Below are 51848 nucleotides of genomic sequence, written 5' to 3' on the forward strand. Positions count from 1 at the left end.
TTTCAATAAAAGACTACCTATCGTTATTGAACAAACATTGCGTTTTGAGACTTCCTAGAATTAAGGGATTTTTCGTTTTGGTCTTGCAAGGGTTTTAAATGTTTCGAAGTACAAATATTTTGTCGACAAAATATTATCGAAATACCTACCCGCGAGATGAAAAAACGGATTGCAGCTGCCTTTTTCGGTCTGTGAAACCAGCTGAAGTCCCGTAGGCTGCAAACGAAGACAAAACTCGCGTTGTACAAGACTCTGATTCCTCCGATTGCTTTATACGGCCATGAATCGTGGACGTTGGGAGAAGCTGATTGGAGAGCCGAATTGTACCAAGTAGGGTGGGGTGGGGCAAGATGGGTCGCGGGGCAAGATGGGTCAGTGCTATTTTCAGGCGCATTACTCATGTTTTGATTATGTTAATAATTTTGTTAGATGACCAGCATGAATATACAAAAGTTTGGGGCATTGATTGAAAAAATATTCACTCTCATTGGAAATAAAAAATAAAATGGTTTTTAGCCATTTTTCTTATGCGATACATTTCATATAATCTCCATATAAACGGCCGCGGGGCAAGATGGGTCACCTTCAATTTTGTACGTATTTTTGGAGCATTCAAAAGATAATTATTTTTTATTACAAGGCTATCTCATAAATGACTTCAATCAAGCGGAATGAACGCTCAAAACTATAACATTAAATATTGATAATTTTTTAGTGAAAACATCTTTTTTCACGGCGCAAAATCGATCACTTTTTAAAACTGCTTTTTTTACATCAAATTTTTTATTTTATGAACTTTTTATCGACTTTTAGCATAGCTAACTAGTGTATTAAAGAGTAGCGGACGAATATAAACCAATACGATTTGTATTTACAAAGTTATGGTGATCCATCCTTAGGTGACCTATCTTGCCCCGCCCCACCCTATATAAAGAGATTGATATAGTGAAGCGAATAAAGCACGGCAGGCTGCGGTGGGCTGGGCATGTAGCTCGTATGCCGGAGGAACGATAAGCTAACACCATATTCAGCAGAGAACCAGGCTTCGTGGTAGGCCGCGCACACGGTGGCTTTAAGCAGATGAGGAGGACCTAAGGGCTCTAAACGTTCAGGGTGACTGGAAGCGATTTGCCCAGGACCGAGACCAGCGGAGGCGAATGCTTTATTCGGCATAGACTCACCGCTACGAGCTGTAGCCCATCAAGTATCAAGTAAGTAAGCTGGGGACTGGTTTGCCTGTCTTGCACTTATTTCTCTTTAGAAACGATCTGAAAGTATGCAACCACTCCGGTTGCTAGGGCTATACCTATTCCTCCTGAATGATAGAAGAGCCTTACAAATGCACATTAAGATTAGGAGAATATTCACAAGTCAAAACCGAACATTCAACAGAGAAACAAAACTTTGGGTGGATGCTTCTATCATTTCAATTGTAATGTATACATGTAATCAATATTATAATTGTATAGTCGAAAGGTGTTTGTAGAGGTTCTTATTGAATGGTTGTATTTTTTCTGGGTCTTAATTTTACTACTAATTGCTGTGATCGGCCCTAGTACGGCGCATTTTTATGAATACTTTTTAATCGTGGGTGATTTTAATCTTAGTAATATTACGTGGAACTTATTTTCCTGACAACTCACACTCTTTGTATGCATATTGCACGGCCGGACAGAACGCAGTTCAAAACGACAACATTCACATACTGGCAGGGCATGTTGCTGGAATGCCGGACAACAACCCTGCAAAGCTGGTGTTCACAAGAAATGCGGATCCGCAAAAAAATATATAAGGGTTGACTCACCGATCAGTACTGCTGAGCTCACTCGCCCTCAGCAATCGATGACCTGTAGACAGGTCGGGTCATTGATATCACCGATGCGGCTTGGTTGTTGATTGATCGGCTCGTTAGCGCCTGCCTGATCACAACTTGGTCTACAGTCAGTTGAGAGACGAAATGGTCACTCTTGCTTGGGTACGAGTATCTGCGGATGGGAAATTGAAATCTGAGCTTTCCGGAATAACAGACGCAGACACTTACCTTGAAAGTTGATCACGGATGAAATGATCGAGTCTTTGAAACCTCAGATAAGAAAAAGTGAATCACAGACGTACCCGAAAATACACAAATTCTGGAAACCCTTCGTGTTCTGTAATGTCTACAGCGTTATGTGGATAACCTGGACGGTAGTCATGCTGCTTTTCCTTTCCCACCTTATACTTACAGCAAATAAATGGGCTGGACCTCAACCTGGGGGAGCGATTGCTGATGGATGAATGTGTCGTTTGTCTAAACTAAGAGATATGTAGGTAAATATTTAAACTATTGTACCGTGGGATGCCCTAATTTCGCGCGGGTCCAAATTTTGCTCACTGATAATTTTTAGAGGTAATAATCATAGAAGTAATTGTTGAATTTCACTTAAGATAGCGTAGCAAAAGTGTAATTTGGACATTTGGACAATTAGTTTTATGATTATGATCTCTATATATTATCAGTGAGCGAAATTTGTACCCGCGGGAAATTAGGGCACCCCACGATATTTAAAATGTTCACATACTTACTTACAGCAATTCATTAGCCATTGAGAAGCGTGTCCATCTTTAATGTTGATAATTCTCGGACCGAACGAATTCAGTTCCCCAATGGATAAATCCTTTGGCTTTTCTATTTGTTACAGATTGCGATTGAAGAAAATTGTTCTGTTTCTTAGTGTGTTGACCCAGGTATATTCAACTACCGATTCAGATACCGAGTTCGAGAGAATGGGCACTGTTCGGATGAATGCAAACTCGATCTCCTTTCTAGCGCGTAAAATAAGTCGTGTAATACAAATATTTAAAAATAAAATACATACTAAACAGTAAATGAAGATGGTCCGTCGAATCAATACAATTAAATGGTCAAATGAGCTTAACGAATAATAATCATGCTAAAATCGCACAATACAAACGAATCAAGTCTTGTATCTTCTACTCACTCCTGTTCTTCTTCCTAAGCTCCGGAAGTCCATCTTACATGTCATCCAGCAGGGGCTTCCTCTTTTTGACCGAGTACACGTATGTCGGCGTCAGAATGTCGTTCCTGGAAATCATCAACACACATTATCAATCGGTTAAACCGCGCCACCATCATTGCTACATACTTGATCCGTTTGGGCGTGTGATTCTCCACGCTGCCGTCGCTGCTATCGTCCTGCGATTTGCGCTTCTCCAGCGATCGGTCACCGTTCTGCTGCACCACGTTCTCTTTGTTATCGTCGTCGCCTTTGACCTCGCTTTCGGCCATTTCTTGGTCACCATCATCCTCTTCGTCTTCCTTGAGCGATTTCTCATCGAACTTTTTGTTGACGCATCCCGGTGGACAGCGACACTGATCGCCGCAAAATTCGCCCTGCTTCTTGCAGCCACATCGCTTGGTAGAACAGGTCGATCCGCAGCTGCAGTGCGCCTGGTTGCTCGTATTGTGCGAGGACTTGGCCGTGGTGTTGTTACCTTCTTCCGATTCTACGCTAGCTGCCGTTTGACGTTTCTTCGCTGCGGCGCCCTTCTTCATCACCGATTCCCGAATACCCTTGCCGGCCTAAACGAATAAGGAAACTTGAGTGAGCTTCATGCATGCGAAGAGCTCGCTTCGAATATCTTCAACGTCTGGCGAAATGTGACACATTTGTTTATACAGCGAGACTAGTTGAATTGATTAAAGTGCCTGGGACGTTTGGCACAGTGCTGTTGGCAGGAAACAACGCCAATCAACCATCATACCAAACGACCCACTACCACCCGTAAACTTACCCTTTTCTGCTTATAGCGCGGAGTGGCCCTAAAGTCCGGATCGTCCTCCTGGTCGGAGTCGTTCCACTCCAGTTCGTCGTCCTCTTCCTCCTCCTCGTCGTCATCCTCGACGACGGGTGCGGCCACCTTGTTCCGCGTCCGCCGAGAAGCCCGACTGTTCTTCGCTTCCTCCAGCTGTTTGTTCAGCAACCGGTTGGCTTCCTTGACCGAGTCCAGCTCCTGGCGCATTTTCTCCATGCGATCGCTGGCCTCCTGGAGGATCGAATCGCACGTGTTGGTCATCTCCTTGGACTGGCGGGCGTACTTTTGCTTGGACAGCAGCAGCATGGAGAGCTTCTCTTCGTACATCTTGGCCAGTTCGTTGGTTTCGTCGGTGAAGCGCTGCTTGGTTTCGGCCAGCTCCGAAGTTAGCTGACGGATGTTTTCCTCCAGACATTCAACCGAGAGGCGAGTGTCGACTAGCTGATGACGGTTCTTGGCCGATTCTTCCTGTGTCTCGGTGAACACGGTGAGAAGTTTTTTGAGCACTTGCTTTGCTTCTGGGAGAGTAGGGATGCCCTCGAGGATGGCCTTCTGCTTGGAGTCGACGTCGGTGGAGAGGATTTTCTGTTGAAGATCGGCAATCTGGGCATTTCGAAGTTCTAGGTCATGCTCTTGCTGTTTGATCTCGTCTTCGTTGTGCTCATCGGAGTTGCCCTTCATTTCCAGGAGTTTGCTATTCAGTAAGGCGCGATCGTCCATCAGGAGTTTTAAGGTGACGGAAGCATCCGTAACGGAACGGATCAGTTCCAGTTCGTGGTCCACCCAGGAAGAAACGTCCGCACCCCGAACCGGTTTCCCAACAGCTCGGGCAGCTCGCATAGCTTGGACATTCTTTTGTCGCTCCAATGCTTCCTTCAGTCGCTTGTTTACAGCAACCGCTTCTTCGACCTTACGCTTCAGCACGTTCTGCTGCTTATCATGAACGGTCTGCAGACGAACCATCTCATTCTTGAGCTTCCGGTCCTTCTCCCGTAGTTGGCAAATTTCCTTCTCGCGGTTGATCTTCCACTGGCGGAAGTTCTCACTTTCCGCTCGCATCGACTTGACCAACTTGACGCGAGTTGCCTTCATGGCTTGGATTTCCCTGCTCAGATTCTGCACCCGCTGAGTGTCCTTCTCCTTCAACTGCAGCATCTTTGCCTGCTGGATGCTCTTCTTCCTGAGCTCCGCAAGCTCTGACTCCAACTGCTGAACCTTCTTCCGCCGCTCCTCAGCCAGTTTGCTCTTCTTGTCGAACACCTTCGTCGTATTGAGCTGATCGTTCAGTTCTTCAATCTGCTTCTCTAAATCCTTGATTTTACCCTCATACTCTTCGAGTTTGTCGTTACTGCTGCAGTTACTGTCGTCAACGGTAAACGTCAAATTGGAAATATTCCCTAAGCACTTCCTATGGAGCTCTTCCTTAAGTTCCAGCTCCCGATTCAGCTGCCTCAGCTCCTCGCGAATCTTCATCTGCTTCTGAGTGTGCGTATCGGAGCGATTCTGGAACTCCTCAGCGGCAGAGTGCAGCAAAGCGTCGGACGTCTGCGACTCTGTCCGAATCGACGCCGTTTCTTCCTTGTACCCATCCAAGATCGCTTGAATTCCCTGCTTCAGGTCCGAATCGGGACTTTGCGCCAGCAGGGCTTCGATCTCTTCCACGATCTTCTCCGCCGTCAACGTGCGCAGCTGATCGTTGGCCATGTCCTGCAAGGCCGATTGCAGCTGCTGCTGCAAGGTTCGAATCTTTTCCATCATCTCCTTCTCCTGGCGGACGGCCTCAACGGTGGGAATGAATCCATTCGCCAAATGGTGATCGCTGTTGGAACGGACAATTCCGGACTTGCTGCCCGGAGCCGTTGATGGACGGTTTGCTGGAAAATAGAAAGTGAAAGTTAGCTGAAATGAGTAGGGACATTAGGGTGGATCACTGTTGTATGGGAAAATTGTATTACATTCAACTAAGATCAAGGTTTGTAGGGGCCCCTTGAGGTCCCAAATGAGGATGAAGTAAATTTGGCTCCTCTGGAGGATTTCAGGCGGAGTTCAGTAAAAGCAGCCATCAACGACGCATCTCTCATCGGCTAGGTGGGAAAAAAGTCGACGGAATTAATGGTTCAACGAGGAGTGCAGACAGATTTTGGAGGAGAAGCACGAAACACGGACAGTCATGCTGCAGCAAGGAACCCGACAGAACGTGGAACGTTACAAACAAAAGCGGAAAAGCAGACCCGACCCTTATGCTAGTGAGCAATGGAAGAAAATGTCTTCTCTCCGATGAAATTGTGCACCTGAATCTGTCTACAGGAGTTTAATTTTTCAAAGAATTATTCGAAAGGTGTTCTGAAGAATTGTTCAACAGATTCCAACAGAATCCCTGTAGAAAGTATTATTCCAGGTGTTTTCCAACATTTCCACAAGAACTTACTCCAGAGATGTTTTCATGAATTCCTCTTGATTTTTTTAAGGAGCTCATGCAAAGATTCTTCCAGAAATTTCCCCTCCCAGTTCCTGTACCAATTCGTATAAAGCTTCATCTGAAAATTGCTTAAAAAATTCTTCCAGGAGTCACTCCAAATATGTTGTCGAAAATTCTTTCAAATATCATCGTTTAAGGAATTCCCCCACAGATTCCACCTTGGATTCCAACAGAACTTGCTGTATGAGTTGCGCCAACGATTCTTGCGGGATTCATTAAAGGAACTCGTTCAGAACTGCCTGCTGGAGTCCTTCTAGAAATTCACCCAGAAAACCTGTCAAAGACTTCTTAAGCAATTCCTTCGTACATTCCTTAAGAAGTTTAACCAGGACTTACACAAGATTTCTCCAAAAGTTCTTTTAGAGAGTCATGAAGAAGCTCTTCAAGCGATTCATCGAATAGTTCCTTTAGAGAATTAACTATTCAAGATTTACTCCAAAGATTCACCCGAAGATTCTTTCAGTTTTTTTCTGAAATTTCTCAGAAGCTTCTTCCAGGAATTACTTTAAGAGTACCTCCTGCAATGGCACCAGGGTGTCCTCCAAAAATTGTTCCAGAGAAGAACCCTCTAGGCTGTTCTTTCAGAGATTTTACTGGGAATTTTCTTGCTTCGGATACACGCGAACAATGGTAGGAAAAACTTCCGTAATAAAAACTGCGTCCAATTTTACACGTTGCTATTATTTTTTTTTTCTATTTCAAAACAATGTTGGAAGAAAATACAAAAGAAAAATGATAATGTTGCTTCTGGTAATACTTCAACCGAAGGGCGCTCTTATTTTCAAAACATTCCTAATGCGATTCCTCTAGGGGGCCGTTCATAAACCACGTAGACTTTTTGGGGGGAGGGGGGGGGGGGTCTAACCAAAGTCTACGCTCCATACAAATTTCAAAATTTTTGTATGGACAAAAGTCTACGAGGGGGGAGGGGGGGGTCTGAGATGGCCAAATTTTGGTCTACGTGGTTTATGAACAGCCCCTAGGAATTATTCCAAAGCTTTCACTTGGACTTAATCTAAGAAATTTTTCCGAGTTATTTTTTCGAAAATTCTTCCTGGCATTTGGATCTACCACTCAATAAACGCAAGCCAATCGAGAAACACAGTCAGCTTTATCAGCTAGTTTCAGTACTCGACGTAGACAGGTTGCTTCGCCAGTATGACAGAATTATAGCATTTCCCGGCGTTTCACGGAACATGCGCTGCCCCGTGCTTCTACTAAAGACACAGCTTGGGTGACTCGGGTGTACGCGATCTCCAACCTTCGAGCATTGCTCAAGAAGGAGATACATGGTTGCAGCATGTTATGCAGACTTCGCAAGGCTCGAACTAGTATTCCACCGATGGCAACACGATTAGCAGTTCATGCAAGATCTTTTACCCATACCTGGTTCGATTACTGTGGATCGTTGTTAGCTCTGTTCGCCTGCCTGACCGTACGCGCAGTTCACCTCGAAGTAAGTAGCATTCAGTTTGTCAACATCGTTCTGTTTATCCTACGTACGACACTTCGTTGCAAGGGGAATTCATCACGGAAAACGGGGCGAACTTTCAATGAGCTGAACGGCTGTTACAAGGGCAGATGAGTCAGGGACTGTCGTCAACGTTCACAAATTCAGCAACGAAGTGGATCTTTATATGTACCTCTAGGTCCATGGGAACACCTAGCGCAATGATGGATTCCTATGCCGAGACGAAATCGGACGACGAGGGTTTACAAACGTTGGTCATGGAAGCGGGAAGCATCGTAAATGCAAGGCCTCTGACAGTCGAATCAGAAGCGTTGACTCCAAACCGTTTGTTGATGGAGTTATCCAGTGGAACAAGTCGTTGCGGTCAAATTTCGAACTATGTACTCTCAGTCGGCGCATCATCTGAAGAACACTCATGAACAGATCTAGCTCAAGCTAGATCGTTTCTGGCACCGTTGGATCGTTGAATATCTGCAGGTGCCGGTGAAGATGACAACCGAAGTGAGTCGAGGAAGTACGACAACTACGTGCTGATCGTAAACGACGGCGAACGGAACAGCTGAGTGCATGGACGTGTGGAGCAGACGACCGCAGGCGTAGATGACAGAACTTGTCAGGCAATGGTACGGACTTTGGAGGTGTGCTACAGCGTCCAGTGGCGAAACTGCCAATCACTACATGCGCACCGAGGAACAAGGAATACCTCCCGAAATGTAGTTAACAGCGCACTAAAAGGCGCTTGGGTTTTCGTTCTCTTGAATTGAATACCTCAAAATATCTAGTTCTATGGTTCTATATTCAGTTGTGAAGTTGTGAAGATCGTTTAATCGCGTAGCAGAAACCTTAAAGTTACAGATGTTTTGCAATCCTAGTTTAGTTCGTGATCGTGGTCCTACAAGCGGAAGCGATTGTCGATTCACAGTAAGATCCGCCGATTTGTGAAGTTTGTCAGGTTCGAAAAGTTGTAAATTTATGAGTCCACTGATTTTTGCCGGAAAAAAATGTCGGATCGAATAAGAGCGTCTAACTAAAGTTATATTTCGTGGTGCTTCAAAGCTATAAAAGTAACCCATAATTTGGTACATCCCAGGCCACCTTTCGTCGTCTGTCACCTTAAACGACTGAGTTCGTGGAAAGTTATCAAGCCGGCATCATCGACGACAGCTCGACAACGAATCAGATCTTCACCGTACGGTAAATACTCCACAGAAATGCCGTGAATATCAGGTCCCAACGCATCACTGTTTATCGATTTTAAGGCGGCATTCGACAGTATCGACCGAACAGAGCTATGAAAACTTCCAAAATTCTGTTAAGGATTCGTTCCAGGAATTCTATGCGAGACTCCTCCTGGAGTCCCTTCTGGGATTTCTTCAAGAATTCTTTATGAGATCCTTCCACAAATTCTACCAGATCTTCTTTCAGTATTTTTCCAAAAACTTCTTCGAGATTTCTCCTGGGGCTCCTTCCGGGATTCTTTCGTGAACTTCTTCTGGGATTGCTTCACGAATTCCTTCCGGGATCCCTACGGTAATTCCACCGGCAACTTCTTGCGAGATTCCTTCAAGAACCTCTTCCGGGATTTCTCCGGTTTTAATTTCTGGGCTTATGTCATGAATTGTTTCTGGAATTTCCTTACGAAGTTCTTCGGAAACTTGTTCCTGGGATTCCTCTCGGAACTTATCCCGGGGAATTCTTCTGGAATTCTGTCAGACACTGCTTCTAGGATTTCTTCAGGAGCTTTTTCCATGATTCATCTAGGAACTCTTTGCTAGTTTCATTCAAGAGTTCCATTTGGAATTCCTGCAGATCCTTCTGGAAATTTATTCTGGAATTCTTTCATATGTTTCTAATAGAAATCCTTCAGGAGTTCATTAAGGAATATTGTGAGAAATTCTCTCTGCAGTTTTTGCTAATAGAATTCTTTCTGAAGTTCGTACAGGATTTCCTTGAGGAAATACTCCAGTAAGTTCCTTCCGATTTTCCTCCGAAGCTATTAGGAGAATCTCGGATGGAATTCCTGGAGGATTTCCGGAACTCATGAGAAATGCCGAAATCTCTTGAAGTGCCAAAAGGAATATCACAAGGAATCCTGAGATAGAACAAGGGTAAAATTTGGTGCGTACACTTTTTTTTTTTCAAAAGTTTCACCAAGCCAGTCACTAGAAATTGTTTAAATAACCCTCGAATTATCCTTTCTTGAACAATTACGACAATAAAAGCAAACAAAAACAATTTTAAAATACTCACCCGCACCGGGAACATTCTCCTTCCCACCGGCACTGTAGGCCAATAGTTCTAGTCGCAGCTCCTGGATGATCGCATTCAACCGCCGGATCTCCGCCTGGTTCGGATCCTGGTTGACGACGGCTTTGTTCTTGATGTTTTTGGCCCGATTTGCATATCGAAGGGTGTTGATCGTCTCCTCGCAGTTGTAGTCGGCCGGCGAAACGCAGGCCACCATCAGCGTCAGGGAATTTCCCCCTAGCGAATCTTGCAGCAGTCGGGTGAGCTTTGACTCCCGATAAGGAACGTGTCCAAGCGGTCCACCCGAGGATCCCAACGCCGAAATGACATTCCCCAGCACCAGCAGACCCTGATTGATCTTGACACCTTCCTTGAATCGCTCTCCGGTGGCTTGCGTCTTCTTGGGCCGTTCCGACCCGGCCAAATCCACCAGGTGGAACTTGCTGGTCGTGACCGTTGGCTTTTCACCTTTGATGCGGTTCGTCAAATTCAGTGTAAAAATTGCGTGACTCCTGCTGGAAACGGCATTCATCGCTGTGGAAGCAACGGCCCTCTCCTGGGATCCCCTCATCAGCGCTTCGAAGGTTTCCTCCGCAGACCGGATGGGAATCTCCGTCAATCCCGGAATAACAATCTGATTGTTTGCCTCCCGGATGTCCACCACTCGCTCTTCGCGGGTTCCCTTACTCGATAGCAGATCGTACAAATTCTCCTGGTACAGTTCCATGAAGGAGCAGTTTATGGTCACTTCCGATTCGCTTGCCATCTCCTTGACCCGCTCAAAAATGTCATTGATCGCGCGCGGAATCACTCCCATCGTCTCGTCCTCCTCCCCGTCGTAATTCGTTCCCATTGTATACGTCTTCCCGGAACCCGTCTGTCCATATGCCAGGATGGTCACATTGTATCCGGCGTACAGCTTCTCCAGCAGCGGCTGGACAGAACTTTCGTACAAGTGCTCCTGTGAATCCTCCGGCGCAAACACATAGTTGAACGTAAACGCCTCCGGCTTGCCACTGATCCCATTTCCGATCACAACCTGCGGTTCCCGGCAAGTGGGCTGCTCGACCACAATCCGACAGCCGCGGTCCCTTTCGCGCTGATTCAACGGTCGAATGCGTAACGCCACCTTCACCGAATCCGCCGATTGATTGCTCGCCATTCTAACACCCGATCCACAATCAATGAAATCAATCAACAAAAACACTCCCGAACTGAAGAAACTTAACAAGTTTTCTAATTTCCAACAAAATATTTATCGAAACACCAAAAAAGTTAAAACATTTTCCGCACGCAAAATCGCACCACCGCGACCACAGAGGAGAAAGAGCAACAACGAACAAACCGCCGATTTTCAAAATGGAAGTTTTGACAGCTTGCTTTGGTTTTTCTGTAACGCCTGCAGCACGGCAGGCGTTATGTTTTGGTTGGGTGTTCATTTCCTCAGGGTGATTCATAAATGAATTTCACGTATGACTTTTGAAAAGGCCCAGGCCCCTGCATGCGCGTAACTACAGCGCATTTGGCCCCTCAGCTCCAATTTCAAGCATGCTTGCTGTACCTAGTGCATAACAAGCGAGCACGACTTGGAGCTGAGGGGCCAAATGTGCTGTAGCGACGTGCATGGGCCCCTGACACGGCCTACTGCCGTAATTTTGCAAAGTGACGTAAAGCCAAGGGCAAGACACTGTGCTGGAGAGTACATTTTCCTTCACAGAGTTACTCAGAATTTCTCCGGATTGCTCCCGTTTTGCTTGAGTATAGGTAAATTCAACGGAAGCTAACGATCCCTCCGCATCTGGTGGCAGGAATGAGAACCCTATAGGGCACTGCATGAAATTCTCTCCTTCTCCTTCACTCTTACAGAAATTTTGTAAACAACAAGGCCACGAAACGTCAAAGTCCCATACAAAATCAAAATAATGCAGTGCCCTATAAAAAACGTGGCTCCGCCAAAATTTCACATGGTGCAGCATAGGCAAAGTACACTTTTTTCACTTTTTCATATCGAATTCCGCATAGTAGAGAAACAAACGAGCACTTTTTGGAAAGAAAATTTAATTCTCTTTCAGTTGCGCCCGGTAGGTACTTACGAACAATTTATGTGATTAATTTGAGGAGCTCTTGCTATGCCTCCGATATGCCTCCGGAGGGCGATCTTCCGGATTTTTTGTTAGCTGCCCCCAATCCGATGTCTGTCGGCGTGAACATCAAGAATGATGATAATGAAAGCCATTGCAAATGGAAAATAGCAACTTCTAAGCGCGAAAAATCGCTAAAAGTAAATCCCAAAAATATTGTATAGTGAATACCATCTAAAGGCAAATTTCTCAAAATGGAACACATTATTCGAAAAAATATTTTGTAGTGGTTGTGCACAATGGTGACCACTATTAAGCCTACCAAATATTTTTTCGGGAAAATCTTTGTACTTCAAGTAATTCAAGTTTAGATGTATTTCGCCATACAAAATTAAATTGATTTACTCCTGCTGATCAACTGTGGCTGCGCGCAAAGCGGGTAATCCATTCCCGAGGAACTCCTGGAGGAATTCCCGAAGAACGCCTGAAGAAATTTTTGAAACTCCTGAATGAATTACCGGGGAACTCCTGGAAATGCTACCGCGGAATTCCCGAGGAACTCCAACAGGACTTCCCGAAGAACTCCTTGTGGAATTCCCGAGTACCTCCAACAGAAATTCCTGGAGAAACTCATGCATAAATTTCCACTCCTGGATGAATTACCGACAAATTCCCGAGAAACTCCCGTGGATTTTCTGGAAGAATTCCCGAGGAACCCCTGAATGTATTTCCGTGGAATTCTCTTGGATTCCCATGAGGTATACTCGATAATTCCCAGGTAACTCATGGGGAAATTTCCGAGGAACTCCCAGAAGAGTTTTCGGGAATTGTCGGGGGAATGGTTTTCGAAAGAATTCTTGTGGAAATATTAATTGATTGCTAATAATGTTTGTATATTTCCAGGAGGATTACGCAGCCATCTTCTATTGTGAACGCTTCCAGGATTACCTTTGTCCCGCGTCCATCCATTGGCCCACACAAACTGTGTGAGTCGTTGCAGCTTGTGATTTCATTGCGCAACCATCTGAAGTACGTCTTGGCCAACGCCAAGGTCACCAAAATCTGCAGCGTCACATCTAGATCGACAAGATTCTCACCAAATTCTCACTGACCTCAACTACCCGGCTGGATTCATGGATATCACTCTGGGTGATCTATGGCGTCAAGGATCGTTTCACCGTTCACCGTATTACTCCGGTGGAGGTCAAGTACAAGCTCCTGAACATGGAGTGCGTCCAGATCAGCCCAAAGAAGGTGCCGTTTATCTTGACCCACTATCCGGATCCGAGCATCCACCAGAACGATTCGATCCGCTATGATATCGCCACCGGTGATGCACGTGCTCAAGCTCGAACCTGGTAATCTGTACATACATGTGCATGACCATTCATCAAAATTTTGATCGTTACGGAACTGGGATCCAGCGTCAGAAGCACTCGGGAAATCGTGCACTTCAAGAATGCCAACGGACACGTATTCGCCACCCGTCTGACCAACGTTTTCATAATCGGCAAACCTACCAAGGCTTTCATCTTGCTGCCAAGTATGTACCTAGCTAGGTTGTCAAGGTTCCCCGAACGCCGATTCATATAATGCCATTTCTCGATGCACCCTTCTTTCTAGGCGATTCTTAAAACTTTTATTCAGGGTTTCATTACTCCCCAATTTTTTTGACAAAAACAGCTGAATGAATAATAACAAAATTGTTCATAAGTATTCGTTCTTTGTATATTGTCCTTAATAATTTTCTTGCTTAAGGTCGGACAACTCTTTGAACAACCTAATTTCTAGGATCATGAACATGTTTTGGTAAAAGATCGAACAAGAATGTAATGTAACCATTTTTGGGGAAATTTGGGAACTTAGAGGAACTGACATTCAGGGAAATGACATTCGAAGAAAAGTAGCACAATAATTTTCAAATACCTAGTAATCCATTTTTGATATTTTTGTGCTAATAATTTCTGTATGCTTCCAGGATGACAACGCAGTCGTCTTCGAGTGCGTGTTGTGTTCACACTGCCGCCTGCCGCCGTCGAAATAGTCGTAACCTTTTTACCCTAGCCTATCAACATGGCTCGCGGACCGAAAAATCATTTGAAGCGTTCGAATTCCCCAAGAGGATGGATGTTAGATCGTGCTGTGTGAATCGTTGCCGCTGGTGATTTTTTTGCCCAACCGACTGAAGTGCGGCCTTGATCAACACCGAGGTCACCAGGATGCAGCGTCACATCAAGATCGACGACATGGTCTGCACTGACTCGAACTACCAGTCCGTATTTTATCACCATTGAGAAGATAATAAAAACTTCTGCTTGATCTACGACTTCGACATCAAGTGTCGTTTCACAAGATCATGATGGTGAACCACGGCCAGATCGGTCGACCCAGAGATCTTGATTCACGACGATCGCCGCACCATTCGCTACCCGGATCCGATTATTCACCAGAACTATTAAATCCATTACGATATCGCCACCGGTAAAGTATTGGACGTGCTTAAGTTCGAACCCGGAAATCTGTGCATCGTCACCGGCGGAAGAAATCGTTCTGGAACTGTGATCCAGCGTGAGCAGCACCCGGGCAAAAGCTAGGCTTTCATCGCCGCCAGAGGGCAAGGATGTCAAGCTGTTCATCGCCAAGGAACGCGACAAGTGATTGACCAGTGCACACTAAGCCATGCTGGTACAGGATCTGTCCCAGATGAGGCAAACATAATAAATAAAACTGTGCAATGAAATTCAGTTCAAAGTTTTGTTAGTCCTTGTGTTTATTTTTTCATTATTGTTTTCTCTTCTATGGCTGATTAAATTACGTTTTTATCCTTTTTCGGTTTGAATTTAGTATAGTTTTAGTACTTCTTACAACTTCACGAAATTCTGAGCGAAAAATGATAAAAACGCAATTTAATCGGCCATAGAAGGGCGCTTGCAATCGTTTCCATTTTACATCGCTTCATTTACATCGTATAATGTACGTCGAATTGAGTACATCGCAAGAATTACATCGGATCTGTTTATTACATCAACAGCCGTTGAGTACATCGGGCTGTGTAATATTCATCGATCGATGTAACGACCTGGTTGCAGCGATTTCGATGTAATATTCAACAACTTTTTTTGCTGTGTAGAGCAAAAAATGAGTTAAATTTGACGACAAAAAATTGACTTTTTTATGTAAACAAACGATTTTCTTCTTATCTCACCAAGCGCCTCTACAATTGGCTTCTTTAGTGGTGTTGAGATAATTCCATATTCTGAATCTGCATGCCAAACTGAGCCGAAATCCAAATTTTCATCAACTTTGGTGCCCGGGAACCTATTTAAAAATCAATTTGAAATTTGTATGGGAGCGATTTGTCGAATCACCCCTCGTTGCATTTTGTACTGAACGGAGCTGTCAAGCAGTTGCCCAGCTGTCAAAAGGTGATTTCAAAAAATCTCTTTGAAATTGATTTTAGGTACCAAAATAAAGATTTAAAAATCTGAAAAAAATCATAGCGGCTCAGAAAAAGGTGCTCTTTTGTTTAAAAATAAAAAATCATTGAATTTTTCTTAATTTAAAAACCCAATTGGGGGTCATCTGGATTTGCCTATCTATCGGGGGTCATCTGGATTTGCCTGATACTATCGCAAAAACAAAAGAATATATTTTTTTTATCCATTACGTTTATTTCAAGGCTCACTCGCCGGTTCCAGCTTTACAGAGCCAATATTCGTTACATTTATTTTGTGTTATAAATAGGTAAAGTTACTCCTTTCCGATTTTTATTTTTCGGCAAAACATTCTTTTCTTCCGACGGACTGTCGACTGCAGCAGCATTGTGGCCCGTGTTGGCGGACCCCTGTTCCGAACAAACTTTTTTAGTCACATTGTCCTTTTGTTTGGTTGATCGCCGGCGTTTGTGAGTCACAACGTTGAAATCGCCAGATGATGTGCTCGAAGCATTGTCTTCGACGTCGGTCCAGTCATCATTGTTCTGCGTTGTGTGTTCTTCAGACGTAGGTTTATTTACAGCGGGTGATGGCTCTGCATTAGTGTTGTTGATTAGGGGGAAATCAGTTTCATTGAACAACCCGTCGGATGGCGGCAAAGTTGATTTATTGCTCATGGAGGAACTGGGGCTCGAGCACTTCTCCTTTGGGTGGGCCGGCTGGCCGCATTGATGGCACAATTTAGGCTGGGTAAGGTACGAGACCATTGTTCTCTCGTTTTCGATGGTGATGTATGACGGAATATCGCGAAGTAATCGCATTCTCAACACACGCACGCCGTTCGGAAGTCCGGAGAAGTAGTGTTTCCACGTATCGTTTCGTATGGAAATCACTTCCCCATACTTCAGCATATAGTCGCCAATAACGGAATTGTCCATCGATAGTGGAAGATCGTGTATTCGCACGGTCACAGCATCGCAGTCCACGTAGACGGGGATGCAAAACTCTTTACCCGCGCAAAGCATTGTTCGTTTGCAATTGTTGTCCAATTGATAACGCGATGCAATATCGAAGCTTTTCATTTCGATAAGCACACAGTTGCGGGCGTGATGCAACTGTATGCTTTCCACATGTGAATATTGGAGATTAATCTCCTTCTCCAAAAACTGCTGCACTGTTCTAATATCCGGACGAACCGGCAGAACAGTGAAATCAATCACAAGTGTGTTTTTTCGTACACTACACATGATTGTGATCGAGAGTAAAGCGATACAAGAAAACACGACCGACGTACGCGATGATTGGCAGTCAACTGACAAACAAAAGAATATTGCCCGATATCCCGCTTTTCTTGCAGTTTAAGGGGTGATTTTCAACAAATTTTGTCGGTAAAAATAGTTACTCAGAATTTCTCAGAGTTACTCTCGTTTGCACAGTGTCTTGCCCCTAGCGTAAAGCCGACGTATTGTAGAATAGGGTGATTCAGGTAATTTGGACAGACCGTTGCGCGTATATATTTTGGACATTTCCATTTGAACTTTACTTAAAGAGAGCCTCTCATCTGCACTTAGGACCTATAGAAATGTTTGGCCTGATTTCTGCCGTGCGCAGCATTTATTGATGCACTAAGCGATAAGAATAAGCAGTTTTGACTAGAGTCAGTCTAGTTTTTATAGGGACTCTAGTTTTGACATCCAAGCGGTGTGCCGTTTACATCCATCGACCAATCAGCGACGAGGATCTCATCGACGGCACACCACTTGGATGTCAAAACTTCTTCTTCCTTTCGCTTGGTGCATCAATCAATAGTTGTTCCATGTTAATAGGGATTCCGATAGAACATGGGACAACTATGCTGCACACGGCAGATTTGCTCTCGTTACATCTGTCTTGCCTTTAGGTTGGGCCTTATGAAAATCTTATGTTCATTTGGCTGGTTCAGTACAAGAATCGGAATCCTTTTTAGACATCCCTAAATACAACAGCGTTCATGCATGAGGCGCCAGAAGAGTTCATTCACAAGAACGTCATCATCAGCGAAACGTAAACATTAGATCTGTCAGATGCGCCAGAAAAAAAAAACATCCTGCCTTTGCGTACGTCGGACGGAACGTCTGCCTCCTTCCACCAGACACGAATATTTTCCGGATTATTTCCGCGCAATCCGGTGGCATCCGTCTGTCCATCGGCTCAACGTTTCGCCTCATCAACTAGCTCGCTTTAATGTGCATTTCGCGCGGTTTGCTGCCGGTGGTTTAGGTTTAGTTTATTTTGCCTAAGTAGGTAGTGGTAGCGATGATCACCAATCTGGTAATGACTCGGTTACGGCACCTGCTGATAACGGTGGCCGCACTGATCAAGCGAATCCTATGCTGTTGCTCACGCCGCAGGAAAGGCTCGACCTGCGAGGGTGCTGATACGGCACTCAATTCCGTGGATGTGGTGCGCGATTCTGGAGCTAGATATAAGGTGAGTTTCTGGGATTGAGACATGGGTAGAATGGTGTGTAACATTAAACTTCTTTTCAGCAGAACGTGGTGGAAAAAGACTGGAACTCGTGGGACGATTCGCCCAAGACGGTGGAGGAGCACATCGAGCGGTACCGGGAGCAGCTGGCTGCTCCTCCGCCCCCGCGGGAACCGCCACCGGAGGAGCAGATAGACTTTTTCCAAGACATGGCCCCGAAGACGTTCAGTCAGCCGAAGGTGTACATTGCCGAGAATGGGCCGCAGGATGACCCGAGTGGGTCGCAGTTTTCCCGCCTCACGGCCCAAATCGACATTCCGGTGGAGGATGGACTGACCGACTGGAACGACGATGGGCCGCGGGCCGGATGGGACGATGCCGACGAAAATACCACCAAACAGCTGATCCGGGAGACGAGGAAGGAACTTCGGCAGCAGCGGCAGATGCAGCACCATCATCATCAGCAGCAGCAACAGCAGCATCGTGGGTATTACAAGTGAGAAGGAGTGTGTTCCGCTTCGTATTTGATTGGTAAGTTTATTTTTGTAATTTTAGTTAACTTTCTCTCGATTGACGGAGGGAAAGGATTCGCGTTGAGTCTTTATATTTTATGTGATTTTTAGTAGAATTATATCCAAGCATTTGAAATGCCACAAGCGGTTTCAAGCGATAGAAAGGAAAGAAGGCTGATTCTTAGTATTTTTTGTGAACTTTTACAACTGTTCGTAAACTAGAACAGTTCTTAAATGAGCTGTAGCCGACCTACTTATACATGATCTTGGTGCTGTCAAATGAAGGTCAACAACCCTTTCCGACTCTCATTATCCATAGGTACCTAACAGGAAGAGTGTTGAAGCATGTGCATTGTAGTCATCACGTTGTATGAAATTATTTTAACTTTATCCAGCTCTGCTCTGGACAACAAGGCACTTTTTATTGGTATTTTAAACCCCTACAAACGAACAATACCTTCCTGACACAGACGAGTAAATACACGAGTTTGGCTTATCTTCTATATATATAGGGAACCTATAAGGCAGCACTTCTCAAAAGAGAGGAGAATTACCGTTCTAAATGCTGCTTCACCGGGAAAGCTTAGTATACAATTCAGTTATTTGGCAAGAGTTTTTGCTTTGTTCTAGAATGATTTATATTCGACTACAAATGCTACCAGTTCCTGTTGTGCTACTTCTTCACCTCGTTCTCCTGCTGGCTGTTCCCGTACTGCACCAGCACGTCTCCGATCTGCTTCTTGGAGGCGATCCTAACACATCGTTCCTCGTTCGATTCCTCGCACCGCAGTGCCGCCAGTTGTTCTCCCTCGGGGTCCGCCGCCAGGAAGTTCTCCATTGCCCTCCCAAGTCGCAGATTGGGCTCGATTCCCCTCAGCACGTGGATCTTGGTGTTGGCCCGCACGAACAACTCGGCCACGTTCTGGATTCCATCCTCCTGGGTGTAGTTGACCAAATTGACAATATCCCTGTCGCTACGCACTATCGGCAGCTGTTGCTCCAGCAACTTCCTCGATTCCACGTAGTCTCGGCTGTAGAACGAAACCACGTCGTAGTTGGCCCGGTCGAAGTAGCCGCTGCTCTGGCCGACGTCACATCCGTCGCACTCCTTGCACAGCTTGGTCCACCGGCAGGGATACATGGTGAACCCGATCGGGCTGAACACCTGGAAGCCGGCGATGGTGTTCATGCGGACCCGGTTCAGGAAATCCGACCGGAAGGTGGCCGCACTGGAGCAGATCATGACCAAGCTGTCCAGGCCGATCTTGCGCAGGGCCAAATCGGTGGCCACGAAGCTTAGGAGCTGATTGGGACCGTACAGCGAGGTGGAGTACAGGTGGTTCAGGTTGAACGGGGCGCTCAGCTCCGGCGGCAACCGGATCGAGACCCATGCGACGCGCGATCCGTCCTGTTTGTGCTTCTCGGTGAGACCCAGGGCTAGGTTTTTTAGCGGCAGGAAGACGTCCTCGTCGCCCTTGCTGGGCGTGTCCGCACGGTAGTAGAAGATCTGGTGGGGGTGAGAGAGAAAGAGGATGAAACGGATATATGTAATTGGCTTGATTTGTTGGAAGGATTTTTCTGGGGAAGATTAACGACAACAACAGGAGTCCAACAAATCAGGGATTGTTACACTTTGAAAAAGTGATACGAATGTTTTAGGTAATTTTATATGTAAATAGGAGTGCCGCTGAACGTATCTGAACATTTGTAGCGCTTTGGCCTTATACAGACTCACGAAATGCAGCCTCAATCTAATTCTGTGATCTAATTCTCTACTTTTAGGCCATTTTGGGTGACGATTAACAACAAGCACAACACATATAAACCGTTCTCTAACACGGACATCAAACTGCAGACGTCTTATATTAAAACTCAGATTAAAACCAATAATGGTAGCAACCCATGGTTATGCTAGTTTAAATTTCAAGCAAATGAAATATTCATTTCTGTTTCAACCTTAGTAGGAGCCAGTCGATATTACTGCGTAGTTCTAATAGTGTCTATTCTCGACAGGTTTTTGAAGATTTTTCTAAATCGTTTGCCGTTCAAGATGACTTCCGACACAGCTGGATCCTCAAGCATAGTCACTTCAAACAACCTTTCTGAAATCGAATGTCAGAACGAAAGAGATAACTGGGTCACCTAAAAGTTCGCTGTACAGACTTTCTTGAAAGCTCAAGGATCTCTGGTGGGTTGTGAGGCCGAAGATGAAGTCCGACAGAACCTATGGCGCTGTAAACGCAGACAAGGATCGTCAGGGGGAGAAGCTGGAGAGAGCCTCCGAGAATTCGAGACTGACCAGGTGAGTCCACAAATTGATCAAGACGGATCTGACATCGTGCGAATCCATGGGAGATTACGTGAACCGTATTGTCTCGACTGCTCATCAACTCAATGGGATAGGTTTTGCTATTACTGATTACCGTCCAATGATGATGTTTTTTAAGCACGCGGCCATACATATCACTGGCTGTAGACATAAAAACGAAACTTCTTGAAGAGGTTTAGGCAATGTCAAGTGATCCAGCGTTTGCAGCGAAGATGCGAAGTGGAATTGCTAGTGAAGAAGTCTGTCGCAGCTCGATGAAGACCGGTGTTTCGTTTCTGGAGTAAAGTGCCCCACACAATGAATACGTTTGCGTGTGCATGACAGTAGTTTGACACATTTACCATGGGAAAACTGTCAAAAAACGCAAACCTCGACGGAACGGACGCTATGTGTTCCAGGCTTAAGTGTGCGTATGACGCGCAACAGCAACCTACTGGACATCAGCAAACCGTCGTCATGTGATACCGTGGCAGCAGCAAACGAAGGAAGTATGAAGATCACTGCGAAGAGTTTATCTGTGCGTCAACCTTTATGTTAACGAGGTAGACGTTGGATAAATGTCTTTGACATTCCTGAAAATTTTCAACCTTATTCCACATCAAGACACCGTAATGTAAAGAAGTTTTTTTTACATTTAATAAAACTTGTTCGTTGTTGTTTGAGCCGTGTCTGTTCGAGGTTATGGGCTCGTCAGCGAAGAAAGGTTTCGGAATTCCGCAACTGAACAGAACGAATATCGAGAACTGGCGTTTTCGTATTCAACTCTATCTGGATGCAGCGGATGTTTCGGAGGTCCTAACGAAGCCTGTCCCCGGTGAAGCGAATGCTGGAAGAGCGAAGTTCTTGCAGACAGATCGGAAGGCGAAATCTCTCTTGGTTGGATTCCTTTCCGATGAGTGTCTCGGTATAGTCCGGGACAAGGAGACGGCTCGCGATATGTGGAAGGCCCTTGAAGATACCTAAGCAAAGAAGTCTGTTGCAAGTCCGAAACTGCTACAAAAACAGCTGGCGAGATTTCGGATGAAGGAGGGAACTTTAATGTGGCATCATATCCAGCAGTTCGACGACATTGTACGACAACTCAAGACCGCTGGCGCGAAACTCGAGGAGAACGATACGGTGTCGCAGTTATTTTTTACCCTTCCCGATAGCGACGACTCTTTGGTAACGGCTTTGGAGAACATCGGTGAAAACGAGCTGACGTTGGAAACCGAGAAGCAACGATTGCTGGCAGAATAATCCAAGAGGTCTTATCGGATGGAAGATTCTTGTCAGGATCGAAGCGCTGCGTTTGTTGGAGTCCGCTATAATTTTATTCGTGAGAAGATGCAAGATGGTACGTTCAAAATCATGTACATTTCAACGACTGACCAGCTAGCGGACTTGTTCATCAAGGGACTGCCTCGTGGACTTTTCGAGATGCTGAGATCCAAACTAGGATTGTACGTTTGAGCAGGGATGTTGGATGGCAACCGACAATCTAGCGTAGCAACGTAGATAAACATACCGTAGTAAGCTTAGAATAGTTTTAAATATTTTTTTTCTTACTTCCACTGTAACACCAACCGAAACCAGACGCGTTTTACTGGCTCTGCCAATTCAATAGAAATCACTCTACGCGTTGAAGCAATCCTGTAGGCGTTGAAACGAGAAGTTCAATCAAGCGCTGTTGAAGTTGGGATTCGTCCGTTCCAAGCATAACAACTGTCTTTACAGCCGTACCGACGAGAGGGGGAATGATGCGATTTACGTCGCTCGCTATGTTGATGATCTGCTCATTGCCGGAATGAAGTTGGCAACAATCCTGAAGCTGAAGTTTCCGTGGACAAAAAGTTACGCAGGATGTGGACGTATTTCTTGAAATCGCAGTCGGAAGCTGAGGTTATCAAAACTTTCCATGATTTTCACACAATGGCGGAACGAGAATCTGGACGAAAGCTGAAAATAAGAAGAACAGACAACGGAGGAGAATATGTCAGCGCGGATTATAAGGCAAGTACTTGAAGCAACACAGAATTGTTCATCGAACAACAAATGCGTATAGGGGGCATCCATTTAGTACGTCACGCAATATTTGGGAATTTCAGACCCCCCCTCCCCCCTTCGTACGGGTTTTTCGTATACCTAATGCATTACTTGTCACACTTTCCTGAACCCCCCCTCCCCCCTATGAGCGTGACGTACTTAATGGATGCCCCCATACCCGGTAGCAAAATGACATGGCGGAGCGTGCCAACAGATTCATATAGCCCAACTGTAGAAAGGATTCTGAGCGGAGGTTGCTGCTACTGCTGAGTACCTACTGTATCGTCATGGCGTCACCGCGTAATAAGCATTGACCAATCGAAATTCCTGTGTGGTAGTGGTTTGTGTTCAGATTTTCCATGTTAATTTATCTGTAAGAACTTTGTAAACATCTTTTGTTCTCCCGTATATGGATAGGCTTGCAGTAGGTTTCGTGAGACTTTTTTTGGACAACTCAATGGTCCGGCAAGAAGCCGAATCTGGAATGCGTTCCGACGGGCTACGTCGAGAAAACCAAAAGATACAGGGTGAACAACCTGAAGCCTTCCCAGTTTTTTCGTTTCCCTGAAACTAAATGTCATACTCCCGGGATCCAAAAACCAATTTAACTCCAACGATGGTACAACATCTCGAAGCAAGGAGAGGATATGAGCATCTACATTGAATTTGTTAGCACCCACTCACCAGCATCAGGAACGTGTTGTCCTGGTTGTCCATGCAGACGCGTTCGTAGTTCTGCACAAACTGCAACGCCTCCGGCACCTGATGTTCGAACGTCGGCAGCAGAATGGCAATCCGAGTGCTCTCGGTGACGTACGGCGACGGAACGATCTCGATCAGCCCAATGGGTTTGACCACCTCGAACGATTTCAGCACCGGTTGGCGCCGTTTCCGGTCGTAGAAGTTCAAGTGCATCCGATAGTCCATCCCCCGGACGGCATCGAACTTGCGGTAGGCCGAGTGGATGGCACGGTATTCGAGATCCGGGTTGGTGCGGAATGCTTCGAGGATGGTTTTGTTCAGGATGTTCCGGATGTCCTCGGCGTCCACGGTGGAGAGTGGCCGAACGTTGACTTCGGAGTTCCACATGAACGAGTGGGTCAGGTTGAGGTGTGTCCAGGGGACGATGTCGTGGCGGGATTCCGGGGGATTCGGTTTCGGGACGCCCAAGGGCCAACGAACCTCCAGGATGTCGTTGGGGAGGGTTCCGTTCGAGATGGTGGAGGCCTGATCATGGATCTGTTGCTTCCGATGGTTGATCCGTTCCAGGTGGACACGGGAGAAGTACGCATGCAGCAGGTAGAAATCGTCCGCTGTGGTGATCGGGTAGACGACGGAAGCTCTGTTGAAGGCGTCTTCGTGCTTGATCAGGTGCAGGTCCCGGTAGATCTTGTAGCTGTTCAGTTTGTAGCTGGTGACGTTGATGTCCTGCCAAGACGGTTGGCAGCCGTCGATCTTGCTAGAGTATTTCACACACCGGCCAATGTTGAGATTGTGCTGATTGGAAACAGCACTTCGGACGCACCAGTCCAGATTGGCGCGGATCTTGCGGATGACGCTGCTGCTCAGGACGATTCCCGCGTGGAGGTCGCAGTACTGAGCATCGGCGGGCTTGTCCTCGCCCTCATGGAGGGTCGCCCCGTGGGCAGTTCCCATGTAGACGTCGAAACTAATGCTAATGTGAGACAGGCGTTCCTTGAGAAGCCTTGCATTGACATATCCCGTGTCCGTCACCAGCAGGAAGTAGTCGTAATCATCCAGATAGTTATCCGCAATGTACTTCAGCACATGGAACGGCCTCAAGTTCTCCCGGGTGTCCGTAAAACCAACAATGTTCTTCAACTTGAAATTTGTCTTGACGTTGTCCGCATTGATGAAGAACTTTATCTTGTTGACCAGGTGAGCTGATGTCTTATTGATAGCGGTGGCCAGCGAATCGATATTCTCCTGCGTGGTCATCACTCCGACGAACAACTTCTCCCGAATCCCCAGCTCGGTGTAGTAATATCTCGGCCGAACGATGTTCTTCACCTGCTTCTTGGCGATCATAGGCTTCTGCTCCAGATTGAGCTGCGGCTCAAATTCGCTCCCATACTTAGCTTCCTCACCCAGCAGATGTTCCTTCTCGGTCGCCTCCGGACATTCGGTGACAATTTCCGTCAAATCCTGCGGCATATAGTAACTGTACAGGAACCCAATCAGCAGCCCCACCAGGAAGTACTGGTTCCTACTGATGTTGCAAAGTTTCCACATTTTTCTGGACCTAAGCTGCTGACTCGACTTTTCTTGATTGAACCTAATTGGCGATGCTCATTTCCGGTCCGAATAAACTCCCAGCGAACAACCCGTTTCAGCACTTCTTCGCCCTTGTTTCGCGGCACGTCCTCGCAAATTTCACTACCAGAACACACAAAAATCAACTACCGTTCGGAAATTCCACCGAAATTTCCAGGAAAATCACTTGAAACTGCAATTTCTCCCACCCGCGTAGGCGAGCAATCAAAACAGAGACGGACGGACGGATTGCATTTGCGTACGCACGCACACACCGTCAGCAAACTTTGACGTAGAAATGCGAAGGACGATGCACCGCAACGCGCGCGTTGCACGTGGTGCATCGAGTCTCGCTCGTGATTGGTCCTCCTCCAGTCTCGCACACTTTCCGGCAGGGAACGCACATAAACAAATCGCTGTCAGACGGAAAAGTTGAGTAACCGAACGGCGGCGCGCGAGTGCAAACGTGAACTTCGCACACGGTTTTGATTGTGAAATTTGCGGTGAAATCGGGAGTGATATGATTCTGCGAAGGTTGGACATTGGAGTCAGGCGTTCCCTCCGGGTGGTACTACAGCAGCAGCAGCAACCCAAGAGAAGCTACACCGAAGGGAACATCCTGAAGCTACAGGATCGTGGCTTCTTTCAGGATGTTTTTCCAGCCGAAGCGATGTGAGTCGATATTTTTTGTTGATGTTTTCGTGGTGTACAGGGTTGAAGTCAGGGGAGGTAGTATCGATAGGTCGTTGGAATTTTTGAAGATCCGTCAATGTGAACCAATCGTGCGGATGCTGTTGCACCGCTTAACTCATCCGTATGCCTTTCACCATGGGAATCGAAATTATTGACATTTTGATTTTTTTCTCCTATCCTTCCAGTGACAAAGCACGCAGTATGCTCGGATCGTCCCCGCAAACCATCTACGCCGGGTTCGATCCCACAGCAGACAGTTTGCACGTGGGAAACCTACTGGTGATCATCGGGCTTCTGCATGCCCAACGCGCCGGCCATCAACCGATCGCCCTGCTGGGAGGTGCCACCGGCCAAATCGGGGACCCCAGTGGGCGCAAAACCGAACGGCAGGCCATGCTGCTGGACATGGTCAATCACAACCTGAGCTGTATCGGGTCGCAGATTGACCAGATCTTCCGCAACCATGAGCGGTTTCTGTGGGAGAAGCGAGGCCAGAGCGGGGCTCTCAAGCCGGTGCTGGTGGTCAACAATGCCGATTGGTACCGGGAGTTGAACTTTGTGCAGTTTATTTCGAGTATTGGGCGGCACTTCCGGATGGGGTCGATGCTTTCGCGGGCGTCCGTTCAGAGCCGGCTGCAGAGCGAAGGCGGAATGAGCTTCACCGAGTTTACGTATCAGATCTTCCAGGCGTACGATTGGCTGCATCTGTTGAAAGCGCACAGCTGTCGGTTCCAGCTTGGTGGAAGTGATCAGATGGGGAACATTATGTCTGGTCACGAGTTGATTTCAAGGGTCGATCGGAAGGACGTTTACGGAATAACGCTGCCGTTGATTACGAACGAAGAGGGGGACAAGTTTGGGAAATCGGCGGGCAATGCGGTTTGGTTGAGCAGCGATAAGACTTCGCCGTATGCGTTGTATCAGTTTTTCGTACGAACACCAGACTCCGAGGTGGAGAAACTGCTGAAGTTGTTGACATTTATGCCACTGGACGAGATTCGAAGTGTGCTGGCGAGACACCAGAGAACGCCGGAGCTTTGGGAAGCGCAGAAGCGGTTGGCTCAGGAGCTAACGTTGCTGGTGCACGGAGAGGAAGGGCTGAAAAAGGCAGAGGACATAACGGCGGCATTGTACAACGGGAATGTTGAGGCTTTGGGAGAGCTGGAAGTGAAGGACATTCGACAGACCTTTGGTGGAGCACCGGTGGTTGATATACTGCCGGAACCGGGAATGACAGTCCTTCAAATAGCGATGAGAGCTAAATGCTTCCCTACGGAGAGTAAGTCGGAATGAGTTCCGGCGGGGATGATTGACCTTGATAATTTGTGATTCTTTACAGAGGATGCAATTCGGATTATTGGCGCCGGGGGTTTCACCATCAATCTTAACAAGGCCAAGAATCCAGCCGAGGTGCTGGCACCTGGAGTTCACATTCTGAAGAATGGCATTTCGCTGCTACGAGTAGGTAAGCGTAATTATTATATCGTTAAATGGTTAATTTAAACGTGAAGTGGTTATAGAAAATGAAGATTGTTGGAAGCACCAACTCGGATATTAATTTATCCGAAATTGTCCTGGTGAAGCAGTAGGTGAGTGAACAGCGGATTTGGGTCTCGATCACATGTACACCGGGGTTTGGGATGATGGGGGAATGTCAACAGTGATATTCTTATACCACTCGGCGTTATTTGTGAGAAAAGGAATGTGTTTTACTACGGACTGAAGGTTACGTGTGTTTTGTGGCAAGCTGTATGACATCGGAGTCTCGTCTCCTCAGAAGAAAGATCGGAAGACATCGAAGAAAATACGTAACGGACATCACAGCATCATACTGAAACTAAGGTATGTACAAATCTAGGTTTAAATCAATTGAACGAGTACCTATTACCTTCTTTAAAACCTATTTGGCTACAAAGTAACTTAACTTCAGCGCCGAGCGAATGTTTAGTAGAATAACCATCTTTGTCGATTTTGGGCGATGTTCTTTCAGTTTCTTCAAATGTGTGGTGTTCCCAGGTCCTCAATCGCGTGCAGTGCAGTCCACAGTTTCGCCGAATTCTAGATGATCTCTTGCTGAATGTTATTTTTGCTATTCTTTCCTCTGACATTCGTGCTACTTGACCAATTCCCATCGTACGCCGATTTAACGGTCTTTTTCAAAATGTAATAGTTGGCCAACTGCCCATCCGTGGCGCTCGCATAGTTTTTGTTCGAGTTTGACGTTTGCTCACTACCGCCACCTACACTGAAATAAATTTTGTTGTAGAAACAGCCAATTCCATAGTTAAATCACAGAGAACAGACATCCAAGTCCAGTTCCGAAACTGTGTAAGGAATTTAACGGCCATTTGAAATCGGCAACACAAGTGGCAATAGCGCGGCGCTGCAATCGGTTAATTTCCAATACTAATTTAATTCACCACTTGAAATGTTTCAATTCACCACTGACTGTGGCAATATGGTGTTTGGTGGCGTTAGTGTTGTCATCGTGTATTGGTTTGCAACCTTACTCAAGTAAAGATTCAAATCCTTACACAACTTTCCGAAAGAAATTTGTTCTAGCCTGGATGTCTGTTCTCTGTGGTTAAATTAATAACCGTACCTATGATTCTCAACCGATAATTTCCAGTTAATTCCACTAAAACACTGTCAGTTTGACTAACAGTGCAGTTAACATTACCAAAAATAATTTTATTTCAACAGCTGGGCATTGTATGTTTAACTATACTGTGTTGTAAGATGCGTGTCCAGGAAAAATTGACAATGTTTTGTTGTTGAGGCGACTACGCTTTTAGTCAAATTTACTGCAATGCATTGTTACTTCAGTCATATTTCAGTGAACTTAACAGATTTTGTTGTCGGTTGAGAATCATAGGTAAGGTTATTAATTTTCCTATGGAATCGGTCATTTCTACAACAAAATTTATTTCAGTGTAGGTGATGGTTGGGCGAATATGTTTCTGTGACTATGATTTTAATCGTAAAATGGTCAAAGTGTTACGTCTGTTTGTCTGTGGTCCTACGCTTGACCTTCGGTATGCGAATCGCCATATCCCTTCTGCACCTGGGCAGGTCTTTTGATGAATGCCGTCCATATCCAGCGCTCTTCGAAATTCGTTGGAAACGTATTGTGGAAGTAGGCGATGGTGACGCGTAGCGGCAAGCAACCCTAGCAACCTTAGCAACCCTATTTTGTTATCTGTTATCAATAGAGCACTGCATTGTTTTGATTGTGTATGGGATTTTGACGTTTCTTGGCCTTGTTGTTTACAAAATTTCTGTAAGAGTGAAAGAGAAGCAGATAATTTGATGCAGTGCCATATAAAGAGAAAATTTATTCATTACTATTCTGAGAGCCAAACCGATTAGTTCATTTTATTAACGCTCTACGGCCAGCCCCCCAATAGGTTATGGGCCTATAGAAGTAGTTCACTGTTACGACCTGGAGTTCGGGGTGGCCGGGAGACATAGCTGTCTATTTAAACTCCCAGGTGTAGCGAATAACAAACACATTAAAACATAACTTTATTTACACTATAAAATTACATTACAAGACGACACGTATTTACGACACGGCGACTACATTACTTCTAAAATAATGTCTGCGATTGTGCATCGACCGAGGCATAACGAAATGCTATCGGCGAGCACGCAGATCGGCGAGAGCATGAGAGCCAATAATCCAGTGGTTCTCAACATCTCCCCCTCTAAACGTTTGACGGTAAACCATTACAGCGGTCTTCTGGCGCAGGAAGAGCGATGATGGTGGACAGTGGTGAAAGCGTGGCCGGTGATCATGTTATCGATGAGGACTGTGGTGCACACACGCAGTTTGACTCTCACTCCACCATGGTTGATCATCCACTCAAAGACGTCGCTGAACAATAAGGCACGTCCACGTGCCAAATCCATCCGATGCCCATGTCGATCCAAAAAGTATTGCACGAATTTTGGATCCGACTGACGAAAAAGACTGGACACAGTACATTTCCCGCACATCGGTAGTCGCTTATCGGAGATAATTATTTCTTCCCGAAGTGATCCTGCAACGGACGACTTGAACACCTCTGTGTAGGGTTTTCTTCTACTAAAACAATGAACACAATATAAGCTTCATTCAAATTTCTTTTTTTATTCACTTCTATGCTATCGACTATTTAATTGTTTTAACACACACACAACACATCCGTCAATCACAACGTCTGTCTCAAAACTGTCATCATTTACATTCAGCGCCGCTGATCCGGGTCGGTCCGTTCGGTCTCGTTCGTGCCGTTCGTGCTCGTTTCTTCTGTCATCATCATTTCGCTCTCACGCATGCCATCATCAGCCAAGAGAGCAGCCTGCGTCTGTCGTGTCGTGCATCATCAGACAAGCGAACGGTTGCGTCGGCGATGGGATGATGGTCCTAAAATACACTGGAATAAACTTAGAGATTATTTTAGAATGATTGATAGAATTATTTAGTTATTTATACAAAACCTTTGTTTACATACATATCATCATTACTACATCCTTTTCCTCCCCTACTCCAATTTAACAGCAGGTATGCAAGGATTGGATGTGCTATATCACATTTTAATAGTGTCTTCCATATGACAATAACTTTGAATCTTATTTACATATTATACTATGCACTTCTTCATGAAATAAACAATTGAGAGTACAGAAAAAAACGCACATCCGGGCTAAATCCTCTGGGAGGCACGCGGTTGCGATAGAACAATATCATTAAAAAAGACTAATGTACTCAAATACAAAAGTATTTACCAATTGCAGCTGCATTGCTGCTTGCTATCAAATTGCTCCAGGATTGAGTCCAACAACGACTCATCAATCCTATTGAGTACGATTTTCTTTTCGCAGCCACATTCAGCTGAATAAACCTAAAATCTAAATTAATCGATTAGTCTAAAATTGGACTTCATCAATCAGATTCCCTTGAACCCAATGCCTTCTATCTAGTTCATCAAGCTGTATCAATCGAATATCTATGCGTCTTTAACAATTCTTCTCTAGAGAATTTCCAGCCTAAAACACGAACAATTTTGACACGATAGTTTAAAAATTGAATGAGATTTTGTTTATTAACTTTTTTTTATCAACCAATTTTTCTCACTTAAAATAATGTTGTTCAAAAATATATATAACTCTAAAGGGTTGGATTTGAATGTTGGCTTTGAAGATGTTTCAGGATATTTTAAGGACTTATCGAAAAACTGAGAGTAATATTAATCGCAGATCTGTGATGGATGCCATATAATTTGAATTTTCCAAAAATCTTACCCCTTTTGTGGAAAGCTGATTTTCAGCCTCCAATTTGCCCAGTAGTTAAGGATGGTTAATTGCTTCCAAATAATTTTTTTCATCGATTTACCAAACAAGCGAAAGGAAACAATTTTTTTATATAAAAAAATTCAGTGGCATACGTGGTACTGCGCACTACTGTGGATCCTCGTAGTCGTGTTTCTTTCGGACACATCTCATGTCATCTTTCAGACATATCTAGTGCCATCTTTCAAACAAATCTCATGTCATCTTTCAGACATATCTAGTGTCATCTTTCAGGTACCTCTCATGCCATCGTTCAGACATTTCAAGTATCATCTTTCAGACACATCTTATGTCATCTTTCAGACATATCTAGTGTCATCTTTGAGACTCATCACCTGCCATCTTTCTGACATATCTAATGTCATCATTCAGACACATCTCATGCCATCTTTCAGACATATCTAGTGTCATTTTTCAGACACCTCTTATGCCATTTTTCAGACATATTAAGTGTCATCTTTCAGACACATCTTATGCCATCTTTCAGACATATGTCATACCATCTTTCCGACACTTCTAATGCCATCTTTCCGACACATCTCATACTTTCTCCCAGTCATATCTAGTGTCATCTTTCAGACACATATTATGTCATCTTTAAGACATATCTAGTGTCATCTTTCAGAAACATCTCATGCCATCTTTCAGACATATCTAGTGTCATCTTTCAGACACCTCTCATGCCATCTTTTAGACATATCTAGTGTCATCTTTCAGACACATCTCATGCCATCTTTCAGACATATCTAGTGCCATCTTTCAGACACATCTTATGACATCTTTCAGACATATCTAGTGGCATCTTTTTTACACATTTCATGCCATCTTTCAGATATATCTAGTGTCACCTTTCAGACACATCCTATGCCATCTTTCAGACATATCTAGTGCCATCATTCAGACACATCTCATGCCATCTTTCAGACATGGATTGTGTCATCTTTCGGACACCTCCCATGCCATCTTTCAGACATATTTAGTGTCATCTTTCTTACACATCTCATGCCATCTTCCAGACATATCTAGTGTCATCTTTCAGACACATCTCATGCCATCTTTCAGACATATCTAGTGTCATCTTTCAGACACATCTTATGCCATCTTTCAGACATATCTAGTGTCATCTTTCAGACACATCTAATGCCATCTTTCCGACACATCTTATGCCATCTTCCAGACATATCTTGTGTCATCTTTCAGACACATCTCATGCCATCTCTCAGACACATCTTATGCCATCTTTCAGACATATCTAGTGTCATCTTTCAGACACATCTTATGCCATCTTTCAGACATATCTAGTGTCATCTTTCAGACACATCTTATGCCATCTTTCAGACATATCTAGTGTCATCTTTCAGACACATCTCATGCCATCTTTCCGACCCATCTTATGCCATCTTCCAGACATATCTTGTGTCATCTTTCAGACACATCTTATGCCATCTTTCAGACATATCTAGTGTCATCTTTCAGACACATCTCATGCCATCTTTCAGACATATCTTATGTCATCTTTCAGACACATCTTATGCAATCTTTCAGACATATCTAGTGTCATCTTTCAGACACATCTCATGCCATCTTTCAGACACATCTTATGCCATCTTTCAGACATATCTAGTGTCATCTTTCAGACACATCTCATGCCATCTCTCAGACACATCTTATGCCATCTTTCAGACATATTTAGTGTCATCTTTCAGACACATCTTATGCCATCTTTCAGACATATCTAGTGTCATCTTTCAGACACATCTTATGCCATCTTTCAGACATATCTAGGGTTATCTTTCAGACACCCTTTGCTGCATTCGGTATTCTTTAGCACAGATTTGTCCATTCACTATCTCCGATCTTAAAACTTCATTGAATTGAGGTTTTCAAGCTCAATGTTTCCAATAAAGCATCAAAACCAGAATATGTTCCATTACTTATTTTAGTATTCCTTGCCTTAGATTCATTCGTTTTCAACTTTCTTGGATTGAGGTTTTCAAGCTCAATGTTTCCAATAAAGCATCAAAACCAGAAAATATCCCATTGCTTCTTTCAGTATTCCTTGCCTTAGATTCATTCATTCACAATCTCCTATCTCAAAAACTTTCTTGGATTGAGGTTTTCAAGCTCAATTTTTCCAATAAAGCATCAAAACCAGAAAATATTCCCTTGTTTCTTTCAGTATTCCTTGCCTTAGATTCATTAATTTACAAACTCCGATTTCAAAAACTTTCTTGGATTGAGGTTTTCAAGCTCAATGTTTCCAATAAACCATCAAAACCAGAAAATATTCCATTGCTTCTTTTAGTATTCCTTGCTTAAGATTCATTCATTTACAATCTCCGATCTCAAAAACTTTCTTGGATTGAGGTTTTCAAGCTCAATGTTTCCAATAAAGCATCAAAACCAGAAAATATCCCATTGCTTCATTCAGTCACAATGTCCGTTATCAAAAAGTTTCTTGGATTGAGGTGTTCAAGCTCAAAACCAGAAAATATTTCATTATTTCATTTAGCACTCCTTGCCTCAAGCTCAATGTTTTCAATTAAGCATCAAAAACAAATCAAAAGCATCAAAACTCATTACCTATATCTGATATCAAAAACTTTGTTGTATAGAAGTTTGCCCCAATGATTCATTCCTCAATGCACACCTCTTAACACGAACATCCCACTGCTTTATTCGGTATTCCTTGCCTAAGATTCATTCATTCACAATCTACGATCTCAAAAACTTTCTTGGGTTGAGGTTTTCAAGCTCAATGTTTCCAATAAAGCATCAAAACCAGAAAATATTCCATTGCTTCTTTCAGCTTTCCTTGCCTTAGATTCATTCATTCACAGTCTCTGATCTCAAAAACTTTCTTGGATTGAGGTTTTCAAGCTCAATGTTTTCAATAAAGCATCAAAACCAGAAAATATCCCATTGCTTTATTCGGTATTCATTGCCTAAGATTCATTCATTCACAATCTCCGATCTCAAAAATTTTCTTGGATTGAGGTTTTCAAGCTCAATGTTTCCAATAAAGCATCAAAACCAGAAAATATTCCATTGCTTCTTTTAGTATTCCTTGCCTAAGATTCATTCATTCACAATCTCTGATCTCAAAAACTTTCTTGGATTGAGGTTTTCAAGCTCAATGTTTCCAATAAAGCATCAAAACCAGAAAATATCCCATTGCTTTAGAAAATATTCCCTTGTTTCTTTCAGTATTCCTTGCCTTAGATTCATTAATTTACAAACTCCGATTTCAAAAACTTTCTTGGATTGAGGTTTTCAAGCTCAATGTTTCCAATAAACCATCAAAACCAGAAAATATCCCATTGCTTCATTCGGTATTCCTTGCCTTAGATTCATTAATTCACAAACTCCGATCTCAAAAACTTTCTTGGATTGAGGTTTTCAAGCTCAATGTTTCCAATAAAGCATCAAAACCAGAAAATATTCCATTGCTTCTTTCAGTATTCCTTGCCTTAGATTCATTCATTCACAATCTCTGATCTCAAAAACTTTCTTGGATTGAGGTTTTCAAGCTCAATGTTTCCAATAAAGCATCAAAACCAGAAAATATTCCATTGCTTCATTCGGTATTCCTTGCCTTAGATACATTCATTCACAATCTCTGATCTCAAAAACTTTCTTGGATTGAGGTTTTCAAGCTCAATGTTTCCAATAAAGCATCAAAACCAGAAAATATTCCATTGCTTCATTCAGTATTCCTTGCCTAAGATTCATTCATTCACAATCTCCGATCTCAAAAACTTTCTTGGATTGAGGTTTTCAAGCTCAATGTTTCCAATAAAGCATCCAAACCAGAAAATATTCCATTACTTCATTCGGTATTCCTTGCCTTAGATTTATTCATTCACAATCTCCGATCTCAAAAACTTTCTTGGGTTGAGGTTTTCAAGCTCAATGTTTCCAATAAAGCATCAAAACCAGAAAATATTCCATTGCTTCATTCGGTATTCCTTGCCTTAGATACATTCATTCACAATCTCTGATCTCAAAAACTTTCTTGGATTGAGGTTTTCAAGCTCAATGTTTCCAATAAAGCATCAAAACCAGAAAATATTCCATTGCTTCATTCGGTATTCCTTGCCTAAGATTCATTTATTCACAATCTCCGATCTCAAAAACTTTCTTGGGTTGAGGTTTTCAAGCTCAATGTTTCCAATAAAGCATCAAAACCAGAAAATATTCCATTGCTTCATTCGGTATTCCTTGCCTTAGATACATTCATTCACAATCTCTGATCTCAAAAACTTTCTTGGATTGAGGTTTTCAAGCTCAATGTTTCCAATAAAGCATCAAAACCAGAAAATATTCCATTGCTTCATTCGGTATTCCTTGCCTAAGATTCATTCATTCACAATCTCCGATCTCAAAAATTTTCTTGGATTGAGGTTTTCAAGCTCAATGTTTCCAATAAAGCATCCAAACCAGAAAATATTCCATTACTTCATTCGGTATTCCTTGCCTTAGATTTATTCATTCACAATCTCCGATCTCAAAAACTTTCTTGGGTTGAGGTTTTCAAGCTCAATGTTTCCAATAAAGCATCAAAACCAGAAAATATTCCATTGCTTCATTCGGTATTCCTTGCCTTAGATACATTCATTCACAATCTCCGATCTCAAAAACTTTCTTGGATTGAGGTTTTCAAGCTCAATGTTTCCAATAAAGCATCAAAACCAGAAAATATTCCATTGCTTCATTCAGTATTCCTTGCCTTAGATTCATTCATTCACAGTCTCTGATCTCAAAAACTTTCTTGGATTGAGGTTTTCAAGCTCAATGTTTTCAATAAAGCATCAAAACCAGAAAATATTCCATTGCTTTATTCGGTATTCATTGCCTAAGATTCATTCATTCACAATCTACGATGTCAAAAACTTTCTTGGATTGACGTTTTCAAGCTCAATGTTTCCAATAAAGCATCAAAACCAGAAAATATTCCATTGCTTCTTTCAGTTTTCCTTGCCTTAGATTCATTCATTCACAATCTCTGATCTCAAAAACTTTCTTGGATTGAGGTTTTCAAGCTCAATGTTTCCAGCAAAGCATCAAAACCAGAAAATATCCCATTGCTTCATTCGGTATTCCTTGCCTAAGATTCATTTATTCACAATCTCCGATCTCAAAAACTTTCTTGGATTGAGGTTTTCAAGCTCAATGTTTCCAATAAAGCATCAAAACCAGAAAATATTCCATTGCTTCATTCGGTATTCCTTGCTTCAGTTTCATTCATTCGCAATCCTCGATCTCAAAAACTTTCTTGCATTGAGGTTTTCAAGCGCAATGTTTCCAATAAAGTATCAAAGCGAGAAAATATTCCATTGCTTCTTTCAGTATTCATTGCCTAAGATTCATTCATTCACAATCTCTGATCTCAAAAACTTTCTTGGATTGAGGTTTTCAAGCTCAATGTTTCCAATAAAGCATCAAAACCAGAAAATATCCCATTGCTTTATTCGGTATTCCTTGCCTAAGATTCATTCATTCACAATCTCCGATCTCAAAAACTTTCTTGGATTGAGGTTTTCAAGCTCAATGTTTCCAATAAAGCATCAAAAACCAGAAAATATTCCATTGCTTCATTCAGTATTCCTTGTCTTAGATTCATTCATTCACAATCTAGTCTCTGATCTCAAAAACTTTCTTGGATTGAGGTTTTCAAGCTCAATGTTTCCAATAAAGCATCAAAACCAGAAAATATCCCATTGCTTCATTCAGTATTCCCTGCCTAAGATTCATTCATTCACAATCTCCGACCTCAAAAACTTTCTTGGATTGAGGTTTTCAAGCTCAATGTTTCCAATAAAGCATCAAAACCAGAAAAAATTCCATTGCTTCATTCGGTATTCCTTGCTTCAGTTTCATTCATTCACAATCTCTGATCTCAAAAACTTTCTTGCATTGAGGTTTTCAAGCGCAATGTTTCCAATAAAGTATCAATACCAGAAAATATTCCATTGCTTCTTTCAGTATTCTTTGCCTAAGATTCATTCATTCACAATCTCTGATCTCAAAAACTTTCTTGGATTGAGGTTTTCAAGCTCAATGTTTCCAATAAAGCATCAAAAACCAGAAAATATCCCATTGCTTCATTCAGTATTCCTTGCCTTAGATTCATTCATTCACAATCTAATCTCTGATCTCAAAAACTTTCTTTGAATGAGGTTTTCAAGCTCAACGTTTCCAATAAAGCATCAAAACCAGAAAATATTCCATTGCTTCATTCAGTATTCCTTGCCTTAGATACATTCATTCACAATCTCCGATCTCAAAAACTTTCTTGGGTTGAGGTTTTCAAGCTCAACGTTTCCAATAAAGCATCAAAACCAGAAAATATTCCATTGCTTCTTTCAGTATTCTTTGTCTAAGATTCATTCATTCACAATCTCCTATCTCAAAAACTTTCTTGGATTGAGGTTTTCAAGCTCAATGTTTCCAATAAACCATCAAAATCAGAAAATATTCCATTGCTTCATTCAGTATTCCTTGCCTAAGATTCATTCATTCGCAATCTCCGATCTCAAAAACTTTCTTGGGTTGAGGTTTTCAAGCTCAATGTTTCCAATAAAGCATCAAAACCAGAAAATATCCCATTGCTTTATTCGGTATTCCTTGCCTTAGATTCATAAATTCACAAACTCCGATCTCAAAAACTTTATTGGATTGAGGTTTTCAAGCTCAATGTTTCCAATAAAGCATCAAAACCAGAAAATATTCCATTGCTTCATTCGGTATTCCTTGCCTTAGATACATTCATTCACAATCTCCGATCTCAAAAACTTTCTTGGATTGAGGTTTTCAAGCTCAATGTTTCCAATAAAGCATCAAAACCAGAAAATATTCCATTGTTTCATTCAGTATTCCTTGCCTTAGATTCATTCATTCACAATCTCTGATCTCAAGAACTTTCTTGGATTGAGGTTTTCAAGCTCAATGTTTCCAATAAAGCATCAAAACCAGAAAATATTCCATTGCTTCTTTCAGTATTCTTTGCCTAAGATTCATTCATTCACAATCTCTGATCTCAAAAACTTTCTTGGATTGAGGTTTTCAAGCTCAATGTTTCCAATAAAGCATCAAAACCAGAAAATATCCCATTGCTTTATTCGTTATTCCTTGCCTAAGATTCATTCATTCACAATCTACGATCTCAAAAACTTTCTTGGATTGAGGTTTTCAAGCTCAATGTTTCCAATAAAGCATCAAAACCAGAAAATATTCCATTGCTTCTTTCAGTATTCTTTGTCTAAGATTCATTCATTCACAATCTCCTATCTCAAAAACTTTCTTGGATTGAGGTTTTCAAGCTCAATGTTTCCAATAAACCATCAAAACCAGAAAATATTCCATTGCTTCTTTTAGTATTCCTTGCCTAAGATTCATTCATTTACAATCTCCGATCTCAAAAACTTTCTTGGATTGAGGTTTTCAAGCTCAATGTTTCCAATAAAGCATCAAAACCAGAAAATATCCCATTGCTTCATTCAGTCACAATGTCCGTTATCAAAAAGTTTCTTGGATTGAGGTGTTCAAGCTCAAAACCAGAAAATATTTCATTATTTCATTCAGCACTCCTTGCCTCAAGCTCAATGTTTTCAATTAAGCATCAAAAACAAACCAAAAGCATCAAAACTCATTACCTATATCTGATATCAAAAACTTTGTTGTATAGAAGTTTGCCCCAATGATTCATTCCTCCATGCACACCTCTTAACACGAACATCCCACTGCACCAGAAGATCACACATTCCGAAACCCTATAAATTTTAATAAATTTAAATTATGTTTAATGGCGTTTAACTGCATTCAAAAGTGCTGAAACTACACCTAATGTAGATTAAAAACAATTCACAGCAGTAATTGCGATTACATAAACCGATAACTAAAAAAAAACAATATTTTTGAATTTTATAGCAACCACCTGAGTGAATGCTTCTTAGCGTGCATCGAGCGTTTTGCCATTTGCGGTAGGAACCACCGCATCCCCATTGTTTTTTTTTTTTTATTTTACCGCTATACGCATCTGTAGTCACAGTCATAACGCACAGCATTGAGAAAAGAATATGAAATAGATCATGTCACAACACGCCAAACATGGCTGAACTTATCAATACCAAAATCTTCCCCGGAACACATTCGCCGTTCGATAAGAAGTAACTTGGAGCAACTACGTACTTACCATTTACCAACTGCGCCATTGTAGGGTTTTCTTCTACTAAAACAATGAACACAATATAAGCTTCATTCAAATTTCTTTTTTTATTCACTTCTATGCTATCGACTATTTAATTGTTTTAACACACACACAACACATCCGTCAATCACAACGTCTGTCTCAAAACTGTCATCATTTACATTCAGCGCCGCTGATCCGGGTCGGTCCGTTCGGTCTCGTTCGTGCCGTTCGTGCTCGTTTCTTCTGTCATCATCATTTCGCTCTCACGCATGCCATCATCAGCCAAGAGAGCAGCCTGCGTCTGTCGTGTCGTGCATCATCAGACAAGCGAACGGTTGCGTCGGCGATGGGATGATGGTCCTAAAATACACTGGAATAAACTTAGAGATTATTTTAGAATGATTGATAGAATTATTTAGTTATTTATACAAAACCTTTGTTTACATACATATCATCATTACTACACTCTGCTGCACACTTTTTCTGCTGAGCGTGTTCGAAAACCTCATCACTACTGTCGTCGTGTGGTGCAGGTACGACAATAGGGTTTTTTATTGCTTGCTTCTGCTGCTGTTGTTCGTCACGATGAAACGTCGACACGGGAACAAACAGCTGATCCACTCGTGGCTGCCGCGGTTGCTCATCATTTATTACCGCCGCCGTAGAGTCGGCATCGTTTGGAAACGGTGCTTGGTGTTGTGTTTCCTGCTGTTGTGTGCTGATCGGGGAAGACTCGTATGTTGGCTGTGATAATCGAGTAGCCCAACATAGTGAAAACATCAACTGCATTTGTTGGTTGACTGTTTTCATTCGCTCCGCAAAAGCCTGGTACTGGAGCTCCATCAGCCGATTCATACTGCTGTAGTATTTCTCGCTGGCCTCTCGCATCTGCCGAAACTGCTCATCGAGGTATTTTTCTCGATCGAAAGGAAACCGGCCTGACGATGATGGCGGCAGTGGTGCTTGTACCGCTGACTGCCCATCATATGATAGCGAATCAATGGGCCATTCATTGATTCCAGCGAGGGTTGATCGTTGAACTGGTGCTGCTGAGGATGCATTTCCACGGGCACTGATGGGAATGGAGCATTTCGGTTACGGTAAACTGCTCCTAGAACCGGCGAGTGTTGCCACTGATCCACCTGACGCTGGTGCAGATCCTGTCCAGCCATTGAAGCTAAATGCTGGCGCTGGCCTTGTTCACTCCGCCTGAAGTCCATTGTGTCGCCGTCGCCCATCTTCTCCTCCGCGGAAAATTTAACGTGTCGCGGGTCCTCACTGCACGCACGGATTTCTCGTCGCCACTGTTGTTACGTCCTGGAGTTCGGGGTGGCCGGGAGACATAGCTGTCTATTTAAACTCCCAGGTGTAGCGAATAACAAACACATTAAAACATAACTTTATTTACACTATAAAATTACATTACAAGACGACACGTATTTACGACACGGCGACTAGGGTATGGGACCATTTGGGCAGGAGCACCTATTTTGGACACTTGCTGCTATAACTCAGTCAATTTCAAATCGATTGACTTGAATTTTTGCACATGGCTAGACACTGTGCCTATCTGATCGTGTCTCAAAAATCGAGTCAATCAGTTCAAAATTGACTGAGTTATAGCAGCAAGTGCCCAAAATAGGTGCTCCTGCCCAAATGGTCCCAGACCCTACATTACTTCTAAAATAATGTCTGCGATTGTGCATCGACCGAGGCATAACGAAATGCTATCGGCGAGCACGCAGATCGGCGAGAGCATGAGAGCCAATAATCCAGTGGTTCTCAACATTCACGAAGATTATTTTCAAGTCGTCGGAGTTCTTTACGATAATTGGATTTACCGGAAGAATTCGAAGAGGTCTACGCTGTAATTGGATTTACCGGAGGACCGCAACATGGACGGGAACAAGTTCGCCGTCGAGAAGCTGAGCAACAGCAATTTCGAAAGCTGGAAGTTCAACGTTCAAATGCTCCTGATTCGAGAAGAGTTATGGAAGTATGTAGAAGAAGATGCCCCGATTCCGCTAACTGAGGCCTGGAAGAAAGGTGACCAAAAGACGCGGGCTACCATTGCTCTACTAGTCGGAACGACCCAGAGAAGATTGATCCAGAAATACACAACCGCGAAGCAAACCTGGGAAGTTTTGGTCAATCACCATCAAAAATCAAGCATCACTTCAGTTCTGGCAATGCTGCGCCGGGAGATCAACATGCAGTACACGGAGGGCGACGACCTGGAACGACACCTGATGGAGATGGAAGACCTGTTCGAACGGATCGCAAACGCCGGGTACGAGTTGCCGCCCAAGATAACGATGCTGATGGTGTTACGAAGCATGCCGGAGTCCTACGACAATTTGGGAATCGCATTGGAGAATCGCCCCGACACCGAACTGACGATGGAACTGATTCGCGGAAAGTTAATTGATGAAGCCCTGAAGCGACGAGACAACACTCGAGGTGAGTCATTACTGAAAGTACAATCCGGATCGAAGCAGGTGGTGTGCCATCACTGCCACAAACCGGGACACAAGAAACAAGATTGTCGACAACTGAACCAGAAGAGAGAAGTGTACCCTGCCAAGGATCGCAAACCGTTCAAACCAAAGGCTCGTGTTGTGAAGGAAGAAAGCAACTGCGCTGAATTCGCTTTTGCAACCGGATCGAAGAAGACGTTCAGGCCCAACGGATGGATAGTCGATTCTGGTGCGTCAAGTCATATGTGTGGAAACGAAGATTTTTTCGATGAGATGACACTGCTTTCCGGAACAACCGTTACTCTCGCAGATGGGAATGTTGCAGAAGTGAAGGCCAAAGGAAGCGGACGATTGATTTGCGAAGGCAAGGATGGGATGCCGAAGAAAATAAACCTGACGGAAGTTCTGCTGGTTCCGGAGTTGGAAACGAACCTGGTTTCTGTTAGCAAGCTGACCGAGAATGGAGCTGAAGTCGTATTTGCCGGAAACAACTGTGAAATTTCGCACAACGGGATGCCTGCAGCTACAGCCGTGAAGTCTGAAGGATTGTACTACGTCAAACTGATGAAACCTGAAACCGAAGCAGCAGTTCACACCAACGAATGTCTGCATCACTGGCACAGGAAATTAGGACACCGAGATCCAAACGCTATTCGTCAAATGATCAACAGCAGGGATGAGAAATGTACTGGAAAAAACGGTTACCGGCAGTACATTTGACATTTTTCCAGACGAACATCACAGGCCCAGCCAAACTCAAACTGTTCGAAAAATAAATGTCATAACATTTTTTTTCTTTGCAGCCTTCTTCCTCGAAACGGTTTCTAAGCGCGAGAGCGCCAGTACTCGAGCACAACGACGACAAAAATTTCTGTCTCTCCCGTTTTCGCATTTTTCTGCATTTCGAACCGCTTCTAGACAAACTTCTTTACATGCATCACAAAGCTAGGAAAGTGCTCTAGCTATTTGTGCAAATCGATTAAAATTATTTATTAAAACAAGTGAGTTATTAGCAGTTGAAAATATTTGACATTTTTCGCAATCACCCACCTCAGCATGACTGCTCATAAATATTTTCGTGGGAAAGCGAAAACCATCAAGCGTCTGCTTGACTGCCGTCGGCGCGGCGCCTGATGGTATTGGTGCGGCCGTTGTTTTGTTTTTATTTTACTGCCAGTGTCGAAAGAGAAAAAGAAAAAAGAGAAAAAAATATGTTTGCCATCCCTGATCAACAGCAAGCTCGCCACAGGAATAGGGCAGTGCATACTGCGGTTGCTACGGAAAATTTTTCTAAGTCTTTGACGTTTCGTGGCCTTGTTGTTTACGATTTGGACTTATAAAAATTTTGCTGGTTTTACTGAGGTGCACCCAGGTGGGCAGGGTGGCTTTGATTGAAATTATCAACGCGTGGTTCGTGGGTGGCGGAATGCGCGCGTTCGGGCTCCTACTTGCAAGATTATGAAACCTGACTTGACTACAGTTATGAAGTTCAGCAATTTGTATGGCATGATTAGCTGATGTCAGGATGAATCATTGACCACATGGTCACCACTGGCCACTCCGGGAACTTCCGGGATGACCCGAAACAACCTGGAGAACCGGTGATAGGGGTCAATTACGTTTATTTAGCAAAACATGATGAAAAACACCACGGCTCTTTTTTTATGATTTTTCGTCAATTCACTTGTGACTGCATAGCAATACTGGCCATGGTTCCCATGTGCCACTTCCGAAACTTCCGGGATGCCCTGAAGAACCGACATTAGAGGATAATCATATTCTAACAGAAAAATGTGTCATGCGACGGATCTTCTTTCATGAATTTTCATAGATATGTTTGAGGTTGTATCGATGCTAGACAAGGCCCCCATTATTGGCCACTTTTGGAACATCCAGGTACCCCGACGGAAACGACAACAAAAGCTAATTACGATCATACAACAAAACATGTAATGTGACCATCATGATTTTTAATTCCTATGTATGTGGTCGTATCAAAAGTGGCCACACTCTTGGTTGACCATTTCTGAAACTTTCTGGGGCGCCCTGAGGGAACCGATGGCCAGAATCAATTTGGTTCATTCAGCGACGGTTTCATCATGTTTTTCGAGAATATGCTTGTGGTTACTGCTAAAACTTAGAGAATGCCCTCAAGAGACTGATGGCATATTGAACAAACGCGTTCATATGACAAAATGTGGTGTGTAACGCATCTTGGCTAGGTCCAGAGAAATATCTGACAGGATAAAATAATGCCTGATGGAACTTCCGAAGGATTCCCTGCGTAATTCCTGGAGGAATCCCTTTCAAAATGTTTGAAGGCATCCTCAACGGAATTTCTTGAGAAACGTCCGTCTGGGAATTCCTCCGGGTTCTCCTCCTCCAATTCCTCCAGGAGTTTCTCTAAGAGTTCATCCTATTTTTTTTCCTTAAGTAAGTATGAGAGTTTCTTCCAAAACTTCTCCGGGAATTTCTTCTGTAATTCCGCACAAAGTCCTTCCTGGAACTCCTCTGGGAGTTTCTTCTTAAGTTCCTCTGGAATTCCCCCCGGCAGTCCCTTTTAAATTACACCAGGAGTTTCACGTAGAATTTCACTGTGAGTTTGTCATAATTTCCCCCGAGAGTTTATGCTGAAATTTTTCCACAGGCAGTTTCTCATGAAATTTCTCCGGGAATTTCCCAGGAATTCCTACGGAAGATGCTTGTAGAATTTCTTTAGTTCATTCTAGAATATCTCTGGAAGTTCCTTCTGAAATTCCTCCGAGAGTTCATCCTGGAATTCTTCTGGGAGTTCACTCTGAAGTTCACGCGGAAACTCCAACGGTAGTTCGACCTAGAATTTATCTGTGAGTTCGCCATAGTATTCCTTCAGAGTACCATCCTGGAGTTTCCTCCTAGAATTCCTCTTGAAATTCCTCATGGAACTTCCTGGATCCCAAAAATGCTTCAGGAGTTTATCACAGAATTGCTCGGATGTTCCTCTTGAAAAACGTCCGGGAGTTCCTTCAGGAAATCTTCCGGAAGTTCCTCGAACTTTCATCCTGCAATTTCTCCTAAAGTTGTTTCTGGAATTCTTTCTGGAAATTCTTCTGGAATCCTTCTAGGAGTATCTCTGGAGTTAATCTGAGAATTCCTCCCAAAATTCCTCCTTTCTTACCAAAATTTCTCTGAAGGGCCACTTTGAAACACCTTCTGAAATTCCCACAGGAGTTGCTCGTGAAATTTCTCATTAAATTTCACAGGGGACTCTACTTTTATTTCTTAGGGGGGTTTGCCTTAGAATATCTCTAGGAGTTTCTCCTAAAACTCTGGGACTTCCTATTGAAATTCCTTCTGAAGTTCCTCCTCCTCTGAGAGTTCACGCTGGAGCCCCTACGAGAGTTCATCCTGAAATCCTCCGGGAGTAAGTCATAGTATTACTTCGGATTCTCCACTTGAATACTCTCCACGAGTATCCTCCTGGTACCTCTATGAGAGTTCCTCGAAGATCCTGGAATTCCTCTATGAGTTCGTTATATTATGTCTTCGGATGTTCCTCTTGAATACCCTCCTGGAATTCCTTCGAGAGTTCCTCATGAAATGTTACCAGGAGTCCCTTCTGAAATTTCTCTAGGAATTCCTTCTGGCAGATCCTCCTGGAAATCATCAGATAGTTCCTCCTAGAATTCCTGCGGAAATCCTTTCGGTAGTTCCTCCTGAAACTACTTCGTGAGTTCATCCTAGAATTTCACAGGGAGTTTCTCATGATATTCCTGCGAGAGTTCATGCTGGAATTTCTTCGGGAGTTCCTTCTTGAGTTTCTTAGGTTATTTTTTTGAAATTCATTCAGGATTTCCTCGAGGAATTCCTGCGGGAGCTTCTCGTGGAATTTCTCCTAGAAAGTCAACGGAAGTTTCTCCTGAAATTCCCACGGGAGTTTGACCTGGAATTTCCGTAGAAGTTCCCCTGGGATTTCCTCCCAAAATTCCTATGGCGATTTCTCCTAGAATTCCTTTGGTAGTCCTTCCTGTAATACCATCGAGAGTTCGTAAGAGTATTTCTTCAAATGTTCCTCTGATTGTTCGGATCCTGGTGGCCGCTCTAGCTACACCAAAGTTAAGGAACTTCTGGGAGATTCCCTGGTCTTGTTCCTGGAGAAATCCCTATCAAAAGTCGTTAAAAATAATTTGTGGCGCTAGTGATTTCTGACAGATGCTGTGCCAGTTATTTTTCCAGAAGCTCCACCATGTATCATTCCATGAGTTTCGTAAAGGATTGTGCGTAGTGTTTCACCAGGGATTTTTCTGAAGATTCGCCAGGGAATCCTCCGGAAGTTCCATCAGGCATTTCAAAGGAATGAAGGAATTTCAAAAAAATAACCTAAGAAACTCAAGAAGCAACTCCCGAAGAAATTCCAGCATGAACTCTCGCAGGAATATCATGAGAAACTCCCTGTGAAATTCTAGGATGAACTCACGAAGTAGTTTCAGGAGGAACTACCGAAAGGATTTCCGCAGGAATTCTAGGAGGAACTATCTGATGATTTCCAGGAGGATCTGCCAGAAGGAATTCCTAGAGAAATTTCAGAAGGGACTCCTGGTAACATTTCATGAGGAACTCTCGAAGGAATTCCAGGAGGGTATTCAAGAGGAACATCCGAAGACATAATATAACGAACTCATAGAGGAATTCCAGGATCTTCGAGGAACTCTCATAGAGGTACCAGGAGGATACTCGTGGAGAGTATTCAAGTGGAGAATCCGAAGTAATACTATGACTTACTCCCGGAGGATTTCAGGATGAACTCTCGTAGGGGCTCCAGCGTGAACTCTCAGAGGAGGAGGAACTTCAGAAGGAATTTCAATAGGAAGTCCCAGAGTTTTAGGAGAAACTCCTAGAGATATTCTAAGGCAAACCCCCCTAAGAAATAAAAGTAGAGTCCCCTGTGAAATTTAATGAGAAATTTCACGAGCAACTCCTGTGGGAATTTCAGAAGGTGTTTCAAAGTGGCCCTTCAGAGAAATTTTGGTAAGAAAGGAGGAATTTTGGGAGGAATTCTCAGATTAACTCCAGAGATACTCCTAGAAGGATTCCAGAAGAATTTCCAGAAAGAATTCCAGAAACAACTTTAGGAGAAATTGCAGGATGAAAGTTCGAGGAACTTCCGGAAGATTTCCTGAAGGAACTCCCGGACGTTTTTCAAGAGGAACATCCGAGCAATTCTGTGATAAACTCCTGAAGCATTTTTGGGATCCAGGAAGTTCCATGAGGAATTTCAAGAGGAATTCTAGGAGGAAACTCCAGGATGGTACTCTGAAGGAATACTATGGCGAACTCACAGATAAATTCTAGGTCGAACTACCGTTGGAGTTTCCGCGTGAACTTCAGAGTGAACTCCCAGAAGAATTCCAGGATGAACTCTCGGAGGAATTTCAGAAGGAACTTCCAGAGATATTCTAGAATGAACTAAAGAAATTCTACAAGCATCTTCCGTAGGAATTCCTGGGAAATTCCCGGAGAAATTTCATGAGAAACTGCCTGTGGAAAAATTTCAGCATAAACTCTCGGGGGAAATTATGACAAACTCACAGTGAAATTCTACGTGAAACTCCTGGTGTAATTTAAAAGGGACTGCCGGGGGGAATTCCAGAGGAACTTAAGAAGAAACTCCCAGAGGAGTTCCAGGAAGGACTTTGTGCGGAATTACAGAAGAAATTCCCGGAGAAGTTTTGGAAGAAACTCTCATACTTACTTAAGGAAAAAAATAGGATGAACTCTTAGAGAAACTCCTGGAGGAATTGGAGGAGGAGAACCCGGAGGAATTCCCAGACGGACGTTTCTCAAGAAATTCCGTTGAGGATGCCTTCAAACATTTTGAAAGGGATTCCTCCAGGAATTACGCAGGGAATCCTTCGGAAGTTCCATCAGGCATTATTTTATCCTGTCAGATATTTCTCTGGACCTAGCCAAGATGCGTTACACACCACATTTTGTCATATGAACGCGTTTGTTCAATATGCCATCAGTCTCTTGAGGGCATTCTCTAAGTTTTAGCAGTAACCACAAGCATATTCTCGAAAAACATGATGAAACCGTCGCTGAATGAACCAAATTGATTCTGGCCATCGGTTCCCTCAGGGCGCCCCAGAAAGTTTCAGAAATGGTCAACCAAGAGTGTGGCCACTTTTGATACGACCACATACATAGGAATTAAAAATCATGATGGTCACATTACATGTTTTGTTGTATGATCGTAATTAGCTTTTGTTGTCGTTTCCGTCGGGGTACCTGGATGTTCCAAAAGTGGCCAATAATGGGGGCCATGTCTAGCATCGATACAACCTCAAACATATCTATGAAAATTCATGAAAGAAGATCCGTCGCATGACACATTTTTCTGTTAGAATATGATTATCCTCTAATGTCGGTTCTTCAGGGCATCCCGGAAGTTTCGGAAGTGGCACATGGGAACCATGGCCAGTATTGCTATGCAGTCACAAGTGAATTGACGAAAAATCATAAAAAAAGAGCCGTGGTGTTTTTCATCATGTTTTGCTAAATAAACGTAATTGACCCCTATCACCGGTTCTCCAGGTTGTTTCGGGTCATCCCGGAAGTTCCCGGAGTGGCCAGTGGTGACCATGTGGTCAATGATTCATCCTGACATCAGCTAATCATGCCATACAAATTGCTGAACTTCATAACTGTAGTCAAGTCAGGTTTCATAATCTTGCAAGTAGGAGCCCGAACGCGCGCATTCCGCCACCCACGAACCACGCGTTGATAATTTCAATCAAAGCCACCCTGCCCACCTGGGTGCACCTCAGTAAAACCAGCAAAATTTTTATAAGTCCAAATCGTAAACAACAAGGCCACGAAACGTCAAAGACTTAGAAAAATTTTCCGTAGCAACCGCAGTATGCACTGCCCTATACAAATTGAAGATTGTCCGGTAGAGGAAACGTGCGAGTGCTGCCTGGAAGGAAAAATGGCTCGTTTACCCTTTCCCAAGGATGCAACAGAATCATCTCGGAGCATTCTGGAGCTGGTTCACACGGATATTTGTGGTCCGATGAAGACACCCACACCTGGAGGATCAAGATACTTCATGACCATAATAGATGACAGATCGAGATTCACGGTGGTGTATTTTTTGCAACGGAAGTCAGAAGCGGTTGACAAGATAATGCAGTACGTCAGAATGGTAGAAACGCGTTTTGGAAGGAAGCCTTCAATCATACGATCGGACCAGGGCGGTGAATACAAGTCCAAGGCACTCGGAAGATTCTACCGTGCAGAAGGGATTACTCCGCAATACACTGCTGCCTATTCCCCGCAGCAGAATGGAGTCGCCGAAAGGAAAAATCGCAGTCTCGTGGAAATGGCCAGATGTCTCCTAATTGATGCGAAGCTCGGATACCGATATTGGGCGGAAGCAGTAAACACAGCAGCTCATTTGCAGAACGTTCTTCCGTCAAGATCAGTTCAGAAAACGCCGTACGAACACTGGTATGGAACGGTTCCTGATTTGAAGCACTTGCAGATATTTGGAAGTTCAGCATATGTTCACGTTCCGGATCAAAAACGAACCAAGTTGGAGCCGAAAGCAGTCAAGATGATTTTCATCGGATACTCGGACCATCATAAGGCGTAGGTACAAGTTCATTGATCCTGATACCGACAAAGTTGTGATCAGCAGAGATGCTCGTTTTCTTAAAGAGGATGACCGTACGAAAGAGGCTACCAATCCTGAAGTTGTTGAATTTGAATGCGATCCAGAAACACCGGATGAAACACCAGATGAAATACCAACCCAAGTCGAATTCGAAGAGGACCTGTCGGAAGCGGAATCTACGCTCGTTCAGGAGGAGGAGCAGTCCGAGTCAGGTGATAGCAGCATCGAGTTTCTCAGCAGCACCGAAGAAGTTCCTGATTCACCACTGCCCCGGCGATCGGAAAGAAGTACCAAAGGTAAACCACCCGCACGATACTCTGAGTCGCTGAACATCATCTACAAGCAGCAATCCGAGCCGCGAACCTATGAAGAGGCGGTAACTGGTCCTGAGAGCGAGATGTGGATAGCAGCTATCGAGGACGAACTCAAATCTCAAAAGGAGAACCACACTTGGGATTTAGTGAAGCTTCCTGTCGGGAGAAAAGCAATTGGATCCAAATGGATATTTAAAAGGAAACTGGACGAACAAGGCAACGTGGTACGGTATAAGGCAAGACTTGTAGCTCAAGGATTCACACAAAAGTTTGGAATTGACTACGATGAAGTTTTTGCACCGGTTGTCAAACCCGTTACCTTCAAGATTCTTGCTACAGTTGCTGCCTAAAGGAAGCTGTTATTGAAACACGCTGATGTCAAGACAGCCTACTTACACGGAGAACTTCAAGAAACTGTCTACATGAAACAACCTGCAGGAATAGCCTCAACCGACAAGAACGCAGTTTGCCACCTTCGCAAGAGTCTCTATGGTTTGAAGCAGGCTGCTCGAGTCTGGAACACCACGTTTGATGCTGCGTTGAAGAAGATGGGATTTACGCAATCGAAGAACGATTCCTGCCTCTATTACCGTGGGACAGGCGAGAACACCGTTTATTTGGCTGTTTACGTTGATGACATCGTTGTGGCCTGTCGGACCGAGGAGGAGTATTCCGGAATCATCAAAAGATTAAACAAACATTTTACTGTAACGTCATTGGGCAACATTCGCTATTTCCTTGGAGTTGAAGTGAAACGAACTGATGACCGTATTTCATTGAATCAAGCCGGATATATCAAGAAGCTGCTGAGTCGTTTCGGAATGGAGGAAGCGAAGCCATCCAAGATTCCATTGGATCCCGGATATTTGCAAACCAAGGAGGAGACGAGCGAGATGCTACCAAACAACACGCAGTATGCCAGCCTAGTCGGTGGTTTGCTTTATGTTTCTGTAAATACCCGACCCGACATAGCTGCTAGCGTTTCGATCCTGGGACGAAAAGTGAGTTGCCCATCCCAAGCCGACTGGGTAGAAGCGAAACGGTTTCTACGTTATTTGAAGCACACGTTGGACCATGAGCTGATACTGGGCATCAAACCAGATCCACTAACCGTATACGTTGACGCGGATTGGGCCGGAGACGCGAAGGACAGGAAATCGACATTTGGATATTTGCTGCAACTGAATGGCGGTTCAATATTCTGGAGTTCCAAGAAGCAAACATGTGTTTCACTGAGCAGTACGGAAGCTGAGTACATAGCGCTTGCAGTATGCTGTCAGGAAGTCCAATGGATTTTGCGGATTCTGGAAGATTTCTCTGTGCCAGTCAACCTGCCCATTACAATTTTTGAAGATAATCAATCTTGCATTAAGCAACTATCATCACCAAATGTAAGTCGCAGATCCAAACACGTCGAAACCAAGAACCATTATATTCGAGAGATGCAGGCCAATGGAGAAATTCAAGCGGTATACTGTTCGACCGAAGAAATGGTTGCCGACATGTTAACTAAGCCTAGAACTAAGCCACTTCATGTGGTGAAGCTACGTAAATTCCGAGAAGCAGCTGGAATATTACCATCGAGGAAGAGTGTGGAAGTAGGCGATGGTGACGCGTAGCGGCAAGCAACCCTAGCAACCTTAGCAACCCTATTTTGTTATCTGTTATCAATAAAGAGAAAATTTATTCATTACTATTCTGAGAGCCAAACCGATTAGTTCATTTTATTAACGCTCTACGGCCAGCCCCCAATACGTATTCCTATTGGTTGTCCGTCCTGAGAATTTTGATTTTTTACCAGTTTGCCGTTGAACCATCTCTGCTTAAAATAGTTTGAAAGCCTTCAGTACTACCTCCTCCAAGAAACATACGACCACTTCCTTGCTAGCGTCATCTTCAAACATTTCCATTCAATGTAAAGATAAACTCTGTCTGCCAGGAAAGTTTGCTCCGGCTGGTTCACACGGCATGCCTTCTTCACTACCAGAAATTCCCCCAGGAATTTCCCAGAAGTTCCTCCGGGAATTTCCCAGAAATTCCTCCGGGAATTT

General features: G+C 43.7%; 4 protein-coding genes and 2 pseudogenes across 5 annotated transcripts; 4 read left to right on the forward strand and 2 right to left on the reverse strand.

Annotated features, from left to right (window-relative positions):
* Positions 1–2869: 2869 nt before the first annotated feature.
* On the reverse strand, positions 2870–11440 carry LOC109398767 (chromosome-associated kinesin KIF4A). The gene is made up of 4 exons (XM_019671164.3): positions 10017–11440; positions 3796–5690; positions 3147–3583; positions 2870–3085 (listed from the first exon to the last, which is right to left on the reverse strand). The coding sequence occupies exons 1-4, from the start codon at positions 11173–11175 to the stop codon at positions 3016–3018; spliced, it is 3561 nt and encodes a 1186-aa protein (XP_019526709.3). The 5' UTR covers positions 11176–11440; the 3' UTR covers positions 2870–3015.
* Positions 11441–12847: 1407 nt separating this feature from the next.
* Positions 12848–14061, forward strand: LOC134285917 (small ribosomal subunit protein eS4-like; annotated as a pseudogene).
* On the forward strand, positions 13111–15219 carry LOC109421956 (small ribosomal subunit protein eS4-like; annotated as a pseudogene).
* A 2364-nt stretch (positions 15220–17583) lies between these two features.
* On the forward strand, positions 17584–18642 carry LOC134284927 (uncharacterized). 2 transcript variants are annotated; one of them, XM_062844502.1, is made up of 2 exons: positions 17584–17997; positions 18057–18642. In XM_062844502.1, exons 1-2 carry the CDS (start codon positions 17824–17826, stop codon positions 18492–18494), a joined length of 612 nt encoding a protein of 203 aa, XP_062700486.1. In that variant the 5' UTR covers positions 17584–17823; the 3' UTR covers positions 18495–18642. The 2 variants fall into 2 exon arrangements, with proteins under 2 accessions (XP_062700486.1, XP_062700487.1); XM_062844503.1 differs by having other exon boundaries at positions 17585–17997; positions 18060–18642.
* Positions 18643–18882: 240 nt separating this feature from the next.
* On the reverse strand, positions 18883–25351 carry LOC134284925 (chondroitin sulfate synthase 2-like). Its single transcript, XM_062844500.1, has 2 exons — positions 23545–25351; positions 18883–20013 (listed from the first exon to the last, which is right to left on the reverse strand). Exons 1-2 carry the CDS (start codon positions 25111–25113, stop codon positions 19180–19182), a joined length of 2403 nt encoding a protein of 800 aa, XP_062700484.1. The 5' UTR covers positions 25114–25351; the 3' UTR covers positions 18883–19179.
* Positions 25352–25511: 160 nt separating this feature from the next.
* On the forward strand, positions 25512–27369 carry LOC134284926 (tyrosine--tRNA ligase, mitochondrial-like). The gene is made up of 3 exons (XM_062844501.1): positions 25512–25806; positions 26013–27106; positions 27167–27369. Exons 1-3 carry the CDS (start codon positions 25655–25657, stop codon positions 27328–27330), a joined length of 1410 nt encoding a protein of 469 aa, XP_062700485.1. The 5' UTR covers positions 25512–25654; the 3' UTR covers positions 27331–27369.
* The last annotated feature ends 24479 nt before the right edge of the window (positions 27370–51848 follow it).

Source organism: Aedes albopictus, chromosome 1 (genome assembly GCF_035046485.1).
Source record: "Aedes albopictus strain Foshan chromosome 1, AalbF5, whole genome shotgun sequence".
NCBI lineage: Eukaryota > Metazoa > Arthropoda > Insecta > Diptera > Culicidae > Aedes > Aedes albopictus.

What these genes read in the sequence shown, in the direction of transcription:
- LOC109398767 (XM_019671164.3), bottom strand. Translation starts at nt 11,175, where the DNA reads ATGGCGAGCAATCAATCGGCGGATTCGGTGAAGGTGGCGTTACGCATT. An exon ending in GGAGAATGTTCCCGGTGCGG is followed by an intron (nt 5,691 to 10,016) that starts GTGAGTATTTTA and finishes TCTATTTTCCAG; the next exon opens with CAAACCGTCCATCAACGGCT. An exon ending in CGCGCTATAAGCAGAAAAGG is followed by an intron (nt 3,584 to 3,795) that starts GTAAGTTTACGG and finishes TTATTCGTTTAG; the next exon opens with GCCGGCAAGGGTATTCGGGA.
- LOC134284927 (XM_062844502.1), top strand. Translation starts at nt 17,824, where the DNA reads ATGATCACCAATCTGGTAATGACTCGGTTACGGCACCTGCTGATAACG. An exon ending in ATTCTGGAGCTAGATATAAG is followed by an intron (nt 17,998 to 18,056) that starts GTGAGTTTCTGG and finishes ACTTCTTTTCAG; the next exon opens with CAGAACGTGGTGGAAAAAGA.
- LOC134284925 (XM_062844500.1), bottom strand. Translation starts at nt 25,113, where the DNA reads ATGTGGAAACTTTGCAACATCAGTAGGAACCAGTACTTCCTGGTGGGG. An exon ending in ACAACACGTTCCTGATGCTG is followed by an intron (nt 20,014 to 23,544) that starts GTGAGTGGGTGC and finishes CACCCCCACCAG; the next exon opens with ATCTTCTACTACCGTGCGGA.
- LOC134284926 (XM_062844501.1), top strand. Translation starts at nt 25,655, where the DNA reads ATGATTCTGCGAAGGTTGGACATTGGAGTCAGGCGTTCCCTCCGGGTG. An exon ending in GTTTTTCCAGCCGAAGCGAT is followed by an intron (nt 25,807 to 26,012) that starts GTGAGTCGATAT and finishes CTATCCTTCCAG; the next exon opens with TGACAAAGCACGCAGTATGC. An exon ending in TAAATGCTTCCCTACGGAGA is followed by an intron (nt 27,107 to 27,166) that starts GTAAGTCGGAAT and finishes GATTCTTTACAG; the next exon opens with AGGATGCAATTCGGATTATT.